This window comes from Hydra vulgaris, chromosome 06 (genome assembly GCF_038396675.1).
Source record: "Hydra vulgaris chromosome 06, alternate assembly HydraT2T_AEP".
Taxonomy (NCBI): domain Eukaryota; kingdom Metazoa; phylum Cnidaria; class Hydrozoa; order Anthoathecata; family Hydridae; genus Hydra; species Hydra vulgaris.
In genome coordinates, this window is record NC_088925.1 from 21,387,562 (window position 1) to 21,459,650 (window position 72,089).

Sequence of the window (72,089 nt, forward strand, 5' to 3'; positions counted from 1 at the left end):
GATGCTAATGTTAAAGTTATATCAGGAAGACTTGATAAGCTTGAGTTAGACATTACAAACAATGTTTCTAAAGTTAATAACATACTAAATGAATTAGAAGTTGCAAATAAAAAAATAAATTACTTAAAAAATGAATTTAACGAAATGAAAAAATTTATTAATATAAACTAAGAAATTGTAACATCGAAATTTGAAATTGTAAAAGAACAAGCTAAAAAAATAAACTCTGAAGTAAGAGACAAAAGTAGCATTTATAAAATAAAATAAGAAACTACGAGAAATAAAAGACAGATAAATAATTTGGCGAAATAATTTAAGAACCAATGGATTGAAAGAGAGCAAATATGAAAGTTGGGAAGATAGCGAGAAAAAAGTTCTTAAATTATTTGAAGAGGTTCTTGGAGTTAGAGGTAGAAAGAGCCCACAGAACTGGACCAAAAGACATTAAAAAAAAAACAGAACAATAGTTCTTAAACTGTTAAACTACTAAGATAAAATAGAAATAATTAAAAATTCTGAAAAATTAAAAGGAAAGAACATTTATATAAACGAAGATTTTTGTGGCGAAACAATAAAAATACAAAAGGAGCTGAAAGAAAAAATGTTAAACGAAAGAGTGACTCCATCGTAGTATTTAAAAACTTTTATATCAAAGTTTTAAAATACTACAATGGAGTCAAATCAAATAAACAGTTTTGAGTTAAATACTTTTAATTTTTTTCAAACTAATGAATTTGTTCTTGATCGGATCCTGATTTAAACTACTTTAATGAAGCGGATGCTTTATTACATAACTGTTCTTATTTTTATAACAACGAAATAAAAGAATTTCTTGAGCGAGATCACTTTAATGTGATACATTACAAAGTAAGAAGTTTAAAAAATAAGTTTGAAACTTTTTGCAATAATATTGAGGAAATGTTCAATATTTTTAGCGTAATTTGCATTCCAAAAACCTCGTGCAGCTCTAGCGATGTTAAATCTAATTCAAATTTCAATCTTCCAGGTTTTAAAGTCATACACGTAGCACGCCATACTAATAAGCGCGGAGGTGGAATTTTATTTTATGTAAACGAACGAACGAGGTTTAATAATAGGCCTTGGTCGGCATGAGAAAAACGAGTTTTTCTCATGCCGACAAAGAGGTTCTAACAATTGAAATTTTAGCCACAAAAACCAAAAATATACTTTTAAGTTGTTGCTACCGACCATCAGCTGGGGACATTAACAACTTTAATTTATTTATCAATACAAAAATAATAAAGAAAAGTACTAATGAAAAGAAATTAGGCTACATAATAGGTGACATTAACTTAAATGCGTTCGAATATTACGCAAATTCGGAAATAAAAAGTTTTACAAATAGAACCATATTAATACCTCCTACGCAATACGCATATTAATGCTTCCAACGCAAATTTATGTTTTAACTCATTTTATAAAATTTTCTTTGAAATATATGGATGCAAACTTTACGAAGAAAAAAAATAACTTTTACAAAAAAATGTATCAAAATCACCTTGGATTACAGAAGCTCTCAGGAAATCTTCTAAAATTAAACAAAAACTTTATATTAAATATTTGAAAACAAAATCAGAAAAAAGATAATTTATAAAAACTATATATAAAGCAATCCGAGAGTCAAAAAAAAAACTTAAAAAAAAAAAAAATACTCCGCAAACTTGCTAGATAAATTCAAATATAATTCAAAGCGCACATGACAAATTTTAAATGAAATTACAGGAAATCATAAAATAAAAGCATGCAACTTGTCTAAAGTTATCAAAGTTAACAATAACTTTATATAAAATTCGAAAGAGATAGCAAATGAGATAAATAACTTCTTTATAACTGTTGAGTCAAATTTAGCTAAAAATATTCCAAACATAACTAATACAATACTTCAACCTATTTTTCCATGTAACTCAACACTAAATATTGATATTTCATTAAAAGAATTTGATATTGCTTATAAAATGTTAAAAGTTAATAAAGCCATAGGCTATGACAATATAAATAGTAACATTATAATCGATTCATATAAGATAATAAAAACTATACTCTTTCAGACTTTTAGGTGTGCAATAAAGCAAGGAATTTTTCCTGATCAACTTAAAATAGCTAAAGTAACACCTATATTTAAAGGAGGAGAAATTTCTAACATAACAAATTATCGTCCAATTTCTGTTCTATTTGCCTTCTCAAAAATTTTAGAAAGAATCCTTTACAATAAGTTATACAAACATCTTTCTATTAATAAAATTTTACACAATAGTCAATACGGATTTAAAAAAAAATAACTCCACAGAACACGCGATACTTCATCTAACACGAAATATCGCGGATTCGTTTGAAAAATCTTAATTCACTCTTGGAGTTTTTATAGACTTGTCCAAAGCCTTTGATACCGTAGATCATTCAATTCTTATTAAAAAGCTAGAGCATTATGGAATCACAGGAAATTTTTTAAATTTACTAAAGAGTTACTTAAATAATCGTAAGCAGTTTATCCAAATCAATGGTTCCTTGTCTACAAATTTTTTGAATATAACCTGTGGAGTTCCACAGGGATCTATACTGGGACCTCTTCTTATTCTTATTTATATTGATGATTTCTGTAAAGCCACTAAATTAACAACAGTAATGTATGCTGTGATACTAATCTTTTTTTGTCGAATAAAAGCATCAGTACTCTTTTTCAAGATATGAACACTGAATTAGTAAAAATCTCGAACTGGTTTAAATCTAACAAATTTTCAATTAACATTGAAAAAACAAAATGGACTCTCATTTATCCAAAATCAAAAAAGAATCTGCTACCAAGGGATTTGCCTTTAATATTTATTGATAAAATACAGATAGAGAGAGCAAGTATTATTCCTTCCCTAGGAATTCTAATTGACGAAAACCTTACATGGGGAAATCACATTACAACTCTATGTAACAAAATTTCAAAAAAATATTGGAATAATATACAAAGTAAGAAACTTTGTTAAAAAACATAATTTAATTCAACTTTATTACTCATTTATCCATTGCTATATTAACTATGCAAATATTGGGTTCTAACTTTAATATAATTTAAAAAATTATATTAAAGTTAGAACCCTCTATCGGCAACAGAAGCATCTTGCACGTGTAATTGATTTAAAAGATTGTTATACTCATGCAAATCCTCATTTAACTGAAATGAGTGTTTTTAATTTATACCAACAAAATGTATTTAATGTTCTTTAATTTATGTTTAAATGTAAAGCAAGTATGACTCCGATATCATTCCATAATTTATATTTGATCAAAAAGAAAACTATGTATAACTTAAGAAATGATAATTTGATTTACAACCATATTCACATACAAATTTTGGAAGATCCTTTATTTCATATTGTGGTGCTTTTCTGTGGAACAAAATAGTTTCGAAAATTTTTGATTTTTCTCAGGGTTTGAGTTACGCAACTTTTAAAAGTAAACTAAAAAAAATTATAATCTCACTAGATAACATACTTGTATATTTTTATACTCGGGTTTTTTTTTGTTTTTTGTTCTTTGTTATTTGTTTTTGTTAATTAATATATTTTGTAAACATTTTTTAAACACTTTTAATGGTTCTTGATGATTTTTAAATATTGTAAACGGTACTCGACGACAGGACCACCAGGCCCTCTACGAGTATCCGTGTTCTTATATTTGATCTATATATTACAATTATTTTTTATTATTATTTAAATATATAAGAGCAAAAAAAAAAAAAAAGAAATCAAGAGCAACCAATTCATTTGAGCGATTCATTTATAAACTTAGAAGCGGCAAAATGGAAATTTCCATTTTCCCTCATCTAAGTGTATAAATGAATCGCTCAAAATAAATTTCAATATTATTTCAATAACTGACTCTCAGAGTTATGACTTAATTCAAAAACATCGAAATATAGAGAAATATGATGAAACTTACCCCCCGAAAGACGCAAATAACAGACATTTTTCTAAATTTCTTTTTACGCGAAAACTGATTAACAGCGAAACTCAGCGCCACAGATGGTTAGTTTACTTCTTGCAAAAGATAAAGTTTATTGCTTTTCTTGAAGACTTTTTTTGCATACACAGACTTAGATAATGAAAAAAGGATGTTGTGACTGGAAAGATCTGATTCGGATATTGTATAGACATTTATAAAAAACTAGGTCACATGGAGTGCATGGTTAAAGGTCGGAATATTATAAACGAATCAAAAACGGAAAAACAATAGATGAGGAAAACGAGGGATTGATTAGAAAATTTCGATCATATTGGCTTTATTTTATTCAAAAAAATTTGTTTTAATTTGATTGATATATTAAACTTTTTATCCTCACACAATCTGGCATTTAGAGGTCATCGAGGTCACCGCGAACCACTTAACGTGGATAATAGCAGAAACAGTGGTAACTTCATAGATTTATTTAAGTTGTTATCCAAATATGATCTGACGCTAAAGAAGCACTTGCAACAAATTAATGAAAAGCAAACGGCTTCAAACTACCTGAGCCACGACATTCAAAATGAAATAACTACATTGATGTCTGAAACAGTTATTAATGAAATTATACACATACTTAAACAAGCAAAATACTATGTTTTTTTGCTCGATTGCACCAGAGATGCAAGTCGTATTGAACAAATGTCAATAATATTAAGATTTTACAATTCCTCAACTGGAGCGATAGAGGAACATTTTGTTGGTTTTATTGCCGTTACAGAAACTACAGGAGAGTATTTAGCAAACCCAGTATTACAAGAACTAAAGATATGTGTTCTAGATATACAAAATTGTCGAGGACAGACGTATAATAATGGCGCCAAAATGGTAGGCATTAACAAAGGTGTCAGAAAAAGAATACTCAACATCAATCAAAGAGCATTCTTCACACTGTGCAGATGTCATAGATGAAATTTACTTTTAATAGATGCAGCTAATTCTTCTACAACAGCTAAAACATTTTTCGGCTTTCTTTATAAAATCTATGATCTCTTTTCGAAGTCAAGCAAGCGTTGGGAACTTACAAAAACTAAATTGAAACTAACACTAAAACCTCTTTCAGAGACACGGTGGGAGAGTAAAATAGAAGCAGTAAAAGCTATACTGTTGCAATTTGGTAATGATATCGAATGTGTGAATGACTTGAAAAATAAAACGGGCGGTTCGGACACTTTAAACGACTGCAAAGCAGTTTTGAATGAAATGTTAACTTAATGTTGCTATACACGTGTGGTATGAGATTTTATTACATGTAAATAATATAAGTAAACTATAGCAATCGATTCCAGTAAAGTTTAAAGTCGCTCTTGATACTTTACGATCATTTTGTACTTGGATTTAAGAAATAACATATTATATAGCGTGATACTGGATTTGGAGATAAGCGTTGTAGATGCTCGATTGTTTGTGGAAAAAAGCGCTTACGAATTTAAAGAGAAAAGAATAGCACAAAAAAAACGAATGTTCGATTATGAACACATGGATGAACCTATACAATCTGCTGAAACACTGAAAAAGATTGTGAGTCATTATGCATTGAAATAATAAATAAAACCACAAGAAAAATAATTATAAATGCCACATTTAGACCTCCATCTTCTAGCTTAAAAAAATTAAAACTCATCTTAAGCCATTCTTAACAAATATTAATAAAATTTGAAGTCATGCTTAGTTAGGGATTTTAAAATAGACCTAATAAACCATGCTTCAAATAATAATGTTAACAATTTTATTAATACTCTTCTTCAATATAATTTAATTCCGTCAATAAACAAGCCAACGAGAGTGACTAACAACTCTTCTACACTTCTTGATAATATAATAACTAATAACCATCTTAATAACAGTCTTTACACAGACATAATCAAAACTGACTTATCAAATCATTTCCCAACATTTCTAGTTACTAGCAATATATTATTTAACAGTATTCTTTCTCAATCCATTATATTTAGGCGACAGATCAATGAAAACTCGGTAAAAAAATTTCAAAATCTTTTAAAAGACAACGTTGATTGGAATTTGGTATTGCAGTCACATGACGTTAACAACGCATATGATCTATTTTTAAATCAATTCTGCAAGCAATATGATAAAGCATTTCCTGAAAAAAAAAATAACTGTAAAAACCAAAACTGTTTTAACTCCATGGATGTCTAACGGGTTACTAAAATCTTCAAAAAGAAAACAAAAGTTATATGATAAGTACTTGAAAATAAAAACTTATAAAAACGAAATGACGTATAAAAATTATAAAAATATATTTGAAAAAACAAAAAGGAACTCAAAAAAGCTTTATTATGCAAAGCTATTAAGCAAAGCCACCGGAAACACTAAAAAAACATGGAGTGTAATTAAAGAAATAATAGGAAAAAATATTTATGCGAGAAACATTCTGCCAAAAAAAATAACAATTGACAAAAACACAATTTATGATAAATCAATTATTGCTGAAAAACTAAACAGCTTCTTTACTAATACTGGTCCGAATTTGGCATTAAAAATTCTTAATGAATCTTATTTAAAAAGTTACGATAAAGTCATGGATGAACCTAATTTAAAACTAATTGAATTGCAAACCGCCTTTTTTTGCCTTAAAACTAACAAAAGTGCTGGATTTGATAAAATTAACGTTAATGTTGTAAAATCAGTATATAATATAATAGAACCCTCGTTATTTCACATATTTAATCTTTCACTTAAAACAGGTATCGTCCCTGAAAAGCAAAAAATTGCACGAATCACGCCGATATTTAAGTCCGGAGATGACTCAAATATTTCTAATTATAGGCCAATATTTATTTTACCTTGTTTTTCAAAATTACTTGAGAGAACAATGTACAATAGACTTTTTAATCACTTATCAGAAAACGACATGCTGTATTCAAAACAATTTGGTTTCAAAAAAAAAAATTCAATGGAGCATGCAGTGATTGAACTAGTAAATCAAATATCAAGTGCATTCAGTAGTAACTACTTTACCTTAGGAGTTTTCATTGATCTGTCAAAAGCTTTCGATACCGTTAATCATAATATACTAATAAAAAAACTTGAACACTATGGTGTAAAAAATAACAATTTACTTTGGTTCAAAAGTTATGTGGCCGATAGAAAACAATTTATAGTTTATGAACAAAAACAAATATTTCCGACTGCCGTAACTTGTGGGGTTCCCCAGGGCTCTATTTTAGGACCACTGTTGTTCCTAGTGTATATTAATGATTTAAATTTAGCAACAGACCCATTAAATTGTATTCTTTTTGCAGATGACTCCAATCTTTTTTACTCCCACAGTGATATTAATACACTATTTGAAACAACAAACGAACAATTATTGAAAGTTAATGAGTGGTTCAAAAGTAATAAACTTTTTCTAAATGTGGATAAAACCAAATTTATTTTGTTCCACAAAGTTAATAAATCAAAAAATATTCCCATCAAATTGCCTAATCTAATAATCAATAACACTAACATTAAAAGAGAAAACTCAGTAAACTTTCTAGGCGTAATCTTAGACGAACATTTACGTTGGAGTTTACATATAAAAAGTATTGAAAATAAAATATCAAAAAATTTAGAAATGATATATAGGGCTAAACCATTTTTAAGCAGTAGTTCTTTGAAAAGTGTATATTTCTCTTTTATTCATTGTTATTTAACTTACTGCAATATTGCATGCGCAAGTACAAACCATACTAAATTAAAAAAATTGTACTGTAAACAAAAACACGCGTGCAGAATAATTTTTGGAGCTAATAGAACACTACCTTGTAAGCCTCTTCTGCGTATACTTGGAGCATTAAATATATATAAAATCAACTTACACCAAGTTTTAATGTTCATGTATAAAACAAACTTAGGATTATCTCCTAAAATATTTCAATCCTATTTTGACAAAATGGTTCATAAATATCCAACAAAATTTTCAAGTAACAACTTTGTTGTCCCAAAATATAATTCAAAACTAACTTCATATTCAGTTCTTTATCGTGGACCCTACTTGTGGAAAATGTTTCACAAAATTGTAAATACGCATAAAACTAGTATAGAGCAGTTTAAAAATGAATCAAAACAAGCATTCTTACTTATGGATTTTAATATATCCGATTTTAAATGTTTTTATTAATTAAAACTCAAATACATAAAATAATTAATACAAAATTATGTCACTAAGTGTATCAACATTTTTTTTTTTTTTTATTATCTTAATTATGATATTACTTCTATGACGTTTGCTAATTTATTTACGTTATTTCTATGAAGTTGACTAATTTATTTTTGTTATTTCTATGGTGTATATTAATTCATTTACTTTTTATTTTTAAAACTTACTTTAAATTTTTAATTCTTAAATAAATGATAATATCTTATTTATTTTTTCTTATTCTGAAAAAATGATCCTACTCTTTCTATAAAGTTTTATTCTTTAAGTTTTTCTTTAAATGATAAGTAATTGTTATCTATTTTACTTTTTTACTTTTATTTTTTTTTTTATAAATAGTTTGTTAACTACAGATATTTAAATATTACGGTTTTTGTAAATACGTGAGAATAGGGCTCGGTGATAAGGCTAAATTAGACTTCTTCTTGCCCTGCCAATATTTCTTTTACTTAGGTGCTTCGAAACTATATGTATTATTTAACGGCAAAAAAAAAAAAAAAAAAACACAGTACAAAGTGAACTTTTTCAACACAATAATAGATGCAGTCATAGTCAACACTGAATGTTGATTCAAAGCACTTAATGAATATTTTGACCGTTTTGGTTTTATTTACGATATCAATTACTTGAAATTTTTGCCAAGAGAGGACCTGCTCAAGCATAGTAATAATTTAGGTACAATACTTCCGAAACGTGAAAACAGCGACATACATCCTTTTGAACTTTACAAAGAGCTGCAAACTTTAAAATCCACTTTACTAGAAAATATAAATGATGCAAAGCAACTTATACAGTACATTTTACAAAAATAATTTTGAAGAAATGTATCCAAATCTTTACATAACAATCAGAATCATGCCCAAAATTACAGTTAGTACAGCTTCTGCTGAGAGAAGCTTCTCAAACTTAAAACTGATTAAGACCTATCTAAGAAGCACGATGAGCCAAGAAAGACTATCTGCTTTATCTATTTTGTCTATTGAAGTTGAAATAGCAGCGGGTGTTAGTCATAAGACAATTTTAAAAAGATTCAGCAAGGCTAAAAGCCGAAAAGTTCGTCTTTTTAAATTTGTGTTTGTTCGCGTAATTATTGTTATTAACTTATATCATAATTAACAATTAAACTTATATGTTCCTCCTAAATTTTTCAATCTAAATTTTTAAACTTGTGTGTAATAATGAAACCTAATATTAAAATATTAGGAACAAATAGTGTAGATTAGGGTAATATGAGCACCATGGTAATATGAGCATAATTAAAGGTTTCTTAGATGTAAGCAGTGACGTTAAAGTTGCTATGTATTTTTTGAATCGACTTTAGTTGGTGATTACAGGAATCAGTAGAATTAGCGTAAATCTATATGCAGTAATTAGCGAGTATCATCTAATTAAAACGCTGTTAAATTTTTTGCCTTTTTAAAATAATATCATCATGCATGAATGCATCTGTGGCGCGAAATTTTGGTGCTGAAATAATGAAATTAATTTTTTTATAAAGAAAAATATGTTAAAAATCCAATCTTTTTTGGCTTGAAAAACAATGCATAGAACTATTTAGTTACTTTATTTAAAGTTGCCATTTTTGTGTAATATGAGCATGCTCAAATTACCCAGTAATTTTCATTGAAATTACCTAGCTTAAAGTCCTAAAAAAGCAGTGGTTTTAATTGGTTTTTTGAACAAAAATAAAATATAGTAAAACTTTTTAATATTTTAACAATACTAAATATTTTTCTGTAATTTAAATTCAAAAAATTTGAATTTTTATCGTTCAAAGGTTTGAGTTGATAAAATTGAAAAAATAATCTAATTTTTTTTTTCTTGCGGAAAACATAGTAGTATTGTTTCAACAAAAAGTGGCTTAAAATTGTATCTTTTAATGATAAGTTTTGTTTATAACGAATCATTATATTCCAAAAATTAGTTTTAATTGTCAGGTTAGTATTTTTTTTACAAAATTAATGTGTTTTGTGAGCTAATTTAAAGTGCTCATATTACCAAGTGGTCTGGGTAAAATGAGCATTTTTGTGAGTTTTCTAAAACCTCTGTGTTTTTGAGAAAAAACTTCGGGTGCCCAAATATCTAAGTGGATCATGAGAAAGGATCCCTAAATATTGTTTACTCGCAAAAAATTTGGATCCAGCTTAATTATTTTTGAAATTATTCCAATTTTGCTTAAAGTGCTCATAATACCCTAATCTACCTTAAGTGTGAATGCCTATATCAAAAATATGTATAAAATAATTAACAATAACAGCTCTGACTTGTGTTCATAACTTTTAATAAACTATAGTGCTCAATAAAAATTCAAGCCCGGAGATTTGGCCAAATCAAAGTTTGTTTATACTGTGTTTTTGTTTTTTACATAAAGGGGTTTTTCAATTCGTAGGAATAAGTTTAAATTAGTTTTTTCCAAATGCTGACATTTCATATTGGATTCTTTTTGTTACCAATTGCAGTGAAGCGCAATTATTTTCAAAAATGGCAAGAGTTAAGAATGATCTCCGTTCCTCAATATTAAATGGCTTTTTAAACTATTTTTCTTTAATAACAATTGAAAGAGCTCTGTTACAAAATTAAAATTTTGAAGATGTCTTACTTGACTTTGTCAATGTGAAAGCAAGAAAAATTTCTTTATGAATAAAAAAGTCGAATGTCATAGTATTTATAAATATCAGTAACTATAATATTATATACTGTATTTATTTTATAATATATACAGTATACAGTATAATATATACAGTATTATATACTGTATATATTTTATAATATATACAGTATGCTGTATATATTTTATAATATAGTATATAATATTATATACTGTATATATTTTATATATACAATACTGTATATTATATAGTATCATTAAATGATACAATATAATATACGTTATTGTATATATAATGTATATTGTATTATACAAGTACATACAACATTGTGTAATAATAGATATTATTTATAATATTTTATAAAAAAGACGATTGTTATTGTTGTTACCAATTTTTATATTCTAAATAAACATGTATTTGCTTTATGAAGCGAAGAAAAATAATAAAATGTATTTGAGTTTAATTAAAATTTAAAATATAAAAACAGACACTACATATAGATAAAACAAGGTTTATTTAAGATTATGCAAAAATTAAAAGTATTATTTCATTTAAACTCTCAGAAATGTTTTCTATTTGGCAAAGCATTTCGCAAAAAACCCAGAAACTTTCCAGCAAAGTTTTAGATCACTGGGAACCCAGTAAAGTTTTTGTTAGAATTCCAGTAAACTTCCAGCGAAATCTTATCTTTTCAGTTAACTTTGCTGAAAACCCAAGGAACTGCATAAATTTCCAGTGATCTTTTAGATTTCCAGCGAAAGTTCACCGGGTTTTTTGTAAGGGTATGAATATTTTTCTTAGATGAAAAAATAAAGTGACAACATAATACATTTAACAATGATGCTTTCTCCTAAATATTATCTGCTTCTAGTTTCATGCGTTACATATTTTAACACGTTGGAAAAATTATTCCGATGGAAATTTTTCTAACGTGATCAGCATATTTCTAATTTTTCTTATTTTGTGATCAGAACATTTCTTATTTTTCTTTCAATCATCTTAATCATGTGCAGTTAAGCAAAGGAAAGTAAAAATAATTTACTCATAAATTATTTGTTTTATTTTATGAACAATGTCCGTGTTTGTTTTATAAAATCATTTTTTACAATAAAAGTAAAAACTGCTTCCTGTTCCAAAAGATACAAGTAAAAAAAAAAAAGGAAACCATAGTAAAATAATCATTTACATTAGTTTAAAAATAACTTGTCGAATAGTTTTGTTTCATTCGTCCTTGAAGTAAGATTTTCCGTATCCATAACCTTTATTATAGGATCCACCATAACCGTATCCGCCATATCCGTAACCTTTATCTAAAAAAAATAAATTCAAATTGTTTGTTTAAAATGTTGATTAAAATTTAAGTATTGTTTGTTAAATTGAGAAGAATAAACAGGAACATTTTAAATAAAGTTTACTGTATGAGTTATAAGTGGGATCTTCTTTTACAGCCGTTTTAGATTCGTCACTGTAGTAATTGTTTCCAAATCCATACCCTTTGTTGTATAATCCACCTCCGTGTCTTCCGTACCCATTGTTGTTTAATCCACCTCCGTATCCACCGAAGCCATAGCCTTTGTCTAAAAGAGTTAATAAAAACACAGTGCGTCAATGTAAATAAAAACTTATTTATATAACTTTTTTTATTGACAAATCTTTTTAATAAAAAAATGAAACGTGGTTTACTGTATGAATTATAAGTGGGGTCTTCTTTAACATCTTTTTTTGATTCGTCACTGTAGTAGTTGTTTCCGTATCCGTACCCTTTATTGTAAAATCCACCTCCGTACCCTCCGTACCCTTTGTTGTACAATCCACCTGCGTATCCACCGTAGCCATACTCTTTAAAACAGTTATTAAAACATATTCAATTTAAGGTTGAAATAACATTTGCATTTACAATTTATTTTGAATAAAAATTAAAACAACTTTTACAAAGTTCTATAATATATACAAACAAAAGAATTTTTTAATAAAAAAAAAAAGAACTTCCAAGATTTCATAGGGGTTAAACAAAGTAATAAACTATAGTTTTAAGGTTATTTATTTATTATCAAATAATCAAAAAACTTGTACTAAAACTAATATAGAACAATTATAAAATAAAAATTTTAAAATCTACCGTTTCCTTTATTGTACAAATTTAGTATCTTTCCACTTCTTGCATAAACACAAAGGTTTAGGAAAACCATAAACAATATCTTTATTTTGTCCATGTTTCAAGTAAGGTTGAATAAGTTACACTTAAATAACACAAGCTACACATACTGGCACACTCAAAAATATTGCCTATTTATACAATGTTTTATTTCCTTGTTGTTGACGCAAATAAACGAACAAAATTAAAATTACTATGCAAAAACTTATTTAAGGTATTTTTATTACTTGTTGTGGGTGTTTGTGACTTTTTCAGCTCATTATTTTGAATAGTGTTTGGTTTAAATTTTCGAGATATGGAAGAGTTGTACTTAGTTATAGAGATTAAAACTGCCTTTTAGAATAATATATTTCTGGACGAATATCTTATAACTTTGATTGGGAAAGATTAAATATACTTTAGTATATTCAATCGACTGAGACAAGACAATTACTACCATTCGTTTTTCCGCTGAGTTTTTCCATAATAGTTTAATTACCAATTAAATATTCTGTATTGTATGATCTTCATTTAAAATTGTAATGTTCCTTGAAAAACGAACTCCAGAAAACTCTCCAGAAATTTAGAGTAAAATGCTTTGAATTAAAATTATATCCGTAAAAAATTTGCGCTTCTGAGTCGTAAAATTCATGCAATAATATTATTTGTTTCGAAGATATTGAAACGCATTGTTTCAAAATCTTTAGTTATATTGTAAAAATATTATTTGTTTCGAAGATATTGAAACAAGTAGGAAAAGAACCATCTCTAGAATCAAATGCTTTTGAGAGGTCAATAAACTTTCCAAAAGTATATTGGTTGTTTTCAAAACCATTTAAAGTTTCTTTTACTAATTTAATTACCGTATGTTCTGTCGAGTGCACTTTTCTAAATCCGTACCGATTATAATTTAGAACTTTGTGAGCTGTAAGAAAGTTATGCATTATTCTATGCAATGCTTTAAAGTGGCACATTACTAAAAAGCACCCTTTTAATTGAAATAAAGTCAAAAGCTAATATTTTTTTGGTGAAAAATATATAAATATCTGTATTAAATATCAGAAATTTTCTTTTTACATCTATAATGGCAAAAAATGTCTAAAAAATGACTAAAACTGAATAACTTTTTGACGTGATATCTAAGTTTTCTCTCCTTCAAGCTTTGTAGAATAATGCATTATAAAGTTTTATTCCGGTTGACAGATGCATTTTTAATTTTAGGACTTATTTTAGATTTAAAAACGATTTATGGGAAATATGCTAAAGACACAAAGTGATTGAACTTAACATTTAACCTATTTTCTATATTAAAAAATATTGATCAGGAATTTTTAAAAGATCCTATCTTCTAACAAAATTTCTGTAGTACTCTGAATATACTCTAAAAATTTCAGTCAATAATCATTAGCTAATATAAAAACATTACGATTCATGGTTACCCTAATATTACCATGGTTACCCTAATATTACAAAAATCAAAAGTTGAAAAAAGCACATTAAAATTTTTTTTAAGTAAAAATGTATTTAATGTCCACCAGAAATAATGACAAATTGGTTTCATGTGACTTTTAATTATCACTAAACCCTTTGGGTACTGATTTTAACTATTTGAAAACCACAAAGAAAAAAGAGCACATATCAAATTTTTAAACTATTTGAGTTATGTACCCTAAGATATAGAAATAGGCCTGTAGGTTTGCAAAATAGTAAAATCTAACCTAAAAAACCTATGTAATGCTTCAGAAACCCAAAGAAAAGTCATACAATGAAAAATTTCAGACATTCAAAGACATGATCAAAAGTGATCAAAAGTGAAAAGGTATGACATGTGCCCGTTTCCCCCTGTAGTCTTTAATTTTCATTGCTTGATACACTTTTGTGTTGACTTTTGCTTCATATGCTTTACACAAGATTTGTGAAGCTGAATAGATAGCTTTTTACCAGTCAAAGTTTAAAACTCTTAAAATATCTTTACACCCATCTCTAAAATGAATACCGGTAGAGTATGTTTCAATGTAACTATTTCTTTACTGAAAAAGGGTTCTTTGGAGCTCCAAACCTTATGATGACATTCAAGGACTAATTTCAATTTTGTGTCTAACCATGGAGATATTTCAATGTCTCGCAAGTCTTTATAAATTGACACCATCAGGTTTTTAATCTACTGGAATTGAGTTATATACTGCTAAGTTTTAAAAGAAGTCACTTTAACTTAGACTTAAGGGGTTAAATAAGGATTTTTGTTTTGTTACCAAGGCGTTGCTAAGACACACAACTTTTAGTAACCTATGAAAAATGCAATATTTAAATGTATAATGTTATCAAAGATAGTTATATCAAATAAAAGACAAAAAATTTGAAAAATGTCCAAACATTTTTTTTGACATTTTACGCCAAAAACAGTTTTTTTATGAGTGTACCACAATTAAAAAAGCTCTGCATTCATCAGCAGGTAACATTGACATTATTTTTAAAAAAGTCTGGAAACTAGTTGATTGTAGGTTCTGTAAAAAATTGTGGATTAGCACGTGTTAAATTATTACTATTAGCGCAAATAATTCTATAGTTGAGCATGAGAAATATTTAATTTTAGGACCTTTTTACTTGTTATTAAATGCAACACAGCTGGATGAAAACAAGTTTTATGATTATTTATAAAAAGATTTTAAAGATTATTTATAAGATTACAGTGAAGAAAAAACAGAACCAGAATAACAACTAAGAAACCAGAAAGAAAACATAGCTTTCATAACACCAAGCTCAATAAAGTGCATATTATCAACAACTGTTCTATTAACACAATTAAAATTAGGTACACTTACTTAATGTGAAATATTTAAAAACCCTTCATTTGCAATAGAGTCCTAAAAACTCTGTATGATTTCTACAAATCACTTTGATATTGGAAAATAGATAAGTCATCAATTCTTTCCCCTCGAGAAGAACACCGATGGCAGCCATTATAACGATTAAACTGCCTGGAATAGCGACATTTTAGCTAAACAAAGTTATTATCAGAAATAGATAGAGTCAGCAGCGTAGCAACCTAGGGGCTACGCAAGGCAGTGCCTCGGGGCCCTCAAGCTCAGAGGGCCCTCGAATCTTTACCAGAAATCGCGATCAAACTGAACTTTTGGAAATATCTCCCATTTTCAAAATAAATAAGACAGGTTGCAACTTGCAACCCCACTTTAATCATGACAACTCAGTTGAGAGAAACTCGAAAGTTATGGCTAGGAAATTCCCCTAAATTCTTTCTGTAGGATGTGCGTCTTTCTGTAGGATGTGTGATATGTGCGTCTTTCCCCAACGACACTTGTAGCGTATCAGTGTGTTTCTCTTTCCTTTTATTTTACTTTTAACTTCGTCAGTGAATATATTAATAATAATAATAAATTAAAGCCGACAATTATTTTATCGCGCGTTAACGCACTTTTAATTTGTTGTTATTATTATTTTGAAAGTCCGTTGCTCATTGCTTCTGAATACACACACAAAACCCTTGGTGGCCCAGGGGGTGGAATGTTAATCAGATAGCTACTGGCTGCTTGAGGTAGGCCTCATTGTGCGATTTAACCAATGAAAGCGTTTGTTGTGAGCCTTTGAGAGCTGCAGCGCGTCAATTCTAAAACAAATTTGTTTAAAATATTTAAAATTATTTTAGTTTATGTGATTATTAAATTGTTAAAAGATATGCAATTTCATATGTTTATATCAAGTTTATTTATAAAAATTTTATTTATATAAATAAAAAGTTTAATAACTATGGACAAAATAAGCTTTCTAAATAAATATGTGCATAATTATACTTATAACTATTATATTATATATTTTTTATTACATGTATTATTGATATATGTATTATTATAATTATACCTATTATTAATTATACAGTTGGAGATAGCTCCGCCGCCGATCATGTGAACATGGATGATGTTTGCATGACACACATAAAAGCGGAGGGTTGGGAGGAACCACAGACCTCTGCATTTTTCGAAAATGTATACGACAAATCTTCTTATGACTTGGGAAACTTCACGAACAAAATATTAGGTGATAACGACAAAACGTCAAATTCTTGATATGGGGTCTTTACAGCGTTCAGGACCTTTTTCAACAGACATCAACCAGAGCAATAGATGTTTTTCAAAATTGTACTACGTTTTGTGTTCTAAATATGGGCCAGTTAATCATTTTTTGGTTGTGTTATTCCAAAATACTAGACGCTGCCTATTGTCAACCCTGCTGTTTAATTGCTTCACAAAGGAATAATGTTTGGTGTACGGGAATTCGAGATTGGAAGCATTTATCAGAAAGAATTAAACAACACAGTTGTTCGAGTGGCCATTCGGAAGCATGTGCTGTGCATGAATTTTGGAAAGAAAACGGTACTAATACTATCGACAAGGAACTTGAAAATGAAATTCGCAAACAAGCATCATTTTGGAAAATGATTCTTCAAAGGTTATTCGATATCATACTTACCCTAGCAAAGAGTTCTTTGGCTTTGAGAGGATATCAAGAAGACTTAAGTCAGGAAGGATACTACGGAAATTTTCTGTCTTTTGTAGTGCTTGTCGCCCGATATGATCACATTTTGCGGCATGTATTGGATATGCCCAAAGGTAATAAAAATTATTTCTAAGTTTTTTTATCGTTTTATTTTGTTTATAATTATCAACTGTTTAATATCAGGACTTTTTTGAAATTGTGTTTTCTTATGTTTTTAGGATCTACAAGATATCTGAATGCAACAATTCAAAATAAAATGATTGAGAGCTTGGGAACCAAATTGGAAACCCATCTACTAGAACAAATTAGAGCGTCACCGTTTTTTGTCATCATATTGGATTCGACAAAGGACAAATCGAAGGTAGATCAGCTAAGCATTGTTGTAAGGTATGCAGTAATAACCAGATCGGAAAATGGACAGCCAATTGATATAGAAGTAAAAGAAGTGTTATTTAGACTTTTATGCAGCCGTCAAACATGGCGCAGTAGATTTAGTCAACCAAGTGACAACATTATTTATCGACAAAAATACCGATTTAAAAAAATACGTGGGCCAAGGCTATAATAAAGCCAGTTTGACGAGTGGTGTGTATTAAGGTGTACAAAAACATATTAAGGATATCAAGGAAATCCGACTAGATGTTCCAGTAGGGTCAATACAATTTCTGCAATAAAACCTCGTTATTATCAAAGCATTATCAGAAATAGTTCTAAATACCCCTAATAAAGATGAACATAGTGAAGCAGAGAGATTAAAACGAAAATGCTAAATTTTGAGTTCGTGTTGCTTTGCGAATTCATGCACACTGTATTGAACGACATCAATTATGCATCCAAAACTTTACAAAAATGCGATACCAACTTGGACGAAGCGAGTAAAGTTTTAGCAGAGACCAAAGCAAAGTTGCAAATTTATAGAAATGATTTCAAATTATTGAAGTGCAAAGCCAGTGAAACTGCAAGAAAATATGGTATTGATACCCATTTTCAAGAAAAAAGGCAAAGAAAAGTTACAAAATATTTTTTGATGAACTAGCTGCTGATCACCAATTTCCAAATCGAGAAAAATATTCAAATTTGAGATTTTCAATAATGTACTAGACACAGTAATATCTCAATTAGATACACGTTTTGTTGGTATTAGTGCAGTCAGTCATATATTCGATTTTCTAACACCAATATTTTTATTACATGTTGATGAAGCAACTTTATTACAAAAGTGTGACGAATTCCAAAGAAATATTCAGATATAATAGGCCCTAGTTTCTCACCTCAATTTATTAATACTTACATCTAGTTTTACCTCAACTTTTACCTCAAGTATGGACTGTTCACCAATTATGTAAGGAAATAATGAGCAAATATGGAGTGCTAGAATGCGACCTAGCGGAAGTATTTACAGCAATGTATTACTCTTTACAATTCCTGTCACTTCTGCAGCAGCTGAAAGGTCATTTAGCAAATTAAAAAGAATAAAAAGTTATTTAAGAAATAAGATGGGCCAAACTCGACTCCAACATTTATCGCTAATAGCAATTGAAAACAAAACCGCATCAAGCCTGGATTTAAACAAAGTCATTGATACTTTTGCAAAAACTAAAGCAAGGAAAAATTTTTAAATATAATTGTTGTTTAGTCACTTGATAGGCCCAACCTTTATATAATAAACCCTTGAATCTTCTCTACATCGTTTTAATTGCCAAACCTACACCAAGTATTAATTGTAATTTATGTTGTTACTGTTTAATATTTTTATTACCCTCTTTTGCAGTGCACAAGAGCTTAAGTAGCTTAGCAATATTAAAGTATTTGTATATTTTACATTTTTATTTGATAAAACCTAATCAGTTTACATAGCATTAGGGCCCCATTTCGGCATAGGCGTTAACAAAGGTGTCAGAAAAAGAATACTCAACATCAATCAAAGAGCATTCTTCACACTGTGCAGATGTCATAGATGAAATTTACTTTTAATAGATGCAGCTAATTCTTCTACAACAGCTAAAACATTTTTCGGCTTTCTTTATAAAATCTATGTACTCTTTTCGAAGTCAAGCAAGCGTTGGGAACTTACAAAAACTAAATTGAAACTAACACTAAAACCTCTTTCAGGGACACGGTGGGAGAGTAAAATAGAAGCAGTAAAAGCTATACTGTTGCAATTTGGTAATGATATCGAATGTGTGAATGACTTGAAAAATAAAACGGGCGGTTCGGACACTTTAAACGACTGCAAAGCAGTTTTAAACGAAATGTTAACTTATTGTTGCTATACACGTGTGGTATGAGATTTTATTACATGTAAATAATATAAGTAAACTATGGCAATCGATTCCAGTAAAGTTTAAAGTCGCTCTTGATACTTTACGATCATTTTGTACTTGGATTTAAGAAACAACATATTATATAGCGTGATACTGGATTTGGAGATAAGCGTTGTAGATGCTCGATTGTTTGTGGAAAAAAGCGCTTACGAATTTAAAGAGAAAAGAATAGCACAAAAAAAACGAATGTTCGATTATGAACACATGGATGAACCTATACAATCTGCTGAAACACAGTAAAAAGTAAATTTTTTCAACGCAATAATAGATGCAGTCATAGTCAACACTGAATGTTGATTCAAAGCACTTAATGAATATTTTGACCGTTTTGGTTTTATTTACGATATCAATTACTTGAAATTTTTGCCAAGAGAGGACCTGCTCAAGCATAGTAATAATTTAGGTACAATACTTCCGAAACGTGAAAACAGCGACATACATCCTTTTGAACTTTATAAAGAGCTGCAAACTTTAAAATCCACTTTACTAGAAAATATAAATGATGCAAAGCAACTTATACAGTACATTTTACAAAAATAATTTTGAAGAAATGTATCCAAATCTTTACATAACAATCAGAATCATGCCCAAAATTACAGTTAGTACAGCTTCTGCTGAGAGAAGCTTCTCAAACTTAAAACTGATTAAGACCTATCTAAGAAGCACGATGAGCCAAGAAAGACTATCTGCTTTATCTATTTTGTCTATTGAAGTTGAAATAGCAGCGGGTGTTAGTCATAAGACAATTTTAAAAAGATTCAGCAAGGCTAAAAGCCGAAAAGTTCGTCTTTTTAAATTTGTGTTTGTTCGCGTAATTATTGTTATTAACTTATATCATAATTAACAATTAAACTTATATGTTCCTCCTAAATTTTTCAATCTAAATTTTTAAACTTGTGTGTAATAATGAAACCTAATATTAAAATATTAGGAACAAATAGTGTAGATTAGGGTAATATGAGCACCATGGTAATATGAGCATAATTAAAGGTTTCTTAGATGTAAGCAGTGACGTTAAAGTTGCTATGTATTTTTTGAATCGACTTTAGTTGGTGATTACAGGAATCAGTAGAATTAGCGTAAATCTATATGCAGTAATTAGCGAGTATCATCTAATTAAAACGCTGTTAAATTTTTTGCCTTTTTAAAATAATATCATCATGCATGAATGCATCTGTGGCGCGAAATTTTGGTGCTGAAATAATGAAATTAATTTTTTTATAAAGAAAAATATGTTAAAAATCCAATCTTTTTTGGCTTGAAAAACAATGCATAGAACTATTTAGTTACTTTATTTAAAGTTGCCATTTTTGTGTAATATGAGCATGCTCAAATTACCCAGTAATTTTCATTGAAATTACCTAGCTTAAAGTCCTAAAAAAGCAGTGGTTTTAATTGGTTTTTTGAACAAAAATAAAATATAGTAAAACTTTTTAATATTTTAACAATACTAAATATTTTTCTGTAATTTAAATTCAAAAAATTTGAATTTTTATCGTTCAAAGGTTTGAGTTGATAAAATTGAAAAAATAATCTAATTTTTTTTTTCTTGCGGAAAACATAGTAGTATTGTTTCAACAAAAAGTGGCTTAAAATTGTATCTTTTAATGATAAGTTTTGTTTATAACGAATCATTATATTCCAAAAATTAGTTTTAATTGTCAGGTTGGTATTTTTTTTACAAAATTAATGTGTTTTGTGAGCTAATTTAAAGTGCTCATATTACCAAGTGGTCTGGGTAAAATGAGCATTTTTGTGAGTTTTCTAAAACCTCTGTGTTTTTGAGAAAAAACTTCGGGTGCCCAAATATCTAAGTGGATCATGAGAAAGGATCCCTAAATATTGTTTACTCGCAAAAAATTTGGATCCAGCTTAATTATTTTTGAAATTATTCCAATTTTGCTTAAAGTGCTCATAATACCCTAATCTACCTTAAGTGTGAATGCCTATATCAAAAATATGTATAAAATAATTAACAATAACAGCTCTGACTTGTGTTCATAACTTTTAATAAACTATAGTGCTCAATAAAAATTCAAGCCCGGAGATTTGGCCAAATCAAAGTTTGTTTATACTGTGTTTTTGTTTTTTACATAAAGGGGTTTTTCAATTCGTAGGAATAAGTTTAAATTAGTTTTTTCCAAATGCTGACATTTCATATTGGATTCTTTTTGTTACCAATTGCAGTGAAGCGCAATTATTTTCAAAAATGGCAAGAGTTAAGAATGATCTCCGTTCCTCAATATTAAATGGCTTTTTAAACTATTTTTCTTTAATAACAATTGAAAGAGCTCTGTTACAAAATTAAAATTTTGAAGATGTCTTACTTGACTTTGTCAATGTGAAAGCAAGAAAAATTTCTTTATGAATAAAAAAGTCGAATGTCATAGTATTTATAAATATCAGTAACTATAATATTATATACTGTATTTATTTTATAATATATACAGTATACAGTATAATATATACAGTATTATATACTGTATATATTTTATAATATATACAGTATGCTGTATATATTTTATAATATAGTATATAATATTATATACTGTATATATTTTATATATACAATACTGTATATTATATAGTATCATTAAATGATACAATATAATATACGTTATTGTATATATAATGTATATTGTATTATACAAGTACATACAACATTGTGTAATAATAGATATTATTTATAATATTTTATAAAAAAGACGATTGTTATTGTTGTTACCAATTTTTATATTCTAAATAAACATGTATTTGCTTTATGAAGCGAAGAAAAATAATAAAATGTATTTGAGTTTAATTAAAATTTAAAATATAAAAACAGACACTACATATAGATAAAACAAGGTTTATTTAAGATTATGCAAAAATTAAAAGTATTATTTCATTTAAACTCTCAGAAATGTTTTCTATTTGGCAAAGCATTTCGCAAAAAACCCAGAAACTTTCCAGCAAAGTTTTAGATCACTGGGAACCCAGTAAAGTTTTTGTTAGAATTCCAGTAAACTTCCAGCGAAATCTTATCTTTTCAGTTAACTTTGCTGAAAACCCAAGGAACTGCATAAATTTCCAGTGATCTTTTAGATTTCCAGCGAAAGTTCACCGGGTTTTTTGTAAGGGTATGAATATTTTTCTTAGATGAAAAAATAAAGTGACAACATAATACATTTAACAATGATGCTTTCTCCTAAATATTATCTGCTTCTAGTTTCATGCGTTACATATTTTAACACGTTGGAAAAATTATTCCGATGGAAATTTTTCTAACGTGATCAGCATATTTCTAATTTTTCTTATTTTGTGATCAGAACATTTCTTATTTTTCTTTCAATCATCTTAATCATGTGCAGTTAAGCAAAGGAAAGTAAAAATAATTTACTCATAAATTATTTGTTTTATTTTATGAACAATGTCCGTGTTTGTTTTATAAAATCATTTTTTACAATAAAAGTAAAAACTGCTTCCTGTTCCAAAAGATACAAGTAAAAAAAAAAAAGGAAACCATAGTAAAATAATCATTTACATTAGTTTAAAAATAACTTGTCGAATAGTTTTGTTTCATTCGTCCTTGAAGTAAGATTTTCCGTATCCATAACCTTTATTATAGGATCCACCATAACCGTATCCGCCATATCCGTAACCTTTATCTAAAAAAAATAAATTCAAATTGTTTGTTTAAAATGTTGATTAAAATTTAAGTATTGTTTGTTAAATTGAGAAGAATAAACAGGAACATTTTAAATAAAGTTTACTGTATGAGTTATAAGTGGGATCTTCTTTTACAGCCGTTTTAGATTCGTCACTGTAGTAATTGTTTCCAAATCCATACCCTTTGTTGTATAATCCACCTCCGTGTCTTCCGTACCCATTGTTGTTTAATCCACCTCCGTATCCACCGAAGCCATAGCCTTTGTCTAAAAGAGTTAATAAAAACACAGTGCGTCAATGTAAATAAAAACTTATTTATATAACTTTTTTTATTGACAAATCTTTTTAATAAAAAAATGAAACGTGGTTTACTGTATGAATTATAAGTGGGGTCTTCTTTAACATCTTTTTTTGATTCGTCACTGTAGTAGTTGTTTCCGTATCCGTACCCTTTATTGTAAAATCCACCTCCGTACCCTCCGTACCCTTTGTTGTACAATCCACCTGCGTATCCACCGTAGCCATACTCTTTAAAACAGTTATTAAAACATATTCAATTTAAGGTTGAAATAACATTTGCATTTACAATTTATTTTGAATAAAAATTAAAACAACTTTTACAAAGTTCTATAATATATACAAACAAAAGAATTTTTTAATAAAAAAAAAAAGAACTTCCAAGATTTCATAGGGGTTAAACAAAGTAATAAACTATAGTTTTAAGGTTATTTATTTATTATCAAATAATCAAAAAACTTGTACTAAAACTAATATAGAACAATTATAAAATAAAAATTTTAAAATCTACCGTTTCCTTTATTGTACAAATTTAGTATCTTTCCACTTCTTGCATAAACACAAAGGTTTAGGAAAACCATAAACAATATCTTTATTTTGTCCATGTTTCAAGTAAGGTTGAATAAGTTACACTTAAATAACACAAGCTACACATACTGGCACACGCAAAAATATTGCCTATTTATACAATGTTTTATTTCCTTGTTGTTGACGCAAATAAACGAACAAAATTAAAATTACTATGCAAAAACTTATTTAAGGTATTTTTATTACTTGTTGTGGGTGTTTGTGACTTTTTCAGCTCATTATTTTGATTAGTGTTTGGTTTAAATTTTCGAGATATGGAAGAGTTGTACTTAGTTATAGAGATTAAAACTGCCCTTTAGAATAATATATTTCTGGACGAACATCTTATAACTTTGATTGGAAAAGATTAAATATACTTCAGTATATTCAATAGACGGAGACAAGAAAAATACAACCATTCGTTTTTCCGCTGAATTTTTTTATTATAGTTTAATTACCAATTAAATATTCTGCATTGTATGATCTTCATTTAAAATTGTAATGTTCATTGAAAAGTAACGTGTAATTAGTAGCAAACTGCAACGACCTACACAGGCTATTACAAAGTATTTTAAATATTTTAATGATGTCTGAGAATAAGCAGTTTTAACTCGATTTTAATTCATAATTTTAATTCAGAGAAGCAATGAGCAACGGACTTTCAAAATAATAGTAATAACAAATTAAAAGTGCGTTAACGCGCGATAAAACAATTGTCGGCTTTAATTTATTATTATTATTAATATATTCACTGACGAAGTTAAAAGTAAAATAAAAGGAAAGAGAAACACACTGATACGCTACAAGTGTCGTTGGGGAAAGACGCACATATCACACATCCTACAGAAAGACGCACATCCTACAGAAAGAATTTAGGGGAATTTCCTAGCCATAACTTTCGAGTTTCTCTCAACTGAGTTGTCATGATTAAAGTGGGGTTGCAAGTTGCAACCTGTCTTATTTATTTTGAAAATGGGAGATATTTCCAAAAGTTCAGTTTGATCGCGATTTCTGGTAAAGATTCGAGGGCCCTCTGAGCTTGAGGGCCCCGAGGCACTGCCTTGCGTAGCCCCTAGGTTGCTACGCTGCTGACTCTATCTATTTCTGATAATAACTTTGTTTAGCTAAAATGTTGCTATTCCAGGCAGTTTAATCGTTATAATGGCTGCCATCGGTGTTCTTCTCGAGGGGAAAGAATTGATGACTTATCTATTTTCCAATATCAAAGTGATTTGTAGAAATCATACAGAGTTCTTAGGACTCTATTGCAAATGAAGGGTTTTTAAATATTTCACATTAAGTAAGTGTACCTAATTTTAATTGTGTTAATAGAACAGTTGTTGATAATATGCACTTTATTGAGCTTGGTGTTATGAAAGCTATGTTTTCTTTCTGGTTTCTTAGTTGTTATTCTGGTTCTGTTTTTTCTTCACTGTAATCTTATAAATAATCTTTAAAATCTTTTTATAAATAATCATAAAACTTGTTTTCATCCAGCTGTGTTGCATTTAATAACAAGTAAAAAGGTCCTAAAATTAAATATTTCTCATGCTCAACTATAGAATTATTTGCGCTAATAGTAATAATTTAACACGTGCTAATCCACAATTTTTTACAGAACCTACAATCAACTAGTTTCCAGACTTTTTTAAAAATAATGTCAATGTTACCTGCTGATGAATGCAGAGCTTTTTTAATTGTGGTACACTCATAAAAAAACTGTTTTTGGCGTAAAATGTCAAAAAAAATGTTTGGACATTTTTCAAATTTTTTGTCTTTTATTTGATATAACTATCTTTGATAACATTATACATTTAAATATTGCATTTTTCATAGGTTACTAAAAGTTGTGTGTCTTAGCAACGCCTTGGTAACAAAACAAAAATCCTTATTTAACCCCTTAAGTCTAAGTTAAAGTGACTTCTTTTAAAACTTAGCAGTATATAACTCAATTCCAGTAGATTAAAAACCTGATGGTGTCAATTTATAAAGACTTGCGAGACATTGAAATATCTCCATGGTTAGACACAAAATTGAAATTAGTCCTTGAATGTCATCATAAGGTTTGGAGCTCCAAAGAACCCTTTTTCAGTAAAGAAATAGTTACATTGAAACATACTCTACCGGTATTCATTTTAGAGATGGGTGTAAAGATATTTTAAGAGTTTTAAACTTTGACTGGTAAAAAGCTATCTATTCAGCTTCACAAATCTTGTGTAAAGCATATGAAGCAAAAGTCAACACAAAAGTGTATCAAGCAATGAAAATTAAAGACTACAGGGGGAAACGGGCACATGTCATACCTTTTCACTTTTGATCACTTTTGATCATGTCTTTGAATGTCTGAAATTTTTCATTGTATGACTTTTCTTTGGGTTTCTGAAGCATTACATAGGTTTTTTAGGTTAGATTTTACTATTTTGCAAACCTACAGGCCTATTTCTATATCTTAGGGTACATAACTCAAATAGTTTAAAAATTTGATATGTGCTCTTTTTTCTTTGTGGTTTTCAAATAGTTAAAATCAGTACCCAAAGGGTTTAGTGATAATTAAAAGTCACATGAAACCAATTTGTCATTATTTCTGGTGGACATTAAATACATTTTTACTTAAAAAAAATTTTAATGTGCTTTTTTCAACTTTTGATTTTTGTAATATTAGGGTAACCATGGTAATATTAGGGTAACCATGAATCGTAATGTTTTTATATTAGCTAATGATTATTGACTGAAATTTTTAGAGTATATTCAGAGTACTACAGAAATTTTGTTAGAAGATAGGATCTTTTAAAAATTCCTGATCAATATTTTTTAATATAGAAAATAGGTTAAATGTTAAGTTCAATCACTTTGTGTCTTTAGCATATTTCCCATAAATCGTTTTTAAATCTAAAATAAGTCCTAAAATTAAAAATGCATCTGTCAACCGGAATAAAACTTTATAATGCATTATTCTACAAAGCTTGAAGGAGAGAAAACTTAGATATCACGTCAAAAAGTTATTCAGTTTTAGTCATTTTTTAGACATTTTTTGCCATTATAGATGTAAAAAGAAAATTTCTGATATTTAATACAGATATTTATATATTTTTCACCAAAAAAATATTAGCTTTTGACTTTATTTCAATTAAAAGGGTGCTTTTTAGTAATGTGCCACTTTAAAGCATTGCATAGAATAATGCATAACTTTCTTACAGCTCACAAAGTTCTAAATTATAATCGGTACGGATTTAGAAAAGTGCACTCGACAGAACATACGGTAATTAAATTAGTAAAAGAAACTTTAAATGGTTTTGAAAACAACCAATATACTTTTGGAAAGTTTATTGACCTCTCAAAAGCATTTGATTCTAGAGATGGTTCTTTTCCTACTTGTTTCAATATCTTCGAAACAAATAATATTTTTACAATATAACTAAAGATTTTGAAACAATGCGTTTCAATATCTTCGAAACAAATAATATTATTGCATGAATTTTACGACTCAGAAGCGCAAATTTTTTACGGATATAATTTTAATTCAAAGCATTTTACTCTAAATTTCTGGAGAGTTTTCTGGAGTTCGTTTTTCAAGGAACATTACAATTTTAAATGAAGATCATACAATACAGAATATTTAATTGGTAATTAAACTATTATGGAAAAACTCAGCGGAAAAACGAATGGTAGTAATTGTCTTGTCTCAGTCGATTGAATATACTAAAGTATATTTAATCTTTCCCAATCAAAGTTATAAGATATTCGTCCAGAAATATATTATTCTAAAAGGCAGTTTTAATCTCTATAACTAAGTACAACTCTTCCATATCTCGAAAATTTAAACCAAACACTATTCAAAATAATGAGCTGAAAAAGTCACAAACACCCACAACAAGTAATAAAAATACCTTAAATAAGTTTTTGCATAGTAATTTTAATTTTGTTCGTTTATTTGCGTCAACAACAAGGAAATAAAACATTGTATAAATAGGCAATATTTTTGAGTGTGCCAGTATGTGTAGCTTGTGTTATTTAAGTGTAACTTATTCAACCTTACTTGAAACATGGACAAAATAAAGATATTGTTTATGGTTTTCCTAAACCTTTGTGTTTATGCAAGAAGTGGAAAGATACTAAATTTGTACAATAAAGGAAACGGTAGATTTTAAAATTTTTATTTTATAATTGTTCTATATTAGTTTTAGTACAAGTTTTTTGATTATTTGATAATAAATAAATAACCTTAAAACTATAGTTTATTACTTTGTTTAACCCCTATGAAATCTTGGAAGTTCTTTTTTTTTTTATTAAAAAATTCTTTTGTTTGTATATATTATAGAACTTTGTAAAAGTTGTTTTAATTTTTATTCAAAATAAATTGTAAATGCAAATGTTATTTCAACCTTAAATTGAATATGTTTTAATAACTGTTTTAAAGAGTATGGCTACGGTGGATACGCAGGTGGATTGTACAACAAAGGGTACGGAGGGTACGGAGGTGGATTTTACAATAAAGGGTACGGATACGGAAACAACTACTACAGTGACGAATCAAAAAAAGATGTTAAAGAAGACCCCACTTATAATTCATACAGTAAACCACGTTTCATTTTTTTATTAAAAAGATTTGTCAATAAAAAAAGTTATATAAATAAGTTTTTATTTACATTGACGCACTGTGTTTTTATTAACTCTTTTAGACAAAGGCTATGGCTTCGGTGGATACGGAGGTGGATTAAACAACAATGGGTACGGAAGACACGGAGGTGGATTATACAACAAAGGGTATGGATTTGGAAACAATTACTACAGTGACGAATCTAAAACGGCTGTAAAAGAAGATCCCACTTATAACTCATACAGTAAACTTTATTTAAAATGTTCCTGTTTATTCTTCTCAATTTAACAAACAATACTTAAATTTTAATCAACATTTTAAACAAACAATTTGAATTTATTTTTTTTAGATAAAGGTTACGGATATGGCGGATACGGTTATGGTGGATCCTATAATAAAGGTTATGGATACGGAAAATCTTACTTCAAGGACGAATGAAACAAAACTATTCGACAAGTTATTTTTAAACTAATGTAAATGATTATTTTACTATGGTTTCCTTTTTTTTTTTTACTTGTATCTTTTGGAACAGGAAGCAGTTTTTACTTTTATTGTAAAAAATGATTTTATAAAACAAACACGGACATTGTTCATAAAATAAAACAAATAATTTATGAGTAAATTATTTTTACTTTCCTTTGCTTAACTGCACATGATTAAGATGATTGAAAGAAAAATAAGAAATGTTCTGATCACAAAATAAGAAAAATTAGAAATATGCTGATCACGTTAGAAAAATTTCCATCGGAATAATTTTTCCAACGTGTTAAAATATGTAACGCATGAAACTAGAAGCAGATAATATTTAGGAGAAAGCATCATTGTTAAATGTATTATGTTGTCACTTTATTTTTTCATCTAAGAAAAATATTCATACCCTTACAAAAAACCCGGTGAACTTTCGCTGGAAATCTAAAAGATCACTGGAAATTTATGCAGTTCCTTGGGTTTTCAGCAAAGTTAACTGAAAAGATAAGATTTCGCTGGAAGTTTACTGGAATTCTAACAAAAACTTTACTGGGTTCCCAGTGATCTAAAACTTTGCTGGAAAGTTTCTGGGTTTTTTGCGAAATGCTTTGCCAAATAGAAAACATTTCTGAGAGTTTAAATGAAATAATACTTTTAATTTTTGCATAATCTTAAATAAACCTTGTTTTATCTATATGTAGTGTCTGTTTTTATATTTTAAATTTTAATTAAACTCAAATACATTTTATTATTTTTCTTCGCTTCATAAAGCAAATACATGTTTATTTAGAATATAAAAATTGGTAACAACAATAACAATCGTCTTTTTTATAAAATATTATAAATAATATCTATTATTACACAATGTTGTATGTACTTGTATAATACAATATACATTATATATACAATAACGTATATTATATTGTATCATTTAATGATACTATATAATATACAGTATTGTATATATAAAATATATACAGTATATAATATTATATACTATATTATAAAATATATACAGCATACTGTATATATTATAAAATATATACAGTATATAATACTGTATATATTATACTGTATACTGTATATATTATAAAATAAATACAGTATATAATATTATAGTTACTGATATTTATAAATACTATGACATTCGACTTTTTTATTCATAAAGAAATTTTTCTTGCTTTCACATTGACAAAGTCAAGTAAGACATCTTCAAAATTTTAATTTTGTAACAGAGCTCTTTCAATTGTTATTAAAGAAAAATAGTTTAAAAAGCCATTTAATATTGAGGAACGGAGATCATTCTTAACTCTTGCCATTTTTGAAAATAATTGCGCTTCACTGCAATTGGTAACAAAAAGAATCCAATATGAAATGTCAGCATTTGGAAAAAACTAATTTAAACTTATTCCTACGAATTGAAAAACCCCTTTATGTAAAAAACAAAAACACAGTATAAACAAACTTTGATTTGGCCAAATCTCCGGGCTTGAATTTTTATTGAGCACTATAGTTTATTAAAAGTTATGAACACAAGTCAGAGCTGTTATTGTTAATTATTTTATACATATTTTTGATATAGGCATTCACACTTAAGGTAGATTAGGGTATTATGAGCACTTTAAGCAAAATTGGAATAATTTCAAAAATAATTAAGCTGGATCCAAATTTTTTGCGAGTAAACAATATTTAGGGATCCTTTCTCATGATCCACTTAGATATTTGGGCACCCGAAGTTTTTTCTCAAAAACACAGAGGTTTTAGAAAACTCACAAAAATGCTCATTTACCCAGACCACTTGGTAATATGAGCACTTTAAATTAGCTCACAAAACACATTAATTTTGTAAAAAAAATACCAACCTGACAATTAAAACTAATTTTTGGAATATAATGATTCGTTATAAACAAAACTTATCATTAAAAGATACAATTTTAAGCCACTTTTTGTTGAAAAATATACTACTATGTTTTCCTCAAGAAAAAAAAAATTAGATTATTTTTTCAATTTTATCAACTCAAACCTTTGAACGATAAAAATTCAAATTTTTTGAATTTAAATTACAGAAAAATATTTAGTATTGTTAAAATATTAAAAAGTTTTACTATATTTTATTTTTGTTCAAAAAACCAATTAAAACCACTGCTTTTTTAGGACTTTAAGCTAGGTAATTTCAATGAAAATTACTGGGTAATTTGAGCATGCTCATATTACACAAAAATGGCAACTTTAAATAAAGTAACTAAATAGTTCTATGCATTGTTTTTCAAGCCAAAAAAGATTGGATTTTTAACATATTTTTCTTTATAAAAAAATTAATTTCATTATTTCAGCACCAAAATTTCGCGCCACAGATGCATTCATGCATGATGATATTATTTTAAAAAGGCAAAAAATTTAACAGCGTTTTAATTAGATGATACTCGCTAATTACTGCATATAGATTTACGCTAATTCTACTGATTCCTGTAATCACCAACTAAAGTCGATTCAAAAAATACATAGCAACTTTAACGTCACTGCTTACATCTAAGAAACCTTTAATTATGCTCATATTACCATGGTGCTCATATTACCCTAATCTACACTATTTGTTCCTAATATTTTAATATTAGGTTTCATTATTACACACAAGTTTAAAAATTTAGATTGAAAAATTTAGGAGGAACATATAAGTTTAATTGTTAATTATGATATAAGTTAATAACAATAATTACGCGAACAAACACAAATTTAAAAAGACGAACTTTTCGGCTTTTAGCCTTGCTGAATCTTTTTAAAATTGTCTTATGACTAACACCCGCTGCTATTTCAACTTCAATAGACAAAATAGATAAAGCAGATAGTCTTTCTTGGCTCATCGTGCTTCTTAGATAGGTCTTAATCAGTTTTAAGTTTGAGAAGCTTCTCTCAGCAGAAGCTGTACTAACTGTAATTTTGGGCATGATTCTGATTGTTATGTAAAGATTTGGATACATTTCTTCAAAATTATTTTTGTAAAATGTACTGTATAAATTGCTTTGCATCATTTATATTTTCTAGTAAAGTGGATTTTAAAGTTTGCAGCTCTTTATAAAGTTCAAAAGGATGTATGTCGCTGTTTTCACGTTTCGGAAGTATTGTACCTAAATTATTACTATGCTTGAGCAGGCTCCTCTCTTGGCAAAAATTTCAAGTAATTGATATCGTAAATAAAACCAAAACGGTCAAAATATTCATTAAGTGCTTTGAATCAACATTCAGTGTTGACTATGACTGCATCTATTATTGCGTTGAAAAAATTTACTTTTTACTGTGTTTCAGCAGATTGTATAGGTTCATCCATGTGTTCATAATCGAACATTCGTTTTTTTTGTGCTATTCTTTTCTCTTTAAATTCGTAAGCGCTTTTTTCCACAAACAATCGAGCATCTACAACGCTTATCTCCAAATCCAGTATCACGCTATATAATATGTTGTTTCTTAAATCCAAGTACAAAATGATCGTAAAGTATCAAGAGCGACTTTAAACTTTACTGGAATCGATTGCCATAGTTTACTTATATTATTTACATGTAATAAAATCTCATACCACACGTGTATAGCAACAATAAGTTAACATTTCGTTTAAAACTGCTTTGCAGTCGTTTAAAGTGCAACCGCCCGTTTTATTTTTCAAGTCATTCACACATTCGATATCATTACCAAATTGCAACAGTATAGCTTTTACTGCTTCGATTTTACTCTCCCACCGTGTCCCTGAAAGAGGTTTTAGTGTTAGTTTCAATTTAGTTTTTGTAAGTTCCCAACGCTTGCTTGACTTCGAAAAGAGTACATAGATTTTATAAAGAAAGCCGAAAAATGTTTTAGCTGTTGTAGAAGAATTAGCTGCATCTATTAAAAGTAAATTTCATCTATGACATCTGCACAGTGTGAAGAATGCTCTTTGATTGATGTTGAGTATTCTTTTTCTGACACCTTTGTTAACGCCTATGCCGAAATGGGGCCCAACGCTATGTAAACTGATTAGGTTTTATCAAATAAAAATGTAAAATATACAAATACTTTAATATTGCTAAGCTACTTAAGCTCTTGTGCATGGCAAAAGAGGGTAATAAAAATATTAAACAGTAACAACATAAATTGACAATTAATACTTGGTGTAGGTTTGGCAATTAAAACGATGTAGAGAAGATTCAAGGGTTTATTATATAAAGGCTTGCTTATCAAGTGACTAAACAACAATTATATTTAAAAATTTTTCCTTGCTTTAGTTTTTGCAAAAGTATCAATGACTTTGTTTAAATCCAGGCTTGATGCGGTTTTGTTTTCAATTGCTATTAGCGATAAATGTTGGAGTCGAGTTTGGCCCATCTTATTTCTTAAATAACTTTTTATTCTTTTTAATTTGCTAAATGACCTTTCAGCTGCTGCAGAAGTGACAGGAATTGTAAAGAGTAATACATTGCTGTAAATACTTCCGCTAGGTCGCATTCTAGCACTCCATATTTGCTCATTATTTCCTTACATAATTGGTGAACAGTCCATACTTGAGGTAAAAGTTGAGGTAAAACTAGATGTAAGTATTAATAAATTGAGGTGAGAAACTAGGGCCTATTATATCTGAATATTTCTTTGGAATTCGTCACACTTTTGAGAAAGTTGCTTCATCAACATGTAATAAAAATATTGGTGTTAGAAAATCGAATATATGACTGACTGCACTAATACCAACAAAACGTGTATCTAATTGAGATATTACTGTGTCTAGTACATTATTGAAAATCTCAAATTTGAATATTTTTCTCGATTTGGAAATTGGTGATCAGCAGCTAGTTCATCAAAAAATATTTTGTAACTTTTCTTTGCCTTTTTTCTTGAAAATGGGTATCAATACCATATTTTCTTGCAGTTTCACTGGCTTTGCACTTCAATAATTTGAAATCATTTCTATAAATTTGCAACTTTGCTTTGGTCTCTGCTAAAACTTTACTCGCTGACACCAAAGTTGGTATCGCATTTTTGTAAAGTTTTGGATGCATAATTGATGTCGTTCAATACAGTGTGCATGAATTCGCAAAGCAACACGAACTCAAAATTTAGCATTTTCGTTTTAATCTCTCTGCTTCACTATGTTCATCTTTATTAGGGGTATTTAGAACTATTTCTGATAATGCTTTGATAATAACGAGGTTTTATTGCAGAAATTGTATTGACCCTACTGGAACATCTAGTCGGATTTCCTTGATATCCTTAATATGTTTTTGTACACCTTAATACACACCACTCGTCAAACTGGCTTTATTATAGCCTTGGCCCACGAATCTTTTAAATCGGTATTTTTGTCGATAAATAATGTTGTCACTTGGTTGACTAAATCTACTGCGCCATGTTTGACGGCTGCATAAAAGTCTAAATAACACTTCTTTTACTTCTATATCAATTGGCTGTCCATTTTCCGATCTGGTTATTACTGCATACCTTACAACAATGCTTAGCTGATCTACCTTCCATTCGTCCTTTGTCGAATCCAATATGATGACAAAAAACGGTGACGCTCTAATTTGTTCTAGTAGATGGGTTTCCAATTTGGTTCCCAAGCTCTCAATCATTTTATTTTGAATTGTTGCATTCAGATATCTTGTAGATCCTAAAAACATAAGAAAACACAATTTCAAAAAAGTCCTGATATTAAACAGTTGATAATTATAAACAAAATAAAACGATAAAAAAACTTAGAAATAATTTTTATTACCTTTGGGCATATCCAATACATGCCGCAAAATGTGATCATATCGGGCGACAAGCACTACAAAAGACAGAAAATTTCCGTAGATCCTTCCTGACTTAAGTCTTCTTGATATCCTCTCAAAGCCAAAGAACTCTTTGCTAGGGTAAGTATGATATCGAATAACCTTTGAAGAATCATTTTCCAAAATGATGCTTGTTTGCGAATTTCATTTTCAAGTTCCTTGTCGATAGTATTAGTACCGTTTTCTTTCCAAAATTCATGCACAGCACATGCTTCCGAATGGCCACTCTGAGACTGTGTTGTTTAATTCTTTCTGATAAATGCTTCCAATCTCGAATTCCCGTACACCAAACATTATTCCTTTGTGAAGCAATTAAACAGCAGGGTTGACAATAGGCAGCGTCTAGTATTTTGGAATAACACAACCAAAAAATGATTAACTGGCCCATATTTAGAACACAAAACGTAATACAATTTTGAAAAACATCTATTGCTCTGGTTGATGTCTGTTGAAAAAGGTCCTGAACGCTGTAAAGACCCCATATCAAGAATTTGACGTTTTGTCGTTATCACCTAATATTTTGTTCGTGAAGTTTCCCAAGTCATAAGAAGATTTGTCGTATACATTTTCGAAAAATGCAGAGGTCTGTGGTTCCTCCCAACCCTCCGCTTTTATGTGTGTCATGCAAACATCATCCATGTTCACATGATCGGCGGCGGAGCTATCTCCAACGTATAATTAATAATAGGTATAATTATAATAATACATATATCAATAATACATTTAATAAAAAATATATAATATAATAGTTATAAGTATAATTATGCACATATTTATTTAGAAAGCTTATTTTGTCCATAGTTATTAAACTTTTTATTTATATAAATAAAATTTTTATAAATAAACTTGATATAAACATATGAAATTGCATATCTTTTAACAATTTAATAATCACATAAACTAAAATAATTTTAAATATTTTAAACAAATTTGTTTTAGAATTGACGCGCTGCAGCTCTCAAAGGCTCACAACAAACGCTTTCATTGGTTAAATCGCACAATGAGGCCTACCTCAAGCAGCCAGTAGCTATCTGATTAACATTCCACCCCCTGGGCCACCAAGGGTTTTGTGTGTGTATTCAGAAGCAATGAGCAACGGACTTTCAAAATAATAATAACAACAAATTAAAAGTGCGTTAACGCGCGATAAAATAATTGTCGGCTTTAATTTATTATTATTATTAATATATTCACTGACGAAGTTAAAAGTAAAATAAAAGGAAAGAGAAACACACTGATACGCTACAAGTGTCGTTGGGGAAAGACGCACATATCACACATCCTACAGAAAGACGCACATCCTACAGAAAGAATTTAGGGGAATTTCCTAGCCATAACTTTCGAGTTTCTCTCAACTGAGTTGTCATGATTAAAGTGGGGTTGCAAGTTGCAACCTGTCTTATTTATTTTGAAAATGGGAGATATTTCCAAAAGTTCAGTTTGATCGCGATTTCTGGTAAAGATTCGAGGGCCCTCTGAGCCTTGAGGGCCCCGAGGCACTGCCTTGCGTAGCCCCTAGGTTGCTACGCTGCTGACTCTATCTATTTCTGATAATAACTTTGTTTAGCTGAAAAATGTCGCTATTCCAGGCAGTTTAATCGTTATAATGGCTGCCATTGGTGTTCTTCTCGAGGGGAAAGAATTGATGACTTATCTATTTTCCAATATCAAAGTGATTTGTAGAAATCATACAGAGTTTTTAGGACTCTATTGCAAATGAAGGGTTTTTAAATATTTCACATTAAGTAAGTGTACCTAATTTTAATTGTGTTAATAGAACAGTTGTTGATAATATGCACTTTATTGAGCTTGGTGTTATGAAAGCTATGTTTTCTTTTCTGGTTTCTTAGTTGTTATTCTGGTTCTGTTTTTTCTTCACTGTAATCTTATAAATAATCTTTAAAATCTTTTTATAAATAATCATAAAACTTGTTTTCATCCAGCTGTGTTGCATTTAATAACAAGTAAAAAGGTCCTAAAATTAAATATTTCTCATGCTCAACTATAGAATTATTTGCGCTAATAGTAATAATTTAACACGTGCTAATCCACAATTTTTTACAGAACCTACAATCAACTAGTTTCCAGACTTTTTTAAAAATAATGTCAATGTTACCTGCTGATGAATGCAGAGCTTTTTTAATTGTGGTACACTCATAAAAAAACTGTTTTTGGCGTAAAATGTCAAAAAAAATGTTTGGACATTTTTCAAATTTTTTGTCTTTTATTTGATATAACTATCTTTGATAACATTATACATTTAAATATTGCATTTTTCATAGGTTACTAAAAGTTGTGTGTCTTAGCAACGCCTTGGTAACAAAACAAAAATCCTTATTTAACCCCTTAAGTCTAAGTTAAAGTGACTTCTTTTAAAACTTAGCAGTATATAACTCAATTCCAGTAGATTAAAAACCTGATGGTGTCAATTTATAAAGACTTGCGAGACATTGAAATATCTCCATGGTTAGACACAAAATTGAAATTAGTCCTTGAATGTCATCATAAGGTTTGGAGCTCCAAAGAACCCTTTTTCAGTAAAGAAATAGTTACATTGAAACATACTCTACCGGTATTCATTTTAGAGATGGGTGTAAAGATATTTTAAGAGTTTTAAACTTTGACTGGTAAAAAGCTATCTATTCAGCTTCACAAATCTTGTGTAAAGCATATGAACTAAGCAAAAGTCAACACAAAAGTGTATCAAGCAATGAAAATTAAAGACTACAGGGGGAAACGGGCACATGTCATACCTTTTCACTTTTGATCACTTTTGATCATGTCTTTGAATGTCTGAAATTTTTCATTGTATGACTTTTCTTTGGGTTTCTGAAGCATTACATAGGTTTTTTAGGTTAGATTTTACTATTTTGCAAACCTACAGGCCTATTTCTATATCTTAGGGTACATAACTCAAATAGTTTAAAAATTTGATATGTGCTCTTTTTTCTTTGTGGTTTTCAAATAGTTAAAATCAGTACCCAAAGGGTTTAGTGATAATTAAAAGTCACATGAAACCAATTTGTCATTATTTCTGGTGGACATTAAATACATTTTTACTTAAAAAAAATTTTAATGTGCTTTTTTCAACTTTTGATTTTTGTAATATTAGGGTAACCATGGTAATATTAGGGTAACCATGAATCGTAATGTTTTTATATTAGCTAATGATTATTGACTGAAATTTTTAGAGTATATTCAGAGTACTACAGAAATTTTGTTAGAAGATAGGATCTTTTAAAAATTCCTGATCAATATTTTTTAATATAGAAAATAGGTTAAATGTTAAGTTCAATCACTTTGTGTCTTTAGCATATTTCCCATAAATCGTTTTTAAATCTAAAATAAGTCCTAAAATTAAAAATGCATCTGTCAACCGGAATAAAACTTTATAATGCATTATTCTACAAAGCTTGAAGGAGAGAAAACTTAGATATCACGTCAAAAAGTTATTCAGTTTTAGTCATTTTTTAGACATTTTTTGCCATTATAGATGTAAAAAGAAAATTTCTGATATTTAATACAGATATTTATATATTTTTCACCAAAAAAATATTAGCTTTTGACTTTATTTCAATTAAAAGGGTGCTTTTTAGTAATGTGCCACTTTAAAGCATTGCATAGAATAATGCATAACTTTCTTACAGCTCACAAAGTTCTAAATTATAATCGGTACGGATTTAGAAAAGTGCACTCGACAGAACATACGGTAATTAAATTAGTAAAAGAAACTTTAAATGGTTTTGAAAACAACCAATATACTTTTGGAAAGTTTATTGACCTCTCAAAAGCATTTGATTCTAGAGATGGTTCTTTTCCTACTCGTTTCAATATCTTCGAAACAAATAATATTTTTACAATATAACTAAAGATTTTGAAACAATGCGTTTCAATATCTTCGAAACAAATAATATTATTGCATGAATTTTACGACTCAGAAGCGCAAATTTTTTACGGATATAATTTTAATTCAAAGCATTTTACTCTAAATTTCTGGAGAGTTTTCTGGAGTTCGTTTTTCAAGGAACATTACAATTTTAAATGAAGATCATACAATACAGAATATTTAATTGGTAATTAAACTATTATGGAAAAACTCAGCGGAAAAACGAATGGTAGTAATTGTCTTGTCTCAGTCGATTGAATATACTAAAGTATATTTAATCTTTCCCAATCAAAGTTATAAGATATTCGTCCAGAAATATATTATTCTAAAATAAGTTTTAATCTCTATAACTAAGTACAACTCTTCCATATCTCAAAATTTGAACCAAACACTATTTCAAATAAATAGCTGAAAAATTAGACACCCACAACAAGTAATAAAAATACCTTAAATAAGTTTTTGCATAGTAATTTTAATTTTGTTCGTTTATTTGCGTCAACAACAAGGAAATAAAACATTGTATAAATAGGCAATATTTTTGAGTGTGCCAGTATGTGTAGCTTGTGTTATTTAAGTGTAACTTATTCAACCTTACTTGAAACATGGACAAAATAAAGATATTGTTTATGGTTTTCCTAAACCTTTGTGTTTATGAAAGAAGCGGAAAGATACTAAATTTGTACAATAAAGGAAACGGTAGATTTTAAAATTTTTATTTTATAATTGTTCTATATTAGTTTTAGTACAAGTTTTTTGATTATTTGATAATAAATAAATAACCTTAAAACTATAGTTTATTACTTTGTTTAACCCCTATGAAATCTTGGAAGTTCTTTTTTTTTTTATTAAAAAATTCTTTTGTTTGTATATATTATAGAACTTTGTAAAAGTTGTTTTAATTTTTATTCAAAATAAATTGTAAATGCAAATGTTATTTCAACCTTAAATTGAATATGTTTTAATAACTGTTTTAAAGAGTATGGCTACGGTGGATACGCAGGTGGATTGTACAACAAAGGGTACGGAGGGTACGGAGGTGGATTTTACAATAAAGGGTACGGATACGGAAACAACTACTACAGTGACGAATCAAAAAAGATGTTAAAGAAGACCCCACTTATAATTCATACAGTAAACCACGTTTCATTTTTTTATTAAAAAGATTTGTCAATAAAAAAAGTTATATAAAATAAGTTTTTATTTACATTGACGCACTGTGTTTTTATTAACTCTTTTAGACAAAGGCTATGGCTTCGGTGGATACTGGAGGTGGATTAAACAACAATGGGTACGGAAGACACGGAGGTGGATTATACAACAAAGGGTATGGATTTGGAAACAATTACTACAGTGACGAATCTAAAACGGCTGTAAAAGAAGATCCCACTTATAACTCATACAGTAAACTTTATTTAAAATGTTCCTGTTTATTCTTCTCAATTTAACAAACAATACTTAAATTTTAATCAACATTTTAAACAAACAATTTGAATTTATTTTTTTTAGATAAAGGTTACGGATATGGCGGATACGGTTATGGTGGATCCTATAATAAAGGTTATGGATACGGAAAATCTTACTTCAAGGACGAATGAAACAAAACTATTCGACAAGTTATTTTTAAACTAATGTAAATGATTATTTTACTATGGTTTCCTTTTTTTTTTTTACTTGTATCTTTTGGAACAGGAAGCAGTTTTTACTTTTATTGTAAAAAATGATTTTATAAAACAAACACGGACATTGTTCATAAAATAAAACAAATAATTTATGAGTAAATTATTTTTACTTTCCTTTGCTTAACTGCACATGATTAAGATGATTGAAAGAAAAATAAGAAATGTTCTGATCACAAAATAAGAAAAATTAGAAATATGCTGATCACGTTAGAAAAATTTCCATCGGAATAATTTTTCCAACGTGTTAAAATATGTAACGCATGAAACTAGAAGCAGATAATATTTAGGAGAAAGCATCATTGTTAAATGTATTATGTTGTCACTTTATTTTTTCATCTAAGAAAAATATTCATACCCTTACAAAAAACCCGGTGAACTTTCGCTGGAAATCTAAAGATCACTGGAAATTTATGCAGTTGGGTTTTCAGCAAAGTTAACTGAAAAGATAAGATTTCGCTGGAAGTTTACTGGAATTCTAACAAAAACTTTACTGGGTTCCCAGTGAATTTGAAAACTTTGCTGGGCTCTGGGTTTTTTGTGAAATGCTTTGCCAAATAGAAAACATTTCTGAGAGTTTAAATGAAATAATACTTTTAATTTTTGCATAATCTTAAATAAACCTTGTTTTATCTATATGTAGTGTCTGTTTTTATATTTTAAATTTTAATTAAACTCAAATACATTTTATTATTTTTCTTCGCTTCATAAAGCAAATACATGTTTATTTAGAATATAAAAATTGGTAACAACAATAACAATCGTCTTTTTTATAAAATATTATAAATAATATCTATTATTACACAATGTTGTATGTACTTGTATAATACAATATACATTATATATACAATAACGTATATTATATTGTATCATTTAATGATACTATATAATATACAGTATTGTATATATAAAATATATACAGTATATAATATTATATACTATATTATAAAATATATACAGCATACTGTATATATTATAAAATATATACAGTATATAATACTGTATATATTATACTGTATACTGTATATATTATAAAATAAATACAGTATATAATATTATAGTTACTGATATTTATAAATACTATGACATTCGACTTTTTTATTCATAAAGAAATTTTTCTTGCTTTCACATTGACAAAGTCAAGTAAGACATCTTCAAAATTTTAATTTTGTAACAGAGCTCTTTCAATTGTTATTAAAGAAAAATAGTTTAAAAAGCCATTTAATATTGAGGAACGGAGATCATTCTTAACTCTTGCCATTTTTGAAAATAATTGCGCTTCACTGCAATTGGTAACAAAAAGAATCCAATATGAAATGTCAGCATTTGGAAAAAACTAATTTAAACTTATTCCTACGAATTGAAAAACCCCTTTATGTAAAAAACAAAAACACAGTATAAACAAACTTTGATTTGGCCAAATCTCCGGGCTTGAATTTTTATCGAGCACTATAGTTTATTAAAAGTTATGAACACAAGTCAGAGCTGTTATTGTTAATTATTTTATACATATTTTTGATATAGGCATTCACACTTAAGGTAGATTAGGGTATTATGAGCACTTTAAGCAAAATTGGAATAATTTCAAAAATAATTAAGCTGGATCCAAATTTTTTGCGAGTAAACAATATTTAGGGATCCTTTCTCATGATCCACTTAGATATTTGGGCACCCGAAGTTTTTTCTCAAAAACACAGAGGTTTTAGAAAACTCACAAAAATGCTCATTTTACCCAGACCACTTGGTAATATGAGCACTTTAAATTAGCTCACAAAACACATTAATTTTGTAAAAAAAATACCAACCTGACAATTAAAACTAATTTTTGGAATATAATGATTCGTTATAAACAAAACTTATCATTAAAAGATACAATTTTAAGCCACTTTTTGTTGAAACAATACTACTATGTTTTCCGCAAGAAAAAAAAAATTAGATTATTTTTTCAATTTTATCAACTCAAACCTTTGAACGATAAAAATTCAAATTTTTTGAATTTAAATTACAGAAAAATATTTAGTATTGTTAAAATATTAAAAAGTTTTACTATATTTTATTTTTGTTCAAAAAACCAATTAAAACCACTGCTTTTTTAGGACTTTAAGCTAGGTAATTTCAATGAAAATTACTGGGTAATTTGAGCATGCTCATATTACACAAAAATGGCAACTTTAAATAAAGTAACTAAATAGTTCTATGCATTGTTTTTCAAGCCAAAAAAGATTGGATTTTTAACATATTTTTCTTTATAAAAAAATTAATTTCATTATTTCAGCACCAAAATTTCGCGCCACAGATGCATTCATGCATGATGATATTATTTTAAAAAGGCAAAAAATTTAACAGCGTTTTAATTAGATGATACTCGCTAATTACTGCATATAGATTTACGCTAATTCTACTGATTCCTGTAATCACCAACTAAAGTCGATTCAAACATAGCAACTTTAACGTCACTGCTTACATCTAAGAAACCTTTAATTATGCTCATATTACCATGGTGCTCATATTACCCTAATCTACACTATTTGTTCCTAATATTTTAATATTAGGTTTCATTATTACACACAAGTTTAAAAATTTAGATTGAAAAATTTAGGAGGAACATATAAGTTTAATTGTTAATTATGATATAAGTTAATAACAATAATTACGCGAACAAACACAAATTTAAAAAGACGAACTTTTCGGCTTTTAGCCTTGCTGAATCTTTTTAAAATTGTCTTATGACTAACACCCGCTGCTATTTCAACTTCAATAGACAAATAGATAAAGCAGATAGAGTCTTTCTTGGCTCATCGTGCTACTAAGAAAGGTCATAATAAGTTTTAATTTTGAGAAGCATAACACATCAGAAGCTGAACTAACTGAAATTTAGGTAATGAATCTGATTTTTATGTAAATATTTGGATAAATATCTACAAAATTATTTTTGTAAAATGTACTGTATAAGTTGCTTTGCATCATTTATATTTTCTAGTAAAGTGGATTTTAAAGTTTGCAGCTCTTTATAAAGTTCAAAAGGATGTATGTCGCTGTTTTCACGTTTCGGAAGTATTGTACCTAAATTATTACTATGCTTGAGCAGGTCCTCTCTTGGCAAAAATTTCAAGTAATTGATATCGTAAATAAAACCAAAACGGTCAAAATATTCATTAAGTGCTTTGAATCAACATTCAGTGTTGACTATGACTGCATCTATTATTGCGTTGAAAAAATTTACTTTTTACTGTGTTTCAGCAGATTGTATAGGTTCATCCATGTGTTCATAATCGAACATTCGTTTTTTTTGTGCTATTCTTTTCTCTTTAAATTCGTAAGCGCTTTTTTCCACAAACAATCGAGCATCTACAACGCTTATCTCCAAATCCAGTATCACGCGATATAATATGTTGTTTCTTAAATCCAAGTACAAAATGATCGTAAAGTATCAAGAGCGACTTTAAACTTTACTGGAATCGATTGCCATAGTTTACTTATATTATTTACATGTAATAAAATCTCATACCACACGTGTATAGCAACAATAAGTTAACATTTCGTTTAAAACTGCTTTGCAGTCGTTTAAAGTGTCCGAACCGCCCGTTTTATTTTTCAAGTCATTCACACATTCGATATCATTACCAAATTGCAACAGTATAGCTTTTACTGCTTCTATTTTACTCTCCCACCGTGTCCCTGAAAGAGGTTTTAGTGTTAGTTTCAATTTAGTTTTTGTAAGTTCCCAACGCTTGCTTGACTTCGAAAAGAGTACATAGATTTTATAAAGAAAGCCGAAAAATGTTTTAGCTGTTGTAGAAGAATTAGCTGCATCTATTAAAAGTAAATTTCATCTATGACATCTGCACAGTGTGAAGAATGCTCTTTGATTGATGTTGAGTATTCTTTTTCTGACACCTTTGTTAACGCCTATGCCGAAATGGGGCCCTAATGCTATGTAAACTGATTAGGTTTTATCAAATAAAAATGTAAAATATACAAATACTTTAATATTGCTAAGCTACTTAAGCTCTTGTGCACTGCAAAAGAGGGTAATAAAAATATTAAACAGTAACAACATAAATTACAATTAATACTTGGTGTAGGTTTGGCAATTAAAACGATGTAGAGAAGATTCAAGGGTTTATTATATAAAGGTTGGGCCTATCAAGTGACTAAACAACAATTATATTTAAAAATTTTTCCTTGCTTTAGTTTTTGCAAAAGTATCAATGACTTTGTTTAAATCCAGGCTTGATGCGGTTTTGTTTTCAATTGCTATTAGCGATAAATGTTGGAGTCGAGTTTGGCCCATCTTATTTCTTAAATAACTTTTTATTCTTTTTAATTTGCTAAATGACCTTTCAGCTGCTGCAGAAGTGACAGGAATTGTAAAGAGTAATACATTGCTGTAAATACTTCCGCTAGGTCGCATTCTAGCACTCCATATTTGCTCATTATTTCCTTACATAATTGGTGAACAGTCCATACTTGAGGTAAAAGTTGAGGTAAAACTAGATGTAAGTATTAATAAATTGAGGTGAGAAACTAGGGCCTATTATATCTGAATATTTCTTTGGAATTCGTCACACTTTTGTAATAAAGTTGCTTCATCAACATGTAATAAAAATATTGGTGTTAGAAAATCGAATATATGACTGACTGCACTAATACCAACAAAACGTGTATCTAATTGAGATATTACTGTGTCTAGTACATTATTGAAAATCTCAAATTTGAATATTTTTCTCGATTTGGAAATTGGTGATCAGCAGCTAGTTCATCAAAAAATATTTTGTAACTTTTCTTTGCCTTTTTTCTTGAAAATGGGTATCAATACCATATTTTCTTGCAGTTTCACTGGCTTTGCACTTCAATAATTTGAAATCATTTCTATAAATTTGCAACTTTGCTTTGGTCTCTGCTAAAACTTTACTCGCTTCGTCCAAGTTGGTATCGCATTTTTGTAAAGTTTTGGATGCATAATTGATGTCGTTCAATACAGTGTGCATGAATTCGCAAAGCAACACGAACTCAAAATTTAGCATTTTCGTTTTAATCTCTCTGCTTCACTATGTTCATATTTATTAGGGGTATTTAGAACTATTTCTGATAATGCTTTGATAATAACGAGGTTTTATTGCAGAAATTGTATTGACCCTACTGGAACATCTAGTCGGATTTCCTTGATATCCTTAATATGTTTTTGTACACCTTAATACACACCACTCGTCAAACTGGCTTTATTATAGCCTTGGCCCACGTATTTTTTTTAAATCGGTATTTTTGTCGATAAATAATGTTGTCACTTGGTTGACTAAATCTACTGCGCCATGTTTGACGGCTGCATAAAAGTCTAAATAACACTTCTTTTACTTCTATATCAATTGGCTGTCCATTTTCCGATCTGGTTATTACTGCATACCTTACAACAATGCTTAGCTGATCTACCTTCGATTTGTCCTTTGTCGAATCCAATATGATGACAAAAAACGGTGACGCTCTAATTTGTTCTAGTAGATGGGTTTCCAATTTGGTTCCCAAGCTCTCAATCATTTTATTTTGAATTGTTGCATTCAGATATCTTGTAGATCCTAAAAACATAAGAAAACACAATTTCAAAAAAGTCCTGATATTAAACAGTTGATAATTATAAACAAAATAAAACGATAAAAAAACTTAGAAATAATTTTTATTACCTTTGGGCATATCCAATACATGCCGCAAAATGTGATCATATCGGGCGACAAGCACTACAAAAGACAGAAAATTTCCGTAATTCCTGACTTAAGTCTTCTTGATATCCTCTCAAAGCCAAAGAACTCTTTGCTAGGGTAAGTATGATATCGAATAACCTTTGAAGAATCATTTTCCAAAATGATGCTTGTTTGCGAATTTCATTTTCAAGTTCCTTGTCGATAGTATTAGTACCGTTTTCTTTCCAAAATTCATGCACAGCACATGCTTCCGAATGGCCACTCGAGACTGTGTTGTTTAATTCTTTCTGATAAATGCTTCCAATCTCGAATTCCCGTACACCAAACATTATTCCTTTGTGAAGCAATTAAACAGCAGGGTTGACAATAGGCAGCGTCTAGTATTTTGGAATAACACAACCAAAAAATGATTAACTGGCCCATATTTAGAACACAAAACGTAGTACAATTTTGAAAAACATCTATTGCTCTGGTTGATGTCTGTTGAAAAAGGTCCTGAACGCTGTAAAGACCCCATATCAAGAATTTGACGTTTTGTCGTTATCACCTAATATTTTGTTCGTGAAGTTTCCCAAGTCATAAGAAGATTTGTCGTATACATTTTCGAAAAATGCAGAGGTCTGTGGTTCCTCCCAACCCTCCGCTTTTATGTGTGTCATGCAAACATCATCCATGTTCACATGATCGGCGGCGGAGCTATCTCCAACTGTATAATTAATAATAGGTATAATTATAATAATACATATATCAATAATACATGTAATAAAAAATATATAATATAATAGTTATAAGTATAATTATGCACATATTTATTTAGAAAGCTTATTTTGTCCATAGTTATTAAACTTTTTATTTATATAAATAAAATTTTTATAAATAAACTTGATATAAACATATGAAATTGCATATCTTTTAACAATTTAATAATCACATAAACTAAAATAATTTTAAATATTTTAAACAAATTTGTTTTAGAATTGACGCGCTGCAGCTCTCAAAGGCTCACAACAAACGCTTTCATTGGTTAAATCGCACAATGAGGCCTACCTCAAGCAGCCAGTAGCTATCTGATTAACATTCCACCCCCTGGGCCACCAAGGGTTTTGTGTGTGTATTCAGAATATAATGAGCAAATATGGAGTGCTAGAATGCGACCTAGCGGAAGTATTTACAGCAATGTATTACTCTTTACAATTCCTGTCACTTCTGCAGCAGCTGAAAGGTCATTTAGCAAATTAAAAAGAATAAAAAGTTATTTAAGAAATAAGATGGGCCAAACTCGACTCCAACATTTATCGCTAATAGCAATTGAAAACAAAACCGCATCAAGCCTGGATTTAAACAAAGTCATTGATACTTTTGCAAAAACTAAAGCAAGGAAAAATTTTTAAATATAATTGTTGTTTAGTCACTTGATAGGCCCAACCTTTATATAATAAACCCTTGAATCTTCTCTACATCGTTTTAATTGCCAAACCTACACCAAGTATTAATTGTAATTTATGTTGTTACTGTTTAATATTTTTATTACCCTCTTTTGCAGTGCACAAGAGCTTAAGTAGCTTAGCAATATTAAAGTATTTGTATATTTTACATTTTTATTTGATAAAACCTAATCAGTTTACATAGCATTAGGGCCCCATTTCGGCATAGGCGTTAACAAAGGTGTCAGAAAAAGAATACTCAACATCAATCAAAGAGCATTCTTCACACTGTGCAGATGTCATAGATGAAATTTACTTTTAATAGATGCAGCTAATTCTTCTACAACAGCTAAAACATTTTTCGGCTTTCTTTATAAAATCTATGTACTCTTTTCGAAGTCAAGCAAGCGTTGGGAACTTACAAAAACTAAATTGAAACTAACACTAAAACCTCTTTCAGGGACACGGCTGTAGAGTAAAATAGAAGCAGTAAAAAAGCTATACTGTTGCAATTGGTAATTATATCTATTGTGTTAATGACTTTAAAAATAAAACGGGCGGTTCGGACACTTTAAACGACTGCAAAGCAGTTTTAAACGAAATGTTAACTTATTGTTGCTATACACGTGTGGTATGAGATTTTATTACATGTAAATAATATAAGTAAACTATGGCAATCGATTCCAGTAAAGTTTAAAGTCGCTCTTGATACTTTACGATCATTTTGTACTTGGATTTAAGAAACAACATATTATATAGCGTGATACTGGATTTGGAGATAAGCGTTGTAGATGCTCGATTGTTTGTGGAAAAAAGCGCTTACGAATTTAAAGAGAAAAGAATAGCACAAAAAAAACGAATGTTCGATTATGAACACATGGATGAACCTATACAATCTGCTGAAACACAGTAAAAAGTAAATTTTTTAAACGCAATAGATGCAGTCATAGTCAACACTGAATGTTGATTCAAAGCACTTAATGAATATTTTGACCGTTTTGGTTTTATTTACGATATCAATTACTTGAAATTTTTGCCAAGAGAGGACCTGCTCAAGCATAGTAATAATTTAGGTACAATACTTCCGAAACGTGAAAACAGCGACATACATCCTTTTGAACTTTATAAAGAGCTGCAAACTTTAAAATCCACTTTACTAGAAAATATAAATGATGCAAAGCAACTTATACAGTACATTTTACAAAAATAATTTTGAAGAAATGTATCCAAATCTTTACATAACAATCAGAATCATGCCCAAAATTACAGTTAGTACAGCTTCTGCTGAGAGAAGCTTCTCAAACTTAAAACTGATTAAGACCTATCTAAGAAGCACGATGAGCCAAGAAAGACTATCTGCTTTATCTATTTTGTCTATTGAAGTTGAAATAGCAGCGGGTGTTAGTCATAAGACAATTTTAAAAAGATTCAGCAAGGCTAAAAGCCGAAAAGTTCGTCTTTTTAAATTTGTGTTTGTTCGCGTAATTATTGTTATTAACTTATATCATAATTAACAATTAAACTTATATGTTCCTCCTAAATTTTTCAATCTAAATTTTTAAACTTGTGTGTAATAATGAAACCTAATATTAAAATATTAGGAACAAATAGTGTAGATTAGGGTAATATGAGCACCATGGTAATATGAGCATAATTAAAGGTTTCTTAGATGTAAGCAGTGACGTTAAAGTTGCTATGTATTTTTTGAATCGACTTTAGTTGGTGATTACAGGAATCAGTAGAATTAGCGTAAATCTATATGCAGTAATTAGCGAGTATCATCTAATTAAAACGCTGTTAAATTTTTTGCCTTTTTAAAATAATATCATCATGCATGAATGCATCTGTGGCGCGAAATTTTGGTGCTGAAATAATGAAATTAATTTTTTTATAAAGAAAAATATGTTAAAAATCCAATCTTTTTTGGCTTGAAAAACAATGCATAGAACTATTTAGTTACTTTATTTAAAGTTGCCATTTTTGTGTAATATGAGCATGCTCAAATTACCCAGTAATTTTCATTGAAATTACCTAGCTTAAAGTCCTAAAAAAGCAGTGGTTTTAATTGGTTTTTTGAACAAAAATAAAATATAGTAAAACTTTTTAATATTTTAACAATACTAAATATTTTTCTGTAATTTAAATTCAAAAAATTTGAATTTTTATCGTTCAAAGGTTTGAGTTGATAAAATTGAAAAAATAATCTAATTTTTTTTTTCTTGCGGAAAACATAGTAGTATTGTTTCAACAAAAAGTGGCTTAAAATTGTATCTTTTAATGATAAGTTTTGTTTATAACGAATCATTATATTCCAAAAATTAGTTTTAATTGTCAGGTTGGTATTTTTTTTACAAAATTAATGTGTTTTGTGAGCTAATTTAAAGTGCTCATATTACCAAGTGGTCTGGGTAAAATGAGCATTTTTGTGAGTTTTCTAAAACCTCTGTGTTTTTGAGAAAAAACTTCGGGTGCCCAAATATCTAAGTGGATCATGAGAAAGGATCCCTGAAATATTGTTTACTCGCAAAAAATTTGGATCCAGCTTAATTATTTTTGAAATTATTCCAATTTTGCTTAAAGTGCTCATAATACCCTAATCTACCTTAAGTGTGAATGCCTATATATCAAAAATATGTATAAAATAATTAACAATAACAGCTCTGACTTGTGTTCATAACTTTTAATAAACTATAGTGCTCAATAAAAATTCAAGCCCGGAGATTTGGCCAAATCAAAGTTTGTTTATACTGTGTTTTTGTTTTTTACATAAAGGTGTTTTTCAATTGTAGGAATAAGTTTAATTTAGTTTTTTCCAAATGCTGACATTTCATATTGGATTCTTTGTGTTACCAATTGCAGTGAAGCGCAATTATTTTCAAAAATGGCAAGAGTTAAGAATGATCTCCGTTCCTCAATATTAAATGGCTTTTTAAACTATTTTTCTTTAATAACAATTGAAAGAGCTCTGTTACAAAATTAAAATTTTGAAGATGTCTTACTTGACTTTGTCAATGTGAAAGCAAGAAAAATTTCTTTATGAATAAAAAAGTCGAATGTCATAGTATTTATAAATATCAGTAACTATAATATTATATACTGTATTTATTTTATAATATATACAGTATACAGTATAATATATACAGTATTATATACTGTATATATTTTATAATATATACAGTATGCTGTATATATTTTATAATATAGTATATAATATTACATACTGTATATATTTTATATATACAATACTGTATATTATATAGTATCATTAAATGATACAATATAATATACGTTATTGTATATATAATGTATATTGTATTATACAAGTACATACAACATTGTGTAATAATAGATATTATTTATAATATTTTATAAAAAAGACGATTGTTATTGTTGTTACCAATTTTTATATTCTAAATAAACATGTATTTGCTTTATGAAGCGAAGAAAAATAATAAAATGTATTTGAGTTTAATTAAAATTTAAAATATAAAAACAGACACTACATATAGATAAATCAAGGTTTATTTAAGATTATTTAAAAATTAAAAGTATTATTTCATTTAAACTCTCAGAAATGTTTTCTATTTGGAAAGCATTTCGCAAAAAACCCAGAAACTTTCCAGCAAAGTTTTAGATCACTGGGAACCCAGTAAAGTTTTTGTTAGAATTCCAGTAAACTTCCAGCGAAATCTTATCTTTTCAGTTAACTTTGCTGAAAGCCCAAGGAACTGCATAAATTTCCAGTGATCTTTTAGATTTCCAGCGAAAGTTCACCGGGTTTTTTGTAAGGGTATGAATATTTTTCTTAGATGAAAAAATAAAGTGACAACATAATACATTTAACAATCTCTATGCTTTCTCCTAAATATTATCTGCTTCTAGTTTCATGCGTTACATATTTTAACACGTTGGAAAAATTATTCCGATGGAAATTTTTCTCCAACGTGATCAGCATATTTCTAATTTTTCTTATTTTGTGATCAGAACATTTCTTATTTTTCTTTCAATCATCTTAATCATGTGCAGTTAAGCAAAGGAAAGTAAAAATAATTTACTCATAAATTATTTGTTTTATTTTATGAACAATGTCCGTGTTTGTTTTATAAAATCATTTTTTACAATAAAAGTAAAAACTGCTTCCTGTTCCAAAAGATACAAGTAAAAAAAAAAGGAAACCATAGTAAAATAATCATTTACATTAGTTTAAAAATAACTTGTCGAATAGTTTTGTTTCATTCGTCCTTGAAGTAAGATTTTCCGTATCCATAACCTTTATTATAGGATCCACCATAACCGTATCCGCCATATCCGTAACCTTTATCTAAAAAAAATAAATTCAAATTGTTTGTTTAAAATGTTGATTAAAATTTAAGTATTGTTTGTTAAATTGAGAAGAATAAACAGGAACATTTTAAATAAAGTTTACTGTATGAGTTATAAGTGGGATCTTCTTTACAGCCGTTTTAGATTCGTCACTGTAGTAATTGTTTCCAAATCCATACCCTTTGTTGTATAATCCACCTCCGTGTCTTCCGTACCCATTGTTGTTTAATCGACCTCCGTATCCACCGAAGCCATAGCCTTTGTCTAAAAGAGTTAATAAAAACACAGTGCGTCAATGTAAGATAAACTTATTTATATAACTTTTTTTATTGACAAATCTTTTTAATAAAAAAATGAAACGTGGTTTACTGTATGAATTATAAGTGGGGTCTTCTTTAACATCTTTTTTTGATTCGTCACTGTAGTAGTTGTTTCCGTATCCGTACCCTTTATTGTAAAATCCACCTCCGTACCCTCCGTACCCTTTGTTGTACAATCCACCTCATCCACCGTAGCCATACTCTTTAAAACAGTTATTAAAACATATTCAATTTAAGGTTGAAATAACATTTGCATTTACAATTTATTTTGAATAAAAATTAAAACAACTTTTACAAAGTTCTATAATATATACAAACAAAAGAATTTTTTAATAAAAAAAAAAGAACTTCCAAGATTTCATAGGGGTTAAACAAAGTAATAAACTATAGTTTTAAGGTTATTTATTTATTATCAAATAATCAAAAAACTTGTACTAAAACTAATATAGAACAATTATAAAATAAAAATTTTAAAATCTACCGTTTCCTTTATTGTACAAATTTAGTATCTTTCCACTTCTTGCATAAACACAAAGGTTTAGGAAAACCATAAACAATATCTTTATTTTGTCCATGTTTCAAGTAAGGTTGAATAAGTTACACTTAAATAACACAAGCTACACATACTGGCACACGCAAAAATATTGCCTATTTATACAATGTTTTATTTCCTTGTTGTTGACGCAAATAAACGAACAAAATTAAAATTACTATGCAAAAACTTATTTAAGGTATTTTTATTACTTGTTGTGGGTGTTTGTGACTTTTTCAGCTCATTATTTTGATTAGTGTTTGGTTTAAATTTTCGAGATATGGAAGAGTTGTACTTAGTTATAGAGATTAAAACTGCCCTTTAGAATAATATATTTCTGGACGAACATCTTATAACTTTGATTGGAAAAGATTAAATATACTTCAGTATATTCAATAGACGGAGACAAGAAAAATACAACCATTCGTTTTTCCGCTGAATTTTTTTATTATAGTTTAATTACCAATTAAATATTCTGCATTGTATGATCTTCATTTAAAATTGTAATGTTCATTGAAAAGTAACGTGTAATTAGTAGCAAACTGCAACGACCTACACAGGCTATTACAAAGTATTTTAAATATTTTAATGATGTCTGAGAATAAGCAGTTTTAACTCGATTTTAATTCATAATTTTAATTCAGAGAAGCAATGAGCAACGGACTTTCAAAATAATAGTAATAACAAATTAAAAATAGGTGCGTTAACGCGCGATAAAACAATTGTCGGCTTTAATTTATTATTATTATTAATATATTCACTGACGAAGTTAGAAATAAAAGGAAAGAGAAACACACTGATACGCTACAAGTGTCGTTGGGGAAAGACGCACATATCACACATCCTACAGAAAGACGCACATCCTACAGAAAGAATTTAGGGGAATTTCCTAGCCATAACTTTCGAGTTTCTCTCAACTGAGTTGTCATGATTAAAGTGGGGTTGCAAGTTGCAACCTGTCTTATTTATTTTGAAAATGGGAGATATTTCCAAAAGTTCAGTTTGATCGCGATTTCTGGTAAAGATTCGAGGGCCCTCTGAGCTTGAGGGCCCCGAGGCACTGCCTTGCGTAGCCCCTAGGTTGCTACGCTGCTGACTCTATCTATTTCTGATAATAACTTTGTTTAGCTAAAATGTCGCTATTCCAGGCAGTTTAATCGTTATAATGGCTGCCATCGGTGTTCTTCTCGAGGGGAAAGAATTGATGACTTATCTATTTTCCAATATCAAAGTGATTTGTAGAAATCATACAGAGTTTTTAGGACTCTATTGCAAATGAAGGGTTTTTAAATATTTCACATTAAGTAAGTGTACCTAATTTTAATTGTGTTAATAGAACAGTTGTTGATAATATGCACTTTATTGAGCTTGGTGTTATGAAAGCTATGTTTTCTTTCTGGTTTCTTAGTTGTTATTCTGGTTCTGTTTTTTCTTCACTGTAATCTTATAAATAATCTTTAAAATCTTTTTATAAATAATCATAAAACTTGTTTTCATCCAGCTGTGTTGCATTTAATAACAAGTAAAAAGGTCCTAAAATTAAATATTTCTCATGCTCAACTATAGAATTATTTGCGCTAATAGTAATAATTTAACACGTGCTAATCCACAATTTTTTACAGAACCTACAATCAACTAGTTTCCAGACTTTTTTAAAAATAATGTCAATGTTACCTGCTGATGAATGCAGAGCTTTTTTAATTGTGGTACACTCATAAAAAAACTGTTTTTGGCGTAAAATGTCAAAAAAAATGTTTGGACATTTTTCAAATTTTTTGTCTTTTATTTGATATAACTATCTTTGATAACATTATACATTTAAATATTGCATTTTTCATAGGTTACTAAAAGTTGTGTGTCTTAGCAACGCCTTGGTAACAAAACAAAAATCCTTATTTAACCCCTTAAGTCTAAGTTAAAGTGACTTCTTTTAAAACTTAGCAGTATATAACTCAATTCCAGTAGATTAAAAACCTGATGGTGTCAATTTATAAAGACTTGCGAGACATTGAAATATCTCCATGGTTAGACACAAAATTGAAATTAGTCCTTGAATGTCATCATAAGGTTTGGAGCTCCAAAGAACCCTTTTTCAGTAAAGAAATAGTTACATTGAAACATACTCTACCGGTATTCATTTTAGAGATGGGTGTAAAGATATTTTAAGAGTTTTAAACTTTGACTGGTAAAAAGCTATCTATTCAGCTTCACAAATCTTGTGTAAAGCATATGAAGCAAAAGTCAACACAAAAGTGTATCAAGCAATGAAAATTAAAGACTACAGGGGGAAACGGGCACATGTCATACCTTTTCACTTTTGATCACTTTTGATCATGTCTTTGAATGTCTGAAATTTTTCATTGTATGACTTTTCTTTGGGTTTCTGAAGCATTACATAGGTTTTTTAGGTTAGATTTTACTATTTTGCAAACCTACAGGCCTATTTCTATATCTTAGGGTACATAACTCAAATAGTTTAAAAATTTGATATGTGCTCTTTTTTCTTTGTGGTTTTCAAATAGTTAAAATCAGTACCCAAAGGGTTTAGTGATAATTAAAAGTCACATGAAACCAATTTGTCATTATTTCTGGTGGACATTAAATACATTTTTACTTAAAAAAAATTTTAATGTGCTTTTTTCAACTTTTGATTTTTGTAATATTAGGGTAACCATGGTAATATTAGGGTAACCATGAATCGTAATGTTTTTATATTAGCTAATGATTATTGACTGAAATTTTTAGAGTATATTCAGAGTACTACAGAAATTTTGTTAGAAGATAGGATCTTTTAAAAATTCCTGATCAATATTTTTTAATATAGAAAATAGGTTAAATGTTAAGTTCACAATCACTTTGTGTCTTTAGCATATTTCCAATAAATCGTTTTTAAATCTAAAATAAGTCCTAAAATTAAAAATGCATCTGTCAACCGGAATAAAACTTTATAATGCATTATTCTACAAAGCTTGAAGGAGAGAAAACTTAGATATCACGTCAAAAAGTTATTCAGTTTTAGTCATTTTTTAGACATTTTTTGCCATTATAGATGTAAAAAGAAAATTTCTGATATTTAATACAGATATTTATATATTTTTCACCAAAAAAATATTAGCTTTTGACTTTATTTCAATTAAAAGGGTGCTTTTTAGTAATGTGCCACTTTAAAGCATTGCATAGAATAATGCATAACTTTCTTACAGCTCACAAAGTTCTAAATTATAATCGGTACGGATTTAGAAAAGTGCACTCGACAGAACATACGGTAATTAAATTAGTAAAAGAAACTTTAAATGGTTTTGAAAACAACCAATATACTTTTGGAAAGTTTATTGACCTCTCAAAAGCATTTGATTCTAGAGATGGTTCTTTTCCTACTTGTTTCAATATCTTCGAAACAAATAATATTTTTACAATATAACTAAAGATTTTGAAACAATGCGTTTCAATATCTTCGAAACAAATAATATTATATCGCATGAATTTTACGACTCAGAAGCGCAAATTTTTTACGGATATAATTTTAATTCAAAGCATTTTACTCTAAATTTCTGGAGAGTTTTCTGGAGTTCGTTTTTCAAAGGAACATTACAATTTTAAATGAAGATCATACAATACAGAATATTTAATTGGTAATTAAACTATTATGGAAAAACTCAGCGGAAAAACGAATGGTAGTAATTGTCTTGTCTCAGTCGATTGAATATACTAAAGTATATTTAATCTTTCCCAATCAAAGTTATAAGATATTCGTCCAGAAATATATTATTCTAAAAGGCAGTTTTAATCTCTATAACTAAGTACAACTCTTCCATATCTCGAAAATTTAAACCAAACACTATTCAAAATAATGAGCTGAAAAAGTCACAAACACCCACAACAAGTAATAAAAATACCTTAAATAAGTTTTTGCATAGTAATTTTAATTTTGTTCGTTTATTTGCGTCAACAACAAGGAAATAAAACATTGTATAAATAGGCAATATTTTTGAGTGTGCCAGTATGTGTAGCTTGTGTTATTTAAGTGTAACTTATTCAACCTTACTTGAAACATGGACAAAATAAAGATATTGTTTATGGTTTTCCTAAACCTTTGTGTTTATGCAAGAAGTGGAAAGATACTAAATTTGTACAATAAAGGAAACGGTAGATTTTAAAATTTTTATTTTATAATTGTTCTATATTAGTTTTAGTACAAGTTTTTTGATTATTTGATAATAAATAAATAACCTTAAAACTATAGTTTATTACTTTGTTTAACCCCTATGAAATCTTGGAAGTTCTTTTTTTTTTTATTAAAAAATTCTTTTGTTTGTATATATTATAGAACTTTGTAAAAGTTGTTTTAATTTTTATTCAAAATAAATTGTAAATGCAAATGTTATTTCAACCTTAAATTGAATATGTTTTAATAACTGTTTTAAAGAGTATGGCTACGGTGGATACGCAGGTGGATTGTACAACAAAGGGTACGGAGGGTACGGAGGTGGATTTTACAATAAAGGGTACGGATACGGAAACAACTACTACAGTGACGAATCAAAAAAAGATGTTAAAGAAGACCCCACTTATAATTCATACAGTAAACCACGTTTCATTTTTTTATTAAAAAGATTTGTCAATAAAAAAAGTTATATAAATAAGTTTTTATTTACATTGACGCACTGTGTTTTTATTAACTCTTTTAGACAAAGGCTATGGCTTCGGTGGATACGGAGGTGGATTAAACAACAATGGGTACGGAAGACACGGAGGTGGATTATACAACAAAGGGTATGGATTTGGAAACAATTACTACAGTGACGAATCTAAAACGGCTGTAAAAGAAGATCCCACTTATAACTCATACAGTAAACTTTATTTAAAATGTTCCTGTTTATTCTTCTCAATTTAACAAACAATACTTAAATTTTAATCAACATTTTAAACAAACAATTTGAATTTATTTTTTTTAGATAAAGGTTACGGATATGGCGGATACGGTTATGGTGGATCCTATAATAAAGGTTATGGATACGGAAAATCTTACTTCAAGGACGAATGAAACAAAACTATTCGACAAGTTATTTTTAAACTAATGTAAATGATTATTTTACTATGGTTTCCTTTTTTTTTTTTACTTGTATCTTTTGGAACAGGAAGCAGTTTTTACTTTTATTGTAAAAAATGATTTTATAAAACAAACACGGACATTGTTCATAAAATAAAACAAATAATTTATGAGTAAATTATTTTTACTTTCCTTTGCTTAACTGCACATGATTAAGATGATTGAAAGAAAAATAAGAAATGTTCTGATCACAAAATAAGAAAAATTAGAAATATGCTGATCACGTTAGAAAAATTTCCATCGGAATAATTTTTCCAACGTGTTAAAATATGTAACGCATGAAACTAGAAGCAGATAATATTTAGGAGAAAGCATCATTGTTAAATGTATTATGTTGTCACTTTATTTTTTCATCTAAGAAAAATATTCATACCCTTACAAAAAACCCGGTGAACTTTCGCTGGAAATCTAAAAGATCACTGGAAATTTATGCAGTTCCTTGGGTTTTCAGCAAAGTTAACTGAAAAGATAAGATTTCGCTGGAAGTTTACTGGAATTCTAACAAAAACTTTACTGGGTTCCCAGTGATCTAAAACTTTGCTGGAAAGTTTCTGGGTTTTTTGCGAAATGCTTTGCCAAATAGAAAACATTTCTGAGAGTTTAAATGAAATAATACTTTTAATTTTTGCATAATCTTAAATAAACCTTGTTTTATCTATATGTAGTGTCTGTTTTTATATTTTAAATTTTAATTAAACTCAAATACATTTTATTATTTTTCTTCGCTTCATAAAGCAAATACATGTTTATTTAGAATATAAAAATTGGTAACAACAATAACAATCGTCTTTTTTATAAAATATTATAAATAATATCTATTATTACACAATGTTGTATGTACTTGTATAATACAATATACATTATATATACAATAACGTATATTATATTGTATCATTTAATGATACTATATAATATACAGTATTGTATATATAAAATATATACAGTATATAATATTATATACTATATTATAAAATATATACAGCATACTGTATATATTATAAAATATATACAGTATATAATACTGTATATATTATACTGTATACTGTATATATTATAAAATAAATACAGTATATAATATTATAGTTACTGATATTTATAAATACTATGACATTCGACTTTTTTATTCATAAAGAAATTTTTCTTGCTTTCACATTGACAAAGTCAAGTAAGACATCTTCAAAATTTTAATTTTGTAACAGAGCTCTTTCAATTGTTATTAAAGAAAAATAGTTTAAAAAGCCATTTAATATTGAGGAACGGAGATCATTCTTAACTCTTGCCATTTTTGAAAATAATTGCGCTTCACTGCAATTGGTAACAAAAAGAATCCAATATGAAATGTCAGCATTTGGAAAAAACTAATTTAAACTTATTCCTACGAATTGAAAAACCCCTTTATGTAAAAAACAAAAACACAGTATAAACAAACTTTGATTTGGCCAAATCTCCGGGCTTGAATTTTTATTGAGCACTATAGTTTATTAAAAGTTATGAACACAAGTCAGAGCTGTTATTGTTAATTATTTTATACATATTTTTGATATAGGCATTCACACTTAAGGTAGATTAGGGTATTATGAGCACTTTAAGCAAAATTGGAATAATTTCAAAAATAATTAAGCTGGATCCAAATTTTTTGCGAGTAAACAATATTTAGGGATCCTTTCTCATGATCCACTTAGATATTTGGGCACCCGAAGTTTTTTCTCAAAAACACAGAGGTTTTAGAAAACTCACAAAAATGCTCATTTTACCCAGACCACTTGGTAATATGAGCACTTTAAATTAGCTCACAAAACACATTAATTTTGTAAAAAAAATACCAACCTGACAATTAAAACTAATTTTTGGAATATAATGATTCGTTATAAACAAAACTTATCATTAAAAGATACAATTTTAAGCCACTTTTTGTTGAAACAATACTACTATGTTTTCCGCAAGAAAAAAAAAATTAGATTATTTTTTCAATTTTATCAACTCAAACCTTTGAACGATAAAAATTCAAATTTTTTGAATTTAAATTACAGAAAAATATTTAGTATTGTTAAAATATTAAAAAGTTTTACTATATTTTATTTTTGTTCAAAAAACCAATTAAAACCACTGCTTTTTTAGGACTTTAAGCTAGGTAATTTCAATGAAAATTACTGGGTAATTTGAGCATGCTCATATTACACAAAAATGGCAACTTTAAATAAAGTAACTAAATAGTTCTATGCATTGTTTTTCAAGCCAAAAAAGATTGGATTTTTAACATATTTTTCTTTATAAAAAAATTAATTTCATTATTTCAGCACCAAAATTTCGCGCCACAGATGCATTCATGCATGATGATATTATTTTAAAAAGGCAAAAAATTTAACAGCGTTTTAATTAGATGATACTCGCTAATTACTGCATATAGATTTACGCTAATTCTACTGATTCCTGTAATCACCAACTAAAGTCGATTCAAAAAATACATAGCAACTTTAACGTCACTGCTTACATCTAAGAAACCTTTAATTATGCTCATATTACCATGGTGCTCATATTACCCTAATCTACACTATTTGTTCCTAATATTTTAATATTAGGTTTCATTATTACACACAAGTTTAAAAATTTAGATTGAAAAATTTAGGAGGAACATATAAGTTTAATTGTTAATTATGATATAAGTTAATAACAATAATTACGCGAACAAACACAAATTTAAAAAGACGAACTTTTCGGCTTTTAGCCTTGCTGAATCTTTTTAAAATTGTCTTATGACTAACACCCGCTGCTATTTCAACTTCAATAGACAAAATAGATAAAGCAGATAGTCTTTCTTGGCTCATCGTGCTTCTTAGATAGGTCTTAATCAGTTTTAAGTTTGAGAAGCTTCTCTCAGCAGAAGCTGTACTAACTGTAATTTTGGGCATGATTCTGATTGTTATGTAAAGATTTGGATACATTTCTTCAAAATTATTTTTGTAAAATGTACTGTATAAGTTGCTTTGCATCATTTATATTTTCTAGTAAAGTGGATTTTAAAGTTTGCAGCTCTTTATAAAGTTCAAAAGGATGTATGTCGCTGTTTTCACGTTTCGGAAGTATTGTACCTAAATTATTACTATGCTTGAGCAGGTCCTCTCTTGGCAAAAATTTCAAGTAATTGATATCGTAAATAAAACCAAAACGGTCAAAATATTCATTAAGTGCTTTGAATCAACATTCAGTGTTGACTATGACTGCATCTATTATTGCGTTGAAAAAATTTACTTTTTACTGTGTTTCAGCAGATTGTATAGGTTCATCCATGTGTTCATAGAAAATGCAATTACTAAACTATTTTTTGATAGTATGTTGCAATTCTTTATCCTCCCAATCATCAACAAACCTACCCTGGTAACCCAAATATACGTCTCTGCTATAAACAATTTATTAAATAACTCTTTTTCAGAAACCTCTTTAAAAGCAGGAATTATCAAAACCGATATATCAGATCATTTTCCTATTTAATTTTAATTATCTCAAGATGTAAAAACATATAAAAATCCTAAAACCAAAATATATAAAAAGAAAAATCAATCAACACACCAGTGGCGGATCCAGGCCATTGTCCTAGCGCGGTAATTTGACCAACAACAAAAAATCCGCTTTTTTTTTCTTAAGATAAATCACTGCAATATTTGTTTATTTAGAATGTTTTTAGAAAAGTTTGCTAATAAATATATTGAATGTATCTGTGTATAAAGACCTTGAAAAAATCAAGTGTTAAAAATAAATATATAGTCTGTAATAAGGGACGAATTTATATCCTCGAGGGCCCTAGGCAACTAAATTTTTGGGGCCCTAAACACTATTAAATACCGCAATTTTTTTCCCGCAATAACCCATTTAAAAATTGAGCCCGCTAAAATTATGGTGCACAGCCTGCAGCCTTGTCTGCCTATAGGTAAATCTGGCCCTGTCAATAATGTGCAACAAAAGACAAAATAATATTTTTCGTATATTTTTTTTTTTAATAAAGATTTTTATAAATTTAACAAACTACATTATAAAATTGAGCTTTCTAGTTTTCGAAGATACAAAATTATTATTAATCTTTTTGATATTTATGATGCAATCTCTATGGATATGCATCATAGCTAAGCCATTTAATCGTTTTTGTCCTATATTAGACCAACTTTCATGTCTTTTTAAAACCAAAAAACTCCGTTTTCCCGAAGCAACGCTAACATTTAAGGTTCAAAGCAGTTGCAAAATACATTTAATAAAAGACATTACCATCACATTGCTTGTATGCTTCCAGCCTAGATTCAGTTAGGTCTTGTTGTTTTTTGAGTGTGTCTTTCCCATTTAGCTCCCAAAATTCAAACTCTGAAAAAACTTTCATTAATTGGACATTCTCATTAACAGTATTTATGCTCTTTCATAAACCTCAGTACATTAGTTATGAATGTTGTTAACTTTGTCTTATTTGACAAAGTTAACTTTGTCTTATTTGACAAAGTTAACTTTGTCTTATTTGCTGTTAACTTTGTCTTATTTGTCTGTTTTATTTAATAAATTTTTAAGTATTGCTACATTTAATTCAAAAGAGTTCAATTTTTCATCAGAAAATCTGAACTGAAAATCTAGGAGTATGCTATCAAGTAACAGTAAATAAACATTGACTCTATAGTAAGTTAGTAGATCATTGGTATTGAGATTTGCGCGATTAGCTTGTTTTCCTGTATTTCGTGGAATCTTGATTTTTAAACTTAAGTCTTCTAGTTACTTTGATGCAGTCATAAATGTTGCATTAATGTTTTTTCATTCTGTTGTCTTTTATTTAATATCTTTATGGTGTGTTTAAGATGTTTTGCATAAGCTTGTAATCACCCCCTTATTTATATATTTAAGAACGTTAATTTGCTTCGGTGAAGTTTTAAAAAATGATATTACTTCTTTCAATACGCCAATTGTATTTCTTACCGGTCGCACAGATGAACAATTGATAAGTTTAAAGCATGGTTGTAACATGGACTTTTTATTGCGTTTGGTAGGATCTTCTGTAATTTTGTGACTGCTCCGTTGTTTTTACCTAACATTAGGCTGCATCCATCAGTACCTATACCAACACAATCCTTTAAATTGAAGCCAAATTTTCTCCAGTTAATACAGGTTCATAAGTAAAATCAGAATAATTTTCAGTATGGCAGTTTACAAAACCAATAAAATCTTCACGGATTTCACAGGAGTTAACATCAATATATCTTAATACGACTGTCATTTGAAAACTATGACTGGTATCCATTATTTTATCAAATATAACCCTACAAAAAATTCCTTTAAAAATTCTGGTTTTAATTAAGCCCTGAATTTGTTGAGCGCATAGTTCAATTATTTCATTTTGAATACTTTTACTTATGTATGTTGCTTTAGAATTACAGTTAATCAAATTTTTTAAAATATTGTCCCCAGTGCTCACTCAAAAGCGAAGCAATATCCGAAGATTGCCATCATTAATTACTAAAGAGTTTTGATATATTTCAAAGATCTGCCCATCATGGCGATGACCTCGCAGGTCAAACTTTTGTCGACCAAGAAACTTTATAGATCATTAATTGTACAAGATTCTCTTTGGCCTGTTTAAGTCTTCTTTCATTAACTAAATTAGGTACATCTGCAGACGGACATTCACATTTTCTGACGAAATCTGATGCTGCCAACAAAACAACTTTGTGATACGCATTGAAATCATGTAATTGTTAGCCTCCATCCTTACCCAAAAACTTTGAATAACTTTTAAGAGGTAAAGTAAATAGCTTGAGTAATTGCACTTGACTGTGTATTCCCCCAACTTATGCAAACAGAAAGCTTGATGATAAGTCATTTTGACTTCTACTTGCCCCAGTCAGCTTGTAATTATATATATTTGTTTAAATTTATAGATAACATTGTAAAATGTGTAAATTGACGAAATAAATAGAAATTCTTAAAGCAATACTTACAAAATATTTTATAAAAGCATTCTAAAATCATTATCCACGAAAATTTATGTATATTTTTCTCAGACAAAAAGCAATAATCTTACCCTATTTTAATTGCACAGAATATGGACGTTTGTAATTTGGACCAGGAAACCAATTGCATTTCAATATTCGGTATTTATCTTGTTTAGTTATCTGACGTGTTAAAAATGCCCCAATGCCTTTTAGGCAGACAGCTATCATCTATTGTCGCGGATATCGAATCGTTTTTATTAATATCTGAGTTAGTTTTACTTGTAAAATTAGCAGCTTCCATACCGAATCCAGGTTCTGAAGAGAAATGACTAAGTTTCATTTCTCTTAACCCTTTTGGTTTTTTTAGCTACTAAAAATAATTTCATCAAAAATAGAAAAAATCATTTATCATTTATTTATTTAAAATAAATACTTTTTTATGGGAAATTTAACTACCAAATAAGGGATTGCGTATATAAATTATACTACAAATTAAAATTAAATTGAAAAAAAAAAAATTACCATTAAAACCAAATCTCTATTTTTTTTTCGAAATTTTTTAAAAACAGTTTTAAAAACTTTTCAAAGTAAAACGATAGTAATTTTATTGTTTTTTATTGTTATTTAAATATATTATGTTATTATAGTGATGTTATTATAAGAATAGAATGAAATCTGCGTTCAAATACCAGGAACGACTATCAACTAGGAGAAATTAAATCACAGCAGTCAAGTTTTCTTATTACAAACCGAGGTCCATCAATATGGAATCGTTTCCAAAATAAAAATATTAAAGACCTAAAAAGCATTTCATCGTTTAAACAACAAACTAAAATGCATCTCCTTAATTCCTGTCATATATATTATAGTTTACAGTATTTGTTTTCAGATTTTTTTGTATTTTTTCTTTTTATTTATCTTTTATTTTTTTCTTCTTATGTGTTTTAATTTTATTAAATTTTTTATTTTTCTTTAAAAATTAAAGTATTTTTTTATTTTTATTTCAATAGTGACTAAAGGGGCTCTATGAAAAGGTTGTGATGATAAACGCATCATCCTTAACTTTTTTGAGTCCCTGACTGATTATAACAGTATATTATAAATTAAAAAGATTAAAAACGTTTTTTATAAAGGTTTTTTATGTTTACGACTAGCTGGAGTTACCCGGCGTTGCCCGGGCCAATATTTAAACTGGCTTACCTGATATCTGTACACAAAAATGGTCCCAAAAAATGGTCCCCCCTGACCCCGGGGTCAGGGGGGCTTATTTTTGGGCCCCCTTGACCCCGGGGATCGGGGTACGGGGTCAAAACCCAGCTAAGAACCTTCTCCCCCTCGAGGACTACCCCCATGCCAAATTTCATCGAGATCGGTCCGGCGGTTTGGATTTCTATAGAGAACAAACAAACAAACACACACACAAACACACATTGCCCTTTATATATATTAAGAAGATAGCTGGAGTTACCCGGCGTTGCCCGGGCCAATATTTAAACTGGCTTACCTGATATCTGTACATAAAAATGGGCCCAAAAATGGGCCCAATAAATGGTCCCCCTTAACTCCGGGGGTCGGGGTACGGGGTCAAAACCCAGCTAAGAACCTTCTCCCCCTCGAGGACTACCCCCATGCAAAATTTCATCGAGATCGGTCCGGCGGTTTGGATTTCTATAGAGAACAAACAAACACACACACATTGCCCTTTATATATATTAAGATGTTATTTATTTTATATGAAAAATTGTAATATTGTTTAATCAGCGAAATAAAAGTTAAATAAATAAAAATAAATAATAATTAATAATAATAACATTAAAATATTTAGAAACTTTCATCGTTTTTCTTCGATATCGTAAAGTTATTAAATTTATTGACGAAAAAAAACTCAGCGGCTGTTTTTCCTGTGTAATGGATAACAAAAATAATTGTAGATGGCCATGCTCCTATAAGACCCACAGTGATAACCAAGCAATTAAAAAGTGAGAAGATTATATAGATGATTGGACTGATTATGATATAAGTATTTTGTATAACTCTGGTTAGTTATTTTATGTATATTTTTACAAATATATATTTTTTATAGTATATAATTTTTTTCCTTTTTTTGGTTATTTTGAAGAATTTTTCTTACAATTTTTTAATTTTGATTTTTTTATTTACCTATAACTAAATAAGAGAAAAATTACAGCAAAAGTTTCTTCAGAATTTTTTTCAAACAACGAGGGTGAAGATCTGATAAATTTAAAAGAAAGCAGATTTCAGAAGAGTCTCTGTCCTACAAGTGATGATCATGATGATTGTGATGATGATATCATTACATAATTTTGATGATCATATGTAATTTAGATAATGATCATCTTATCATGATGTTGGTTTACTTTCATTATTTTATAGAGATGTATATTATCACAAATTTGTATATTTAAGTTCAGAATCTGATACTCCACAGTTACTGAAAAAAAAAAAAAAGTTGTAAATAATAAATAAAGACACTTGCTCCAGCCCGTGCTATTCCTCCTTTAACATTTTTATGTGTTGAAACATTCGACTTCTTCAGATCATTTAAGAATAAATAAATTTTTAAAACTTCTGTTTCAGAAGTTTTAGAAGAGGATGTATTTTTATAATTTTTTTATTTGAATATTCTTTTTTCTTATTACAAATGAATTCTAAAATGTTCTGAAACAATCTTTTTGTTAGTTTATGTAAGTAGGATGCAAATATGCATCAAAATTTATCAAGTTAAATTGATGGAAGTACTTTTTCAAAAGCAATCAGTTAGACAACTGTTGGGATCGAGACCCATCCACTTTTTTTTTTTTTTTTTTTTTTTAGGTGCCCCAAGAAGTCCTAACGGTCTTGTCACAGAGCACCGCGGAAGTGCATTTAACCAGAAAGTTCACGCCTCCTTCCTTACCGTGACGCGAAAATTTGTCCAGAGCTCGTTTCGAACCTGGATTTCCTGCTTATAAAGCAAGCGCTCTAACCACTGCGCCACGGCCGCACAAATCCACTTCTATGGTATTGTATTTTATTTAATAGAAAGTGTTTTTTGTTTTTTTGTTTGAAGAATTTTTGTTTGAAGAATTTTTTTTAAAAATTGACCAAAATTTTTTTTAAAAATTGACCTTTCAATATTGACCAAAAATTTTCAATGGGCCTGCATTCGGGTAAGTTTGGCGGATTATCTTTTTTTGGTACAATTTCAATATTTTTAGCCTTTAAATATTCCAATACGCTTTTGACATAATGAGCAGATGCAAGATCTGGCCAGAACACAAAATTTTTTAATATATATATATATATATATATATATATATATATATATATATATATATATATATATATAGCCAGAACACAAAATTATCATTTAAATGATGCTCTTCTATAAACGGGATAAGTCTTTTTTGAACATAATGCCTTAAGTAAATAAACTGGTTGATAGCGTTGCTAGATTCTCGAAAATATGGTTTTAGGTACTTATGGCCGAAATAGCGATCCAGACCATTATTTTTTTGGAAACTTCTCTTTTTGGCTGTATTTTACATTCGGTAAAGTATCACTGGAGTCGTAACTAGCATTTATCGAACTTTGATTTAAAGTAAAATACGACTCATCGTCAATGATCCATTCAAAGTCTCGGTAATTTTGGTAAAGCCGACTGCAGCATGTTCGAGTTCTTAGCATCTTTTGCTCATCTCGATTCGGAATCTTTTACTTTTTATAACATTTGATAGCAGACTGATTTCTGAGTATTTTTTTTTTGCATTTTCGTTTATTTCGTCATCCAGCTAACTTTATTTTTTTTAATATTTATTTATATTTTTAACTTTGCCGTAGAAAGTTACAATTTATAAAACAACACAAATAATAAAACAAATGGCTGTAATAAAAAGAAGACATCAGTTTGTCTTATTGCCGAGCCCCATTGTGGCTTCATTACAGATCGTTTTTTACAACAAAATATATAATATCGTGATAAATGCTTGTAATAATATATATATAAAATGTGTAAAACTACGTTTCACAATTAATATAACTGTTTATATATAAAGTCGTTTTGTAAAATAAATATAGAATAAATAAAAGTAAAAGCAAATAAAAGAAATAAATTGTGCTTTTTTACATTTTTTTACTAAAAAAAAAGAAAACTTAAGTCCTTCTTTAACTTTAAGTATTTCTTTTGATAGTAAGAATCTGGGGAAAAACTTTCCATAAATAAGGTCCGCGGTGTTGGATTGAGTATGAATTTGACTTTAATGTAAATTTTGGGATGACAAAGTTGTTATATGAGAATCTAATAGGGTATTAATGATATATTTCGCTAAAATAGGGTTGAAATATCGGTGGAAATATGGACTCATATAAAATATGGAGTCCATTTTTATTTTGTATATAAACTGTAAAACAAGATTTATGTTAATTTTGTATACATTCAACCCTCTAAGTTTGCATAAGAGAGGTTTACAAGACACTTTTTTCTTACTCCAAAGACAATTCTACAGGCATGTTTTTGTTTACTGTAGAGTTTTTTAAGCTTAACATTATTTGTGCTTGCCCAGGCCATGTTATCATAGCTTAGGTGACTATGTATTGATGAAAAGTATAAACTTTTTAAAGATATGAAATTTATGAAAGGTTTTGCCTTATACATTAATGAAATATTTCTTGAGAGCTTTCTCTCTAAAGTGTTTATATGGAGCTTCACAACAAATTTTCATCCAAGAAAAACCATACCAAAAAAGTTTATGAAAGTTTCTCTTTTTATATTAGTATTATTAATTTTTAGATCAGGTAGTTTAAGAGGAATATTTTCATTTTTATCTGATTTATGAAATAGGATGAATTTGGTCTTTTTGACACTCAAAGAGAGTTTGTTACACCTGAACCACTCGTTTATTTTATGTAATTCTTTGTTAACTACGTTAAAAAGTATCATCTTAATGTCTTTACATGAATAAAACAAATTGGAGTCATACGCAAACAAGATTAAATTTAATAAGTTTGATGTTGAATATAAATCATTTATATAAAGTAAAAATTCTATTCGTAAAAGTTTGCGGGGTTCCCGAAGGCTCGATCTTGGGACCATTATGTCCCAAGATCGAGTCTTCAGGAACCCCAGAAGTTATGGCGCTATTTGTTGTTTCTGTTGTTTCGTACTGAATATATTGTTTTCTGTTTGACAAATAATCTTTAAACTAAAGTAAGTTGTTATTTTTTACTCCATACACTTCAAGTTTTTTTAGAAGAATGTCGTGATTTACGGTGTCAAAAGCTTTAGAAAGATCAATAAAAACTCCTAACGTAAAGCAATCATTACTAAAAGCATTAAATATATGAGTAACTAGCTCAATTATAGCATGGTCGGTTGTGTGGTTTTTTTTTAAATCCAAATTGTTTACCGTATAAAAAATTGTTTTCCGTCAAATAATTTTTAAGTCTATTATACATGAAGCGTTCTAGTAATTTGGAAAAACATGATAAAACTGATAAAGGTCTATAATTATTAGTACTAAAATCATCTCCAGATTTAAAAATAGGGGTAACTCGGGCAATTTTTAGTTTATCTGGGATCATGCTTGATTTCAGTGAAAGATCGAAGATGTGATGCAACGATGGTTCAATGATATCAAATACTGATTTTACAACAAAGCTTCTGATATTATTAAAGCCCGCACTTTTGTTATTTTTTTGAGTATTAAAAGTGGATCGCAATTCATTAGAATCTAGATTTATTTTTTTCATAATCTTTTCTGAGGTAAGGTTCTTAATCAAGTAAGAATGAAACATTTTCTCGTAATCCATAAATTCTTATTTATTTCTTCTATTTCTGTCTTCAAACTTTCTTTTTTGCTTCGTCCAAATTTTCTTGTACGTAAACGATTTTATATGAAACGCTTGCAATTTCGCTATTAATTACTTTGTTTAAATCTTTATTAAAAGATATAATTTTTTCATTAACTAAAGTATCTTGAGTGAACTCATACTTTTCCGTACTTCAACAGTTGTTGTAAAGTTTTTTATTTTTCTTCTACTAATGACAAACGTTTAGTAATTTTTCTCGATCGATTTCAAGACTTTATCAATTTTTTCATTTTTAAATGTTGCATTTACAAAAATAATCTTTAGAATTGAATATTCTTGTACTTTGAATTTTTCTTCTAACATACTTTCAATGTCTTTTTTGCTTGCCATTTTTAATTTAATGATATTTTTTAAAATATAAATATATAAAAGCAAAAATGTTAAAAAATAAAAAGCGAAATTCAAAAAAAGAATATATACCAAAAGTTTTTTTTTTAAGTCAAAATAGTTTCGTATATCAGCAAACAAATTTAAAGTACCTTTAATAAAAATGTTTCTTATTTCATCTTTACATACATTTTCTTCGCTTTGATTCATAATTATCATTAGTTCATTCTTGAGCAAATATCTAATTTTAAATTCAAATTTTCTCAATAAATATTTCATAGTAAAAATTTTGTTTTTATAATGATACTTCATCCTGTTACAAAATATTTCCGTGACAAGAGTTTCTAATAAAATGTTGCCCTACTCTCTACAACCCGCGTTTGCGCCGTATCCAAACAAAATAAATTCAAAATTGTTAAAATGAGGATAATTTTTGGGATAAATTTGATCAAGAACATCAAGGGGAAAAAGTATCAAAGGTTTTTCGCATTTATGCATCTTATGAAATAATTTTCCTTCATGTTTATTACATTGGGGGCATATTTCATCTTAAAAATAGATAAGAGAAGATAAAATCAAAATAAAAGTTGCAATTGGAATTTTGGTTTATCCTCCTCTGGCTAATTGTCATATAGAGGCCACATTACCAAGGACCGCAAAGACAAGTTCGGCTCCTAAAGGAGCGTCATAACCCGCTCTACGGACCAAGAGTAAAGTGATTTTAGAACAAAGATATGTTAGAGTGAAAGATAGAAGTAGTCGATTTAGAAAGATAGCATTAAGACAGCGGACAGGATTGCACGGGATATTAGAAGGTGCAATAGAAATTTGTTCGCGAATTAATTTTTAACTAATACGTAAAATAAAAGTTGCAATTAATAACTTATTATATAACTTGTATATATGCCAATGTTGACATTATTTTAAGATAACATATTTAATCTTTTTTGCTTGTGGTTACATCTTTCTTTTTTACATCTTTCTTTTTTATCATTTTAGTAGTTTAATCAAAAACAATCATGCTGATAGTAACAAAGCATTTGTAGCTATCTAGTAGATAAAAGCTCCGCTTATTAGCTACCTAACTACCTATTTATAGTTATGCTTTAGCAAGCTACAAACTTACGATATATAGTTCTCACTTTACTATTTAAAAATAGCAAGCTAAAAACACGCGATATGTATACATATTGCAATAAAAATAAGTGGCTCTAGCCACCTGTACTGTCACTAAGTACTACGTAACTGTTGTTACATAAATACTGCATAACAACAGTTATGTAGAACTTATCGACGATACCGCGATATGCAGCTATAGATATATCGTAATAATATCGCAAGCTGCAAAGAAGTAGCCAACGACGAATTACAAAGCTACAATGCTATGATAACTAGCTAAAGATGTACTGTAGTATCGATAGCAACAAAGCTAAGATTGTTTAAGTTCAATTATTATCACAAATATGTTAGATTTAATACTAAAAGTCGAACTTTTTGAAAGGTAAAAGACAAAATGAAACATTAAATTGAGAAGGAAATCACCTTGAAATTGTTGTAAATCTAGCCATTTGTAGCTCATATCCCAGGGGGTAAGTTTTTCCTGATCCGGTTTTATTTTAAAAACAGTCTTTGAATAACTTTACGATCTTCTAATTCTAGTTTGGTATTAAAGAGGCCAAAAAACTATTATTTAAAAGACTTTGTACCAAATAATAGAGTTAGATGAAGCAAGTAATAAAAGGATTAACGAAATTAAAAACAATGGCGAAAAACAAAATATCAAAGGCTTCAAAAAAAAAATTTTTTGCAGCTGTTTCGGTTACCAAATTGTTCTTGTTATTTT

General features: G+C 28.6%; 6 protein-coding genes and 1 long non-coding RNA gene across 9 annotated transcripts; 4 read left to right on the top strand and 3 right to left on the bottom strand.

Annotated features, from left to right (window-relative positions):
• Positions 1–11,830: 11,830 nt before the first annotated feature.
• LOC124814634 (keratin-associated protein 19-2-like) lies at positions 11,831–13,035 on the bottom strand. Its single transcript, XM_065798327.1, has 4 exons — positions 12,905–13,035; positions 12,469–12,624; positions 12,201–12,362; positions 11,831–12,095 (listed from the first exon to the last, which is right to left on the bottom strand). The coding sequence occupies exons 1-4, from the start codon at positions 12,996–12,998 to the stop codon at positions 12,007–12,009; spliced, it is 501 nt and encodes a 166-aa protein (XP_065654399.1). The 5' UTR covers positions 12,999–13,035; the 3' UTR covers positions 11,831–12,006.
• Positions 13,036–17,096: 4,061 nt separating this feature from the next.
• LOC136081274 (uncharacterized) lies at positions 17,097–19,995 on the top strand. Its single transcript, XM_065798577.1, has 3 exons — positions 17,097–17,544; positions 17,650–17,818; positions 19,842–19,995. Exons 1-3 carry the CDS (start codon positions 17,097–17,099, stop codon positions 19,993–19,995), a joined length of 771 nt encoding a protein of 256 aa, XP_065654649.1.
• Positions 19,996–23,137: 3,142 nt separating this feature from the next.
• Positions 23,138–24,341, bottom strand: LOC101236129 (prisilkin-39-like). Of its 2 annotated transcripts, XM_065798329.1 has the most exons (5): positions 24,212–24,341; positions 23,776–23,931; positions 23,640–23,669; positions 23,508–23,603; positions 23,138–23,402 (listed from the first exon to the last, which is right to left on the bottom strand). In XM_065798329.1, the coding sequence occupies exons 1-5, from the start codon at positions 24,303–24,305 to the stop codon at positions 23,314–23,316; spliced, it is 465 nt and encodes a 154-aa protein (XP_065654401.1). In that variant the 5' UTR covers positions 24,306–24,341; the 3' UTR covers positions 23,138–23,313. The 2 variants fall into 2 exon arrangements, with proteins under 2 accessions (XP_065654401.1, XP_065654400.1); XM_065798328.1 differs by having other exon boundaries at positions 23,508–23,669.
• A 3,932-nt stretch (positions 24,342–28,273) lies between these two features.
• Positions 28,274–29,478, top strand: LOC124814773 (keratin-associated protein 19-2). Of its 2 annotated transcripts, XM_065798331.1 has the most exons (5): positions 28,274–28,404; positions 28,685–28,840; positions 28,947–28,976; positions 29,013–29,108; positions 29,214–29,478. In XM_065798331.1, exons 1-5 carry the CDS (start codon positions 28,311–28,313, stop codon positions 29,300–29,302), a joined length of 465 nt encoding a protein of 154 aa, XP_065654403.1. In that variant the 5' UTR covers positions 28,274–28,310; the 3' UTR covers positions 29,303–29,478. The 2 variants fall into 2 exon arrangements, with proteins under 2 accessions (XP_065654403.1, XP_065654402.1); XM_065798330.1 differs by having other exon boundaries at positions 28,947–29,108.
• Positions 29,479–38,752: 9,274 nt separating this feature from the next.
• On the top strand, positions 38,753–40,781 carry LOC136081275 (uncharacterized). The gene is made up of 4 exons (XM_065798578.1): positions 38,753–38,933; positions 39,987–40,141; positions 40,249–40,411; positions 40,517–40,781. Exons 1-4 carry the CDS (start codon positions 38,753–38,755, stop codon positions 40,603–40,605), a joined length of 588 nt encoding a protein of 195 aa, XP_065654650.1. The 3' UTR covers positions 40,606–40,781.
• Positions 40,782–52,275: 11,494 nt separating this feature from the next.
• LOC136080985 (uncharacterized) lies at positions 52,276–52,630 on the bottom strand. The gene is made up of 3 exons (XR_010638786.1): positions 52,499–52,630; positions 52,364–52,393; positions 52,276–52,327 (listed from the first exon to the last, which is right to left on the bottom strand). It is a non-coding gene; the product is annotated as an uncharacterized LOC136080985 (long non-coding RNA).
• Positions 52,631–56,996: 4,366 nt separating this feature from the next.
• On the top strand, positions 56,997–58,201 carry LOC136080986 (uncharacterized). The gene is made up of 4 exons (XM_065798332.1): positions 56,997–57,127; positions 57,408–57,563; positions 57,670–57,831; positions 57,937–58,201. Exons 1-4 carry the CDS (start codon positions 57,034–57,036, stop codon positions 58,023–58,025), a joined length of 501 nt encoding a protein of 166 aa, XP_065654404.1. The 5' UTR covers positions 56,997–57,033; the 3' UTR covers positions 58,026–58,201.
• Positions 58,202–72,089: the final 13,888 nt, after the last annotated feature.

What these genes read in the sequence shown, in the direction of transcription:
- LOC124814773 (XM_065798330.1), top strand. Translation starts at nt 28,311, where the DNA reads ATGGACAAAATAAAGATATTGTTTATGGTTTTCCTAAACCTTTGTGTT. An exon ending in CCCCACTTATAATTCATACA is followed by an intron (nt 28,841 to 28,946) that starts GTAAACCACGTT and finishes TAACTCTTTTAG; the next exon opens with ACAAAGGCTATGGCTTCGGT. An exon ending in TCCCACTTATAACTCATACA is followed by an intron (nt 29,109 to 29,213) that starts GTAAACTTTATT and finishes TATTTTTTTTAG; the next exon opens with ATAAAGGTTACGGATATGGC.
- LOC124814634 (XM_065798327.1), bottom strand. Translation starts at nt 12,998, where the DNA reads ATGGACAAAATAAAGATATTGTTTATGGTTTTCCTAAACCTTTGTGTT. An exon ending in TTTGTACAATAAAGGAAACG is followed by an intron (nt 12,625 to 12,904) that starts GTAGATTTTAAA and finishes ACTGTTTTAAAG; the next exon opens with AGTATGGCTACGGTGGATAC. An exon ending in CCCCACTTATAATTCATACA is followed by an intron (nt 12,363 to 12,468) that starts GTAAACCACGTT and finishes TAACTCTTTTAG; the next exon opens with ACAAAGGCTATGGCTTCGGT.
- LOC101236129 (XM_065798328.1), bottom strand. Translation starts at nt 24,305, where the DNA reads ATGGACAAAATAAAGATATTGTTTATGGTTTTCCTAAACCTTTGTGTT. An exon ending in TTTGTACAATAAAGGAAACG is followed by an intron (nt 23,932 to 24,211) that starts GTAGATTTTAAA and finishes ACTGTTTTAAAG; the next exon opens with AGTATGGCTACGGTGGATAC. An exon ending in TCCCACTTATAACTCATACA is followed by an intron (nt 23,403 to 23,507) that starts GTAAACTTTATT and finishes TATTTTTTTTAG; the next exon opens with ATAAAGGTTACGGATATGGC.
- LOC136081274 (XM_065798577.1), top strand. Translation starts at nt 17,097, where the DNA reads ATGGGCCAGTTAATCATTTTTTGGTTGTGTTATTCCAAAATACTAGAC. An exon ending in TGTATTGGATATGCCCAAAG is followed by an intron (nt 17,545 to 17,649) that starts GTAATAAAAATT and finishes TTATGTTTTTAG; the next exon opens with GATCTACAAGATATCTGAAT. An exon ending in CAGCTAAGCATTGTTGTAAG is followed by an intron (nt 17,819 to 19,841) that starts GTATGCAGTAAT and finishes CATATTATATAG; the next exon opens with CGTGATACTGGATTTGGAGA.
- LOC136080986 (XM_065798332.1), top strand. Translation starts at nt 57,034, where the DNA reads ATGGACAAAATAAAGATATTGTTTATGGTTTTCCTAAACCTTTGTGTT. An exon ending in CCCCACTTATAATTCATACA is followed by an intron (nt 57,564 to 57,669) that starts GTAAACCACGTT and finishes TAACTCTTTTAG; the next exon opens with ACAAAGGCTATGGCTTCGGT. An exon ending in TCCCACTTATAACTCATACA is followed by an intron (nt 57,832 to 57,936) that starts GTAAACTTTATT and finishes TATTTTTTTTAG; the next exon opens with ATAAAGGTTACGGATATGGC.
- LOC136081275 (XM_065798578.1), top strand. Translation starts at nt 38,753, where the DNA reads ATGCATAACTTTCTTACAGCTCACAAAGTTCTAAATTATAATCGGTAC. An exon ending in CCCCACTTATAATTCATACA is followed by an intron (nt 40,142 to 40,248) that starts GTAAACCACGTT and finishes TAACTCTTTTAG; the next exon opens with ACAAAGGCTATGGCTTCGGT. An exon ending in TCCCACTTATAACTCATACA is followed by an intron (nt 40,412 to 40,516) that starts GTAAACTTTATT and finishes TATTTTTTTTAG; the next exon opens with ATAAAGGTTACGGATATGGC.